The sequence below is a fragment of the Pongo abelii genome, chromosome Y (assembly GCF_028885655.2).
Source record: "Pongo abelii isolate AG06213 chromosome Y, NHGRI_mPonAbe1-v2.0_pri, whole genome shotgun sequence".
Taxonomy (NCBI): Eukaryota; Metazoa; Chordata; class Mammalia; order Primates; family Hominidae; genus Pongo; species Pongo abelii.
The window spans coordinates 44,344,784-44,416,872 of NC_072009.2; the positions used below are offsets into that span (position 1 = coordinate 44,344,784).

At 38.3% G+C, this 72,089-nt stretch overlaps 2 pseudogenes; both read left to right on the top strand.

Annotated features, from left to right (window-relative positions):
• The first annotated feature begins 6,066 nt into the window (after positions 1 to 6,066).
• On the top strand, positions 6,067 to 7,245 carry LOC129053474 (actin, cytoplasmic 2-like; annotated as a pseudogene).
• Positions 7,246 to 37,405: 30,160 nt separating this feature from the next.
• On the top strand, positions 37,406 to 43,781 carry LOC129053267 (heat shock transcription factor, Y-linked-like; annotated as a pseudogene).
• Positions 43,782 to 72,089: the final 28,308 nt, after the last annotated feature.

The following is a 72,089-nucleotide window of genomic DNA, read 5'->3' on the forward strand; positions in this document are numbered from 1 at the left end:
AGTCCACAAAGCAAGTGTAATTATATCTAATATTATTGAAATCACACATAATGCTTTCTCCAACCACAATGGAATAAAACTAGAGACGCATTTTCTTTTTTTTTTCTTTATTTCTTTTTTTCTTTCTTTCTTTACAAAATAAATAAATAAGTTGGAATTTCACTCTGTCACCCAGGCTGGAATTCAGTGGTGTGATCTCGACTCACCAAAACCTTTCATGTTCAAGCAATTCTCCTGCCTTATACTCCTGAGTAGCTGGGACTACAGGCACACACCACCATGCTAGGCTAATTTTTGTAGTTTTAGTGGAGAGGGAGTTTCACTGTGTTGAGGAGGCTAGTCTCAAACTCCTGACCTCAGGTGATAAACCCACTTCAGCCTGTCAAAGTGCTGGGATTATAAGCATGACCACCACGCCTGACTGAGTCTCATTTTCTAAAAACTGAAAAAATACATATTGTTTGGAAACTAATAAACACACTCTTCAACAACCTATGGTTAACTGAAGAATCTGCAAGGAATTAAATAATTTTCACAAATAAAAGGAAAATTAAAACATACTAAAGCTTTTGAAATGCACTAAATCAATTTTGAGAAATATATATGTGTAAACATATAGATAAAAAAGAAGAAATGTAAAATTTATAACATAAATGTATACAAAAAGAAGCAGAAAAAGTTTAAACTAGAGTAGAGTACTTTTATAAAAAATATGGCATAGTAAAGGAAGCTGCCATCAATTGCCTCCAAGCCTAACCCCCAAAGAACACCCACAGAAAAACTGAGTATACAGTGCTGAGATTATCACCATCAATAAAGCAGAGATCAAAATTGAGAATGAGGCTGCTCCTAGGGTGACAGAGAAGTGAAGAAACCAGGCAAAGTGTAAAAAATTTGACCTTTTATATTCATGACACTTGTCCCCTATTCTGCTGACAACCAAGTGTGAAAAAAAAGAAAAAAGTTTGGTAGCCAAGATGGCCGAATAAGGAAAGATTCTGCTCTACATCTCCCAGCATGAGTGACACAGAAGAAGGGTGATTTCTGCATTTCGATATGAGTTACCGGGTTCATCTCACTAGGGAGTGCCAGACAGTGGGTGCAAGACAGTGGGTGCAGCCCACTGTGCATGAGCCAAGGCAAGGCAAGGCATTGCCTTACTAGGAAGTGCAAGGGGTCAGGGAGTTCCCTTTCCTTGTCAAAGAAAGGGGTGACAGCTGGCACCTGGAAAATCGGTTCACTCCCACCCTAATATTGCGCTTTTCTGATGGTCTTAAAAAACAGTGCACCAGGAGATTATATCCCACACCTTGCTCAGAGGGTCCTATGCCCATGGAGTCTCCCTGATTGCTAGCACAGCAGTCTGAGATCAAACTGCAAGGTGGCAGCGAAGCTAGGGAAGGGTCGCACGCCATTGCCCAGGCTGGCTAAGGTAAAGAAAGCAGTCAGGAAGCTCGAACAGGGTGGAGTTCAACACAGCTCAAGGAGACCTGCCTGCCTTTCTAGGCTCCACCTCTGGGGGCATGGCACAGACAAACAAAAATACAGCAGTAACCTCTGCAGACTTAAATGTCCCTGTCTGACAGCTTTGAAGAGAGCAGTGGTTCTCCCTGCACGCAGCTGGAGATCTGAGAATGGGCAGACTGTCTCCTCAAGTGAGTCCCTGACCTCTAACCCCAAGCAGTCTAACAGGGAGGCACCCCCCAGTAGGGGCAGACTGACACCTCACATGGCCAAGTACTCCTCTGAGACAAAACTTCTAGAGGAACAATCAGACAGCAGCATTTGCAGTTGACCAATATCTGCTGTTATCATCCTGATACTAAAGCTGAGCAGACACACAACCAAAAAAGAGAATTTTAGACCAATAACCTTGATGAATATTGATACAAAAATCCTCAATAAAATGCTGGCAAACCAAATCCAGCAGCACATCAAAAAGCTTATCCACCATGATCAAGTGGGCTTCATCTCCGGGATGCAAGGCTTGTTCAGTATATGCAAATCAATAAATGTAATCAAGCATATAAACAGAATAAAAGGCAAAAACCACATGATTATCTAAATAGATGCAGAAAAGGCCTTTGACAAAATTCAACAACACTTCATGCTGAAAACTCTCAGTAAATTAGGTATTGACGGGACGTATCTGAAAATAATAAGAGCCATCTATGACAAACCCACAGCCAATATCATACTGAATGGGCAAACATGGAAAGCATTCCTTTTGAAAACTGGCACAAGACAGGGAAGCCCAATCTCACCACTCCTATTCAACACAGTGTTGGAAGTTCTGGTCAGGGCAATTAGGCAGGAGAAGGAAATAAAGAGTATTCAATTAGGAAAAAAGGAAGTCAAATTGTCCCTTTTTGCAGATGACATGACTGTATATCTACAAAACCCCATTGTCTCAGCCCAAAATCTCCTCAAGCTGATAAGCAATTTCAGTAAAGTCTCAGGATACAAAATCAATGTATAAAAATCACAAGCATTCTCATACACCAATAACAAACAGAGAGCCAAATCATCAGTGAACTCCCTTTCACAATTACTTCAAAGAGAATAAAATACCTAGGAATCCAACTTACAGGGGACGTGAAGGACCTCTTCAAGGAGAACTACAAACCACTGCTCAATAAAATAAAAGAGGATACAAACAAATGGAAGAATATCCCATACTCATGGGTAGGAAGAGTCAATATCATGAAAATGGCCACACTGCCCAAGATAATTTACTGATTTGATGCCATCTCCATCAAACTACCAATGACTTTCTTCACAGAATTGGAAAAATCTACTTTAAGGTTCATGTGGAATCAAAAAAGAGCCCGAATCACCAAGTCAATCCTAAGCCAAAAGAAAAAAGCTGGAGGCATCATGCTACCTGACTTCAAACTATACTACAAGGCTACAGTAACCAAAACAGCATGGTACTGGTACCAAAACAGAGATATACATCAATGGAACAAAACAGAGCCCTCAGAAATAATGCCACATATCTACAACTATCTGATATTTGACAAACCTGAGAAAAACAAGCAATGGGGAAAGGATTCCCTATTTAATAAATGGTGCTGGGAAAACTGGCTAGCCATATGTAGAAAGCTGAAACTGGATCCGTTCCTTACACCTTATACAAAAATTAATTCAAGATGGACTAAAGACTTAAACGTTAGACCTAAAATCATAAAAACTCTAGAGAAAAACCCAGGCATTACCATTCAGGACATAGGCATGGATAAGGACTTCATATCTAAAACACCAAAAGCAATGGCAACAAAAGCCAAAATTGACAAATGGGATCTAATTAAACTAAAGAGCTTCTGCACAGCAAAAGAAACTACCCTCAGAGTGAACAGGCAACCTACAAAATGGGAGAAAGTTTTTGCAACCTACTCATCTGACAAAGGGCTAATATCCAGAATCTACGAAGAACTCAGACAAATTTACAAGAAAAAAACAAACAACCCCATCAAAAAGTGGGTGAAGGACATGAACAGACACTTCTCAAAAGAAGACATTTATGCAGCCAAAAAACACATGAAAAAATGCTCATCACCACTGGCCATCAAAGAAATGCAAATCAAAACCACAATGAGATACCATCTCACACCAGTTAGAATGGTGATCATTAAAATGTCAGGAAACAACAGGTGCTGGAGAGGATGTGGAGAAATAGGAACACTTTTACACTGTTGGTGGGCAGCTATAAAGACACATGCACACATGAATGTTTATTGCAGCACTTTTCACAATAGCAAATAATTGGAACCAACCCAAATGTCCAACAATGATAGACTGGATTAAGAAAATGTGGCACATATACATCATGGAATACTATGCAGCCATAAAAAATGATGAGTTCATGTCCTTTGTAGGGACATGGATGAAATTGGAAATCGTTATTCTCAGCAAACTATAGCAAGGACAAAAAACCAAACACCACATGTTCTCACTCATAGGTGGGAATTGAACAATGAGAACACATGGACACAGGAAGGGGAACATCACACTCTGGGGACAGTTGTGGGGTGGAGGGAGTGGGGAGGGATAGCATTAGGAGATATACCTATTGCTAAATGACGAGTTAATGTGTGCAGCACACCAGCATGGCACATGTATACATACGTAACTCACCTGCATGTTGTGCACATGTACCCTAAAACTTAAAGTATAATAAAATAAAATAAAAAAATAAAATAAAATAAAATAAAATACTCATCTGTATTCACATTAAAAAAAGAAAAAAGAAAAAAAAAACTCCTCCGACTCTTAGTTACTACACAGAACAAAATAAAGTTGAAGTGGATGGACAGATTCCCCATCACTGTGGATTCCCTGGCAGGAGACTTATTCTTGTCTTCACCCAAGGAAGCCCTGTGAGTGCTGAAAAGAGAAAAAAAAAAAAAAACCTGAGGACAACCAGGCATGAAGTAGAAAGGCAGGACTACCATCTCCAGCCTGGATATCTCAGTCACAGGAGATGTCAACCCTGAGTGCCTGTACAGCATTACCATAAGGTAGGAGGTATAGTGCATAATTTCCTTGATCACAAACCTATAGAGAGCCTTCCCACACTCTTAGGATATCCCTTTCAAAATCTCTCAGATAGGAGACTGGCAGTGTTTCAAAGTTTGTTAGAGCCGTGATAAACCTGGGCTTAAGGCATCATCTACTGCCAAAACAGAGGCACTGACCTAGCCAAAATCAAGCAAACAATACCCCACAATACTTATATCTTAAAGAAAACTCAAAATGCAAAATAAGACAGAGAAAACAATAAAGTAAATAACTACTCCTTCAATAAAGAGATATAGATGTACAACTACAAGAAATAATACCAAACAGGAAATTATAACCTCCCTAAATGGACAAAACATAAACCATTGACCAATGCTAATTAATGAGATGGCTATCAGTGTTTATTGGATCAAGAATTCAAGGTATCAGTTTTCAGGAAACTCAGATCTCTAAAACAACACAGAAAAGGAACTGATACACTTCTGAAAGAAATTTTTAGAAATGGACTGAAATTATTTAAAAATAAAAAAAGTCCCAGAACTGAGAAATATACGGGTTGAAGTTTAAAATTCAGAAAGCTTTCAACAGCAGAATAGATCAAACAGAATAAAGAATCAGTGAGCTGTAAAATGAGTTATTAGGGCCAGGTGTGCAGGCTCAGGCCTGTAATCACAGCACTGTGTGTGTTTGTGTGTGTTTATGTGTGTGTCAGTCATATTTATTTTGTTTAAAATTGATGGTAGGCCAGAACTGGGGAGGTAGAGACAGCTGAAACTGAAAAATAGGGAGCAGAGAACATATATTTATTTTTCTGAATTAAGACTCAAAAGTAAGAGATAATGAGATCAAAGTGAATAGAGCATGGTATCAAGTGTTCAGATAGCTGTTGGTCTCCAATGTTCACTAGAGACAATAAAAAAGGAATGAAAGACTAAAAATAAGAACAATTCACTTAATATAGCAGTAGAAACTCCATCACTGCTTTATCATGGGAGGCTGAAATGGGTTGATCACTTGAGGTTAGCAGTTCAAGACCAGTCTGGACATCATGGTGAAACCTTGATTTTTCAGGGAGTTAATGTGGTGTCATTGAACTCCAGCCTGGGCAACACAGAGAGGCTTTGTCTAAAAAAAAAAAAAAGAAAAAAAAAGAAAAAGAAAAAAGAAAAGAAAAGTAAATTAACAGAGGTTATTAAGAAATTCACAAAGAACAAAACAGAAAAACAATCAAAAAGAATGAAGAACATTTACCAGATATACAGAATTACCTTAAATAAGAAAATCTAAGATTTAGCAATATTCATGAAAGAGTTCAGCAAAAGGAAGTTATATACAGCATATTCAAATGAATAATAACAACTTTCAAAAATTTGAGAGAAATATAAATATATAGGTTCAGAAAGATCGGAAACTACAAAAAAGATTAACACTGCATAAAACTATCCCACAACAAACAAGAATCAAACTCTCGCTCCCAGTCACCACTGCCAGCTCCCTCACCTTGTTCTTCTGCGGCTCCACTATCCCACTCCTCCGCCCATCGCAATAGAAGAAGTGATCGCCATGCTGGTCATTGACAATGGCTCTGGCATGTGCAAAACTGGCTTTGCTAGGGACAGCATTCCCCGAGCCATGTTTCCCTCCATTGTGGGTTGCCCCTGACACCAGAGCGTGATGGTGGACATGGGCCAGAAGGACTCCTAAGTGGGCAACGAAGCCCAGAGGAAGCGCAGCATCCTGACCCTGAAGTACTCCATCAAGCATGACATCGTCACCAACTGGGACAACATGGAGAAGATCTGGCACCACTTCTACAATGAGCTGCATGGGGCCCCAGAGGAGCAGCCAGTGCTGCTAACCAAGGAACCCCTGAATCCCAAGGCGAACAGAGAGAAGATGACTCAGATTATGTTTCAGACCTTCAACACCCCAGCCATGTATGCGTCCATCAGAGATGTGCTGTCCCTCTATGACTTTGGGTGTATCACTGGCATTTTCATGGACTCTGGACACAGGGTCACCAACACGGTGCCCTTCTGGGAGATCTAATCCCTTCCCCATGCCATCCTGCATCTGGATCTGGTTGGCTGGGACTTGACTGAGAACTTCATGAAGATCCTCAACAAGCTAGGCTACAGCTTCACCACCACACCCAAGTGGGAAATCATGCACAACATCAAGGAGAAGCTATGCTAGATCTCCCTGAACTTCAAGCAGGAGATGGCCACTGCCACATTCTCCTCTTCTCTGGAGAAAAGCTATGAACTGCTCAATGGTCAGGTCATCACCATTGACAACGAGTGGTTCCAGTGTCCAGAGGTGCCGTTCCAGCCTTCCATTCTGGGCATGGAATCTTGCAACATCTGCGAGACCACCTTCAACTCCATCATGAAGTGTGACGTGGACCTCTGCAAAGACCTGTATGCCAACATGGTACTATCTGGCAGCACCACCGTGTACCCAGGCATTGCTGACAGAATGCAGAAGGAGATCACTGCCCTGGTGCCCAGCAATATGAGGATTAAGATCATTGCACCACCAGAGCACAAGTACTCAGTTTGGATTGGTGGCTCCATCGTGGCCTCACTGTCCACCTTCCAGCAGATGTGGATTAGCAAGCAGGAGTATGATGAGTTGGGACCCTCCATCGTCCACCACAAATGCTTCTAAATGGACTGAGCAGATGTGTAGCATTTGCTGCATAGGTTAATACAGAAGAAGTATAAATTTGCCCTTGGCAAATGCATACACCTCATGCTAGCCTCATGAAACTGGAATAAGCCTTTGAGAAGAAATTGTCTTTGAAGCTTGTATCTGATATCATCAGCACTGGATCATAGAACTTGTTGCTGATTTTGACCTTGTATTCAAGTTAGTTGTTCCCCTTGGTATTTGTTTAATACTGTGTACATATCTTTGAGCTCAAACTTTAGTGCACGTGGCTTGGTCACTTCATGACTGAGGTAAGAACGTGCTTGTGGAAGACAAGCCTGTGGCTTGGTGAGTCTGCATGGCCAGCAGTCTCTGATCTGTGCTGGGTATTAATGTATCAGGGCTGAGTGTTCTGGGATTTCTCTAGCGGCTAGCAAGGACTCCTGACTTAGTTGCTTCTGTCCTGCCTCTCTGTCACGGTTGAAAAGCCCAAGCCATAGGACCCAGTTTCCTTTCTTAGCTGATGTTTTTTGCCAGAACACCGTGGGCTGTCACTTGCCTTGAGTTGAAAGCAGTTTGCATTTACACCTGTAAATGTATTCATCCTTTTAATTTATGTAAGTTTTTTTGTATGATATTCTAGATTCTTTAAAGACATGATAACAAATTTTTGTTTCTACTGTTATATGAGAACGTTAGGACTCAGCAACACATCACTGTGTAAGAAAAAATAAAAGTGCTGCCAAAAAAAGAATCAAACTCTCAAAGGTTGAGAAATAAAGAAAATTCTAAAAGCACTAAGGGAAAATAAACAAAAAAAGGAGGAGCTTGAAATCATTCAGCAAAAGACTTGTCACCAATAGGATTTTAAGGAAGACACTGTATTAAAAGACATAAATTGTGACATCAAAAACATAATTGGAACAGAGGGTAAATGTCTATAGTTTTTATATGACAAAAGTTGTCAGCTTAAGCTAGTTGATAATTAAGTATAAGATGTTTTCTCTGAGCCTTTGAAGACCATCAAAAACTACAGCAGCAACACTAATGATAAAAACAAAGCAATCAAAGCTTATCACGACTGAAATTATTTAAATGCTAAACATTTAAAAGCAGACATGGGAGGAAGAAAGGAAAAAATGATGTATGACTCAATCAGAAACAACTAACAAGATAACAGTAGTAAGAACTTACTTATCAATAATTATCTTGAATGCAAATGAATTAAATTATGCAATTAAAAGTTGTGGAGTGACCAAATGGATTTTAAAAATGGAATTCAACAACATGTTACCTATGAGACCCACTTAATCTTTAAGGACAAACATGGGCTGAAAGTGAAGGAATTGAAGAAGATACTGCTATGCAAATGGTAATAAAAAATTTGGAGTGGCTATACTCCTATCTATAAAAGAGATTTCAATTCAAAACCTGTCATAAGACCAAGAAGGTCATCATTTAATAATAAAGCAACCAATTCATCAAAAGGTTATAACAGTTATATATATAAATCTGCACTCAACATTGGAGCACCTAAATATTTAAAGCAAATATAAATAGAAATGAAGAGAAAAATGGCAATAAAATAGTTGTAGGAAATTTCAGTACCTCAATTAAAACAAGGAACAGACAAACTCGGCAGAAAATTAATAAGAAAATGCCAGACTTGAATTGTAGTTTTAGCTAAATGAACCCACAGACATATACAGAACTTTTCATTGTGTAGAAGCCGAATATATATTTTGCTGTAACACGCCTAGAGGATTCTGTAAGATAGACCATATGCAAGGCCATAAAACAAGTCTTAACAAAGTAAAATGGCTAAAAATATAGTAAGTATTTTTTCAGACCGTCATGGTAGCAAACCAAAAATCAGTAGGAAGAGAAATCTTAAAAAAAAAAAGTCGCAAATAATGAACATTTTTTTTTTTTTTGAGACAGAGTCTCGCTTTGTTGACCAGGATGCAGTGCAGTGGCACAATCTAGGCTCATTGCAAGCTCTGCCTCCCAGGTTCATGCCATAGTCCTTCTCCATTCTCCCAAGTAGCTAGCACAAAAGGCACCTGCCACCATGCCCAGCTAATTTTTCATATTTTTAGTAGAGATTGAATTTCACCATGTTAGTCAGGGTGGTCGCGATCTCCTGACCTCATGATCTGCCCAACTCGGCCTCCCAAAGTGCTGAGATTACAGGCATGACCCACCACCCCCCAGCCTACATGGCATTTTTAAAACATTGTCCTGAATAATGAATTGATGAAATGAAAAATGAAAAGAAAAATTCATAAATATCTTGAGGCAAATAATAGTGGAAACTCAACATACCTATACCTATGGTGTGCAGTGAAGCAGAATTATGATGGAAAATTACAACAATAAATGCATACATTAAAAAAAAAACATACCAAATAAGCAACATCTCATTGTATCTAAGAAACTAGAAGGAAAAACATCTAAATTCAAAATTAGCACAATTAATAAAATAATAATTAAAACAGAAACAAATCAAATAGGGAACATAAACATCTGATAAGAAAAAAATAAAGGCAGCCAAATTATAAAGAAATAAGTAAAGTTGTCTCTCTTTGCAGATGACAAGCTCCTATATGTAAAGACAGTTCAAATATTCTATTTAAGAAACTGTTAGAACCAATGAATGAATTTGGTAACATCATTGTACAAATAATTACCTAACTGAAAAAGAATTCAAGACACTCATCTGACTTATAAGCATATCAAAGAAATTAAATACTTAAAAAAAGGTAACCAGAAAGTAAAAGATCTCTCCATTGAAAACTATGAGACATTGTTAAAAGCAATTTAAGAAGACAAAAATAAATGGAAAGATTGTCTATGCTTATGGATTGGGAGAGTTAATATTGTTAAAATATTTATAGCATCAAAATCAATACACAGATTCAATGCGATCCAACAAAATTTCAATGGCATTCTTCACAGAAATAGAAAACAAAATATAAAACTTGTATAGCTATATAGAGAGCCATAAATTGTGAAAACAATTCTTCAGAAACAAAAAAGAAGTAGGAAGAATCACATGACCTTATTTGAAATTGGCATGAACACAGAATCATGACCAAAGGAACAGAACAGAACATCCAAGCATATGTAGTCAATTAGTTTTTGAAATCTACAGCAAAATCATAAAATGAGAAGAGGGATCATGTTTTCTATGAGTAGTGCTGGGAAAACTAGATTTCCACATGCAAAAGAAAAAAATTGGATCCACATTTTACATCATACACAAAAATCAAATGAAGATGAGTTGAAAAATCCTAAATGTAAGACTGCAACCTCTAAAACACCTAGAAGAGAACACAGAAAAAAGATCATGAACGATGGCCTTGATAATAACTATTTTGAATACCATATTAAAAACTCAGTCCACATAAACAAAAACAAATAAGCAAGACTACATCAAATGAAAAAGGAATCAATCGACCAAATACAATAGCCTAAATATTGGGGAAAATATTTTCAAGCTATATATCTGATGATGGGTTAAGATCTAAAGTTTATGAAAAAATTGTATGTGGGAAAGAAAGTTTCTGGGGTGCCAGTTGATTTGATCTCCCCTGTGTGAGACACCCATGGGGAGCCATGGGTGGCTTCTGAGGAGAAAAATCTCCTTACTGCCTTCATGTCTTTTTCCCTGAGAGCACAACCGCACAGCACATTCCACTGGTTGCTCAGGGAGATAACACTCCCTTGAAGCAGTGGAGTATAATCAAACGTCTTGGCTCTTCCTGAAACCTGTTCCCACCCATTTCAGTTCTGATAAGTTTAAGATCTTAACTAGTTTAGCCACCCACCTTTGCTCAAGGGAATTCACAGAAATCGCCAGTGCTATACATCTTACTCAATGACTGAGGAGTTCTCCTTCACTGATTAATCATTTTCCTCATTCCTTCCTCCCCCTCCCATCTACCCTAAGAACAAAGAACTTGTAAACCACTAAATTAGGTGGAGCCTGACAACTTTGGGCCGTGAGCAAGCCTCTGATGCTCAGGCCCCCTGGACCAGCATTTTAAATGCTTATTCTCTCTCTTTCTATCTCCTTTGTCTCCCCCAGACTCAAGGTACCTGTGGGGTGTTGTGAGACTGTTTTCCCCGACATTGTACAACTCAACAGTAGCAAAACAAATAAATATATTAAAAGCTGAGCAAAAGCTCAGAATTGACATTTCTCCAAGGAACATGTAAAAATGGGCAACAGGTATTTAAAAACTTTTCAACATCATTAATCATCAGAAAAAAATTAAATCAAAGATACTTTGAGACGTTACATAACTCACATCAGGATAGCTATTATTAAAAACTCAAAAGATCACAAAGATTGGCTAGGATGTAATGAAAATGAAACTCATGTACAGTGTTGTTGGTAATGTGTAGCAATTATAAAAATCGGTATGGAGGTTTCCAGAAAATTAAAAATAAAGCTACTTATGCCTCAACAACTCTTCCTTTAGACATATAACCAAAGGAAATCCCTACCTCATAGAGATATTTGCACTCTTATGTTCATTGCAGCATTATTAACAATAGCTAAATATGGAAACAACCTTATTGTCCAGTACAAAGAAATATTATTTAGCCCTAAGCAAGAATGAGATCTTGCCATTTGCCCCACCATGGAGGAGCTTTGGGGTAACTATGCTAAGTGAAATAAACCAGACACAGAAAGAGAAATATTTATAGTCACATATATGCAACAGAAGGGAGGGCGGTGCCAGGCTTTTTTTTTCTTAATGAATTCTCAAAGGCTAATAAAAAAAGATCTCCCTCCTTATCACAAGAATGACACTAAACTCTTCAAAAAGTATCCACCCCCAAGACCTGAGCATCTCCCACTCAACCTTTCCTCCAACACTGGGGATCAAATTTCAGCATAAAGTTTGTAAAAGCAAATATCCAAACTATAGGAGTAACTATGTGAGATTAGAAATATGTTAATTTGCTCTAGTATGGTAGCCTTTGAAATAGCAATATGTATCCCATAGTATATGTCATACACATGAAATGAACATAATAGGATGCATTTTTATTTATTTATTTATTTTTAAATTTTTATTATACTTTAATTTCTAGGGTACATGTCTACAGTGTGAAGGTTTGATACATAGGTATTCGTGTGCCATGTTGGTTTGCTGCAACCATCAACACATCATTTACATTAGGTATTTCTCCTAATGCTATCCCTCCCCCAAATCGCTACCCCACCCCATTTCCTGACAGGCCCTGGTGTGTGATTTTCCTTGCCCTGGGTCCAGCTGATCTCATTATTCCATTCCCACCTATGAGTGAGAACATGTGGTGTTTGGTTTTATGTCCTTGTGAAAGTTTACTGAGAATGATGGTTTCTAGCTTATCCATGTCCCTGCAAAGGACAAAAACTCATCTTTTTTAATGGCTGCTTAGTATTCAGTGGTGTATATGTGCCACATTTTCTTAATCCAGTCTATCATTGATGGACATTTGTGTTGTTTCCAAGCCTTTGCTATTGTAAATAGTGCCACAATAAACAAATGTATGCATGTTTCTTTATAGCAGCATGATTTATAATCCTTTGGTTGTATATCCAGTAATAGGATTGCGGGGTCCAATGGTAATTCTAGTTTTAGATCCTTGAGGAATCACCACACTGTCTTCCACAGTGGTTGAACTAATTTACTCCCAGCAACAGTGTAAAAGTATTCCAATTTCTCCACATCTACTCCAGCATCTGACTTTTTAATGATCGCCATTCTAAGAGGCATGAGATGGTATCTCATTTTGGTTTTCATTTGCATTTCCCTGATGACCAATGACAATGAGCATTTTTCCCTGCACCTGTTAGCTGCATAGATGTCCTCTTTTGAGAAGTGTCAGTTCTTATCCTTTGCCCACCTTTTGATGACTTTTTTTCATATAAATTTTTTTGTGTTCTTTGTTGATTCTGGATATTAGTTCTTTGTTGGATGGGTAGATTGCCAAATTTTCTCTCATTCTGTAGGTTTCCTGTTTACTCTGATGGTAGTTTCTTTCACTGTGCAGAAGCTCTCTAGTTTCATTAGATCCTATTTGTCTATTTTCACTTTTATTGCCATTGCTTTTGGTGTTTCAGTCATGAAGTGCTTGCCCATGCCTATGTTCTGAATGGTATTGCCTAAGTTTTCTTCTAGGGTTTGTATGGTTTTAGGTTTAACATTTAAGTATTTAATCCATTTTGAATTAATTTTTATGTAAGGTGTAAGGAAGGGATCCAGTTTCAGCTTTCTAAAAATGGCTAGCCACTTTTCCCAGCACCATTTGCTAAATAAGGAATCCTTTCCCCATTTCTTCTTTTTGTCAGATGTGTCAAAAATGAGATCATTGCAGATGTGTGGTGTTATTTCTGAGGCCTGTCTTCTGTTCCATTGGTCAATATATCTGTTTTGGTACCAGTACCATGCTGTATGGTACCAGTACCATAGCCTTGTAGTATAGTTTCCAGTCAGTTAGCATGATGCCTCCAGCTTTGTTGTTTTTGCTTAGGATTGTGTTGGCAATGTGGCTTCTTTTTTGGTTCCATATAAACTTTAAAGTAGTTTTTTTTTCCAATTCTCTGAAGAAAGTCTTCGGTAGCTTGATCAGAATGGCTTTGCATGTATAAATTACTTTGGGCACTACAGCCATTTTCAAGCTATTGATTCTTCCTATCTATGATCATAGAATATTCTCCCATTTGTTTGTGCCCTTTTTTATTTTGTTAAGCAGTGTTTTGTAGTTCTCCCTGAAGACGTCCCTCACATCCCTTGTCAGTTGGAGTCCTAGGTATTTTACTCTCTTTGAAGCAATTTCGAATGGGAATTCACTCATGATTTGGCTCTCTGTTATTAGTGTATAGGAATGCTTGTGATTTTTGCACACTGATTTCATATCCTGAGACTTTGCTGAAGTTGCTTATCAGCTTAAGTAGATTTTGGGCTGAGACAATGGAGTTTTCTCAATATACAATCATGTCATCAGAAAACAGGGGCAATTTGACTTCCTCATTTCCTAATTGAATACTCTTTATTTCTTTCTCTTACCTGATTGCCCTGAGCAGAACTTCCAACACTATGTTGAATAGGAGTGGTGAGAGAGGGCATCTTTGTTTTGTGCTGGTTTTCAAAGGGAATTCTTCCAGTATTTGCCCACTCAGTATGATATTGGCTGTGGGTTTGTGATAAGTAGCTTTCATTATTTTGAGATATGTTCCATGAATACCTAGTTTATTGAGAGTTTTCTAGCATGAAGGACTACTGAATTTTGTCAGAGGCCTTTTTTGTATCTGTTGAGATAATCATGTGGCTTTTGTCGTTGGTTCTGTTTATGTGATAGATTACATTTATTGAATTGCATAAGTTCAACCATATTTACATTTCAGGGATGAAGATGACATGATAGTTGTGGATAAGCTTTTTGATGTGCTGCTGGATTCAGTTTACTGGTACTGCACTCAGGATTTTCACATCAATGCTCATCATGGCTATTGGTCTAAAATTAACTTTTATTGTGTGTCTCTGCCGGGCCTTAGTATCAGGATGACGGTGACCTTATAAAATGAGTTAGGGAGGATTACTTCTTTTTTTATTGATTGGAATATTTTCAGAAGGAATGCTACCAGCTCCTCTTTGTACCTCCAGTAGAATTCAGCTGTGAATCCATCTGGTCCTGGACTTTTTTTTGTTTGAAAGGCTATTAATTATTGCCTCAATTTCAGAGTCTGTTTTTGGTCTATTCAGAGATTCAACACCTTCCTGGTTTAGTTTTTGTAGGGTGCATGTGTCCAGGAATTTATCCATTTAGTCTAGATTTGCTAATTTATTTGCATAGAGGTGTTTATGGTTTTCTCTGATAGTAGTTTGTATGTCTGAGGGACTGTTTGTGATATCCCCTTTATCATTTTTATTGCTTCTGTTTGATTATTCTATCTTTTCTTCCTCATTAGTCTTGCTAGGGATCTATCAATTTTGTTTATCTTTAAAAAAAGCAGTTCCTAGATTCATTGATTTTTTGAAAGGTTTTTTGTATTTCTATCTCTCTCAATTCTGTTCTGATCTTCCTTATCTTTTGCCTTCTGCTAGCTTTTGAATTTGTTTACTCTTGCTTCTCTATTTCTTTTGATTGTGATGTTAGAGTGTCAATTTTAGATCTTTTCTGCTTTCTCTTGTGGGCTTTTAGTGCCATAAATTTCTCTCTACACACTGTTTTAAATGTGTCCAGAGATTACGGTACATTGTGTCTTTGTTCACATTGGCTTCAAAGAACATCTGTTTTTCTGCCTTCATTTCGTTATTTACCCAGCAGTCATTCGGGAACAAGTTGTTCAGTTTACATGTAGTTCTGTAGTTTTGAGTGAATTTCTTAATGCTGGGTTGTAATTTGATTGCAGTGTGGTCTGGCAGACAGTTTGTTGTGATTTCTATTGTTTTACATTTGCTTAGTAGTGCTTTATTTCCTATTATGTGGTCAATTTTAGAATAAGTGTGATGTGGTGCTGAGAAGAATGCATATGATTTCGGGTGGAGAGTTCCATAGATGTCTATTAGGCCTGTTTGTTGCAGAGCTGAGTTCAGGACCTGGATATCCTTGTTAACTTTCTGCCTCATTGATCTGTCTAATATTGACAGTGCGGTGTTAAAGTCTCCCATTATTATTCTGTGGTAGTGTAAGTCCCTTTGTAGGTCTATAAGGACTTGCTTTATGAATCTGGGTGCTCCTGTATTGGGTGCATATATATTTAGGATGCCTAGCTCTTCTTCATGAATTGATCCCTTTACCATATGTAATGGCCTTCTTTGTCTCCTTTGATCTTTGTTACTTTAAAATCTGTTTTATCAGAGACTAGGATTTCAAACCCTGCTTTTTTTTTTTTTTCTTTCCATTTGCATGGTAGGTCTTCTTCTATCCCTTTATTTTGAGCCTATGTGAGTCTTTGAATGAGACATGGGTCTCCTGAATACAAAACACTGATAGGTCTCAACTCTTTATCAGATTTGCCAGTCTGTGTCCTTTAATTGGGGCATTTAGCCCATTTACATTTAAGGTTAATATTGTTATGTGTGAATATGATCCTGACATTATGATGTTTGCTAGATAGTTTGCCCGTTAATTGATACAGTCTCTTCATAGCATTGAAGGTCTTTACAATTTGTCATGTTTTTGCAGTGGTTGGTACTGGTTGTTTCTTTCCATGCATAGTGCTTCCTTCCGGAGCCCTTTTAAGGCAGGCCTGGTGGTGACAAAATCTCTCAGCATTTGCTTGACTGTAAAGGATTTTACTTCTCCTTCACTTACAAGGCTTAGTTTGGCAAGATATGAAATTCTGCATTGAAATTCTTTAAGAATCTTGAATATTGGCCTCACTCTCTTCTGGCTTGTACGGTTTCTGTTAAGAGATCCACTGTTGGTCTGGCAGGCTGCCCTTTGTGAGTAATTCAACCTTTTTATCTGGCTGCCCTTAACACTTTTTCTGCATTTCAACCTTGGTGAACCTGACAGTTATGTGTCTTTGGGTTGTACTTCTGAAGGAGTATCTTTGCGAAGTTATCTATATTTCCTGAATTTGAATGTTGGCCTGCCTTGCTAAGTTGGGGAAGTTATCCTGGTTATTATACTGAAGAATATTTTCCAACTTAGTTCCATTCTTTCCCTCACTTTCAGGTACACCAGTCAAATGAAGATTTGGTCTTTTCACTTAGTCCCATATTTCTTAGGAGATTTGATTGTATCTTTTTACTCTTTTTTTTTCTAACCCTGTCTTCTCATTTTATTTTATTGATATGATCTTCAGTCACAGACACCCTTTGTTCCACTTGATCATATTGGCTATTGAAGCTTGTGCATGTGTCACAAAGTTCTCGTGCCATGGTTTTCAGATCCATCAGGTCATTTAAGGTCTTCTCTACACTGTTTCTTCTAGTTAGCCATTCATTTAATCACTTTTTGAGGTTTTTAGCTTCCATGTGATGGGTTCAAACATGTAACTTTAGGTCAAGGAGATTTGTTATCACCAACCTTCCGAAGCCTACCTCTGGAAACTCATCAAAGTCATTCTCCATCCAGTTTTGTTCCACTGCTTGTGAGGAGCTGTGCTCCTTTGAAGGAGAAGATGTGCTCTAATTTTTAGAATTTTCATCTTTTCTACTCAGGTTTCTCCCCACTTTTGTGCATTTATCAACCTTGGGTCTTTGAGCTTCTTGACCTATACGTAGGGTTTTGGTGTAAATGAACTTTTTTTTTTTTGATGTTGAAGCTATTCCTTTCCATTTGTCAGTTTTCCTTCCAACTACAAGGTCCCTCAGCTGCAGGTCTTTTGTAATTTGGAGGAGTTCCACTCCAGATTCTGTCTGCCTGGTTGTCATGAGCAGAGGATGCAGAAGAGCAAATATTACAGAATGGCAAATATTGCTGTCTCATTCTCCCTCTGGAAGCTTTGTCCCAGAGGGGCAACTGCCTATATGAGGTCAGTTCCTACTGGAAGGTTTCTCCCAGATAGGCTACAGAAGGGTCAGGGACCCATGTGAGGAGGCAGTCTGTCTATTCTCAGAGCTCAAATGGAATTCTAGTATAACCACTGCTCTCTTCAGAGCTGTCAGACAGGGATGTTTCAGTCTGCCAAAGTTGTCTGCTGCCTTTTTTTAGCTATGCCTGGCCCACAGTTGCAAAGTCTAGAGGCAATAGGCCTTGTTGAGCTGTGGTGGGCTCTGCCCAGTTCAAGTTTTCTGCATGCTTTGTTTACCTACTCAAGCCTTAGCAATGGTGGATGCCCATCTACCAGTCAGGCTGCCACCTTCGGGGTTGATCTCAAACTGCTGCATTAGCAGTGAGCAAGGCTCTGTGGGCATGGGACCCACCAAGCCAGGCATGGGAGAGAATCACTTGTTCTTCCAGATGTGGTGACCTTGGAAATGTGCAGTATTTGCACAGGAGTACCCTTTTTTTTCCAGGTAGTCTGTCATGTCTTCCCTTGGCTAGGAAAGGGAAATCACCCAACCCCTTGCACTTCCCAGTAGAGGTGACACCCCGCCTTACTTCAGCTCACTCTCTGTGGGCTGCACCCACCTCCATGGGCTGCATCACTGTCCAACCATTCCCAGTGAGATGAACCAAGTACCTCTGTGGGAAATGCCGAAATCACTGACCTGCATTGATCATTCTGGGAGCTGCAGACTGTAGCTGTTCCTATTTCGCGATCTTGGAAAACCCCCAGGAAAAAACAGGATGCATTTTTAAAGGTAATTTTTTTTTAAGATGGAATCTCATTCTGTCACCCAGGCTGGAGTTCAGTGGTGTGGAGAGTGCTTCCTCCACACACTTCCCTGTCCCTGTCAATCAGCTGGCTGTGAGATCATTGAAACCAGTGATCTGAGGCTCAGGACAGTCCCAGGCAGTGTTGTGGCTGCCTGCCTGCATTTCAAGGTCACTGTATGATAGGGTCAGTTCTTTGACTACAGAAAAGGCTATCGTGTCACCAGAGGAGGGCTTTTTGAGTTGATTTGAGAGACAATACAATCAACAAGATTTGGAATGTACCAGCTTAGTGTTGGGGAAACCAACCCCACACCATTCAGTTGGTACCCTGACTCTGGAGAAGACAAAGGAATTAGAAAGAGATAGAATAAACATTTAAAAAGTAGGTCCAGGGGACCAGAGCATTGAAGGCTTGCTCATGGCCCATTGCTCTTGGGCTTCACCCTATTTATTGGTTTACAAGCTCTTTGTTCTCAGGGCATCTGGGAGGGGGAGTAAGGGATGAGGAAAATGATTAATCAGTGAAGGAGAACTCGTGAGTCATTCAATAAGATGTTTGGCACTGGCAGTTTCCATGAATTTCCTTGAGCAAAGGTGTGTGTCTAACCTACTTAAGTTCTGTAACTTATTGGGCCTGAAACAGGTGGGAGTTGGTTTCAGGAGGAGCAAAAATGTTTGATTATACTCCACTGCTTCAGGGGAGTGTTATCTACCTGAACAACCTGTGGAGTGCTGCTGAGCAGTTATGCACTTGGTGCATAAATAAGTGAAGGCAATAAGGAGACTTTTCTCCTCAGAGGCTCCCCATGGCTCCCCATGAATTTCTCACACAGGGGAGACCAACACAACTGGCACCCCAGAAACACGTTTTTCCACAGTTAGCAATTATGGGTTTTTGGTTTGGACCAAAGAGAGGACAAGAGATAAACAAAAATATTGGGGTGGCCCTGTGGTGACAGCATTTTCCAGCCAGCAGGCCTTCTTTACCTTCTGGGAAGAAGGCTGGGCCTCAGAGTCCCACAAACTTCTTCTTCCATCTGATCCCTTCTAGAGGGACATGAATAAAATGGGCCTCCACAGTCCCAAGAAAGCACTCAAGGACTTGGGCTTGGACTTTCCTGGAGACAAGACAATTTGAATGCCACTGACTACCAGGTACAGTCATCCCATGGGCCACAAGACCATTTCACCTGTTCAGTTCCTCTCTACATTTTATTGGGGACTAAGGCATGGAATGGGTGTAGGGATGAGAGATGACAGGGCCCTGTCTGTGGGATAAGGACAGACCCCAGGGAAGGGGAAGCCTCCAGCCAGGAGTCCAGGTCGGGGGCCAGGTGTGGGCAGCAGTTTCCTCTGACCTCACGCTTACTCCTGCAGCCTGACTCATCACCTGAATTTATGTCTATTTTGGAGAATGGAGAAAACAGACTTAGAAAAAGACACTTGCAGTCCTGTCATCTAAAGAGAAACCCAGTTGTAATTCTGGAGTGTTTATTTTTAGTATTTTGTCTGTTTCTCTTTTCTCATGTTTCTGCTACCTGTCAGTGCTTTTTTGAGCAAACTACCTGCACTCCATGATCTTCCTTTGATGAGGAGGATCCTTTAAGATAAGAAAAGTACCAGCTGGCCAGCTGTGGATCTGGTCTACATTTCGGGCTGGCCTACATCTTGTCTGGCCTTCACATCATGTGCACTTTTTCTCCTCCTTTCCACATACCATAAGGATATTATCATGTTTCCTGGCACCTCTTTTGCCAGCTTATATTTAGATCCCGCACTGCCCAGATGTGTGACCCTAGGCAGGTTAATGTGACTTCTCACCTCTAAAATGGGGATGGTGCCAGGACCTGTCATGGGGATTGTTGCAAAGTTAAGTGGCAGTGGTTATCAAAAGCCTAAGAGTACCATTGAGGTACAGTGTGCATTCATGAAATACAAATTCTTTATTATCAAGTGCTGCCTAATTGTTCTTTAGGATCAGTCATCATTTATTCAAATAACTATCAAGCTCTTGTTAATCGTTTTCCTATTTTCAATACTGGAAAACAATACTTCATTGAAAGTCATTGTAAATAAAGTGCTAACATATTATCAATTTCAAGTAATAGGCATTATTAAGTGCCTCAAGGGTGCCAGGTCAATAGAGCCTGAGCCAAGTGTTTGCAGCCACAGAGAAAATGGGAAAGGCACTGCAATTTGTGATATCCTGGGACCCACAGCCACGAGTGGCCAAATTGAAACAGGAAACCACATTCCTCAGCTTGTCTTCAGTTTCTTTCCAAGTCGTACTACTCTGACCCGAGAGAGCCTCTGCCCACCAAAATAAGGTGTTCTTTGTGTCCCCCAGGCCACTGCAGGGTAGTGAGATGTACCAGTAGGGGCCCAACCATGTTGTCACCGCCCTTCCTCTCATCTTTCTTGCTCCTTTCATCTGCCTTCTGGCTGCTTACAGTAACATGCTGGACCACTCTATGGCTGCACCTGAGTCGTGGTTGATGGCACTAGAACTGGCATCCTCTAAGGAAATTTCCTTCCAGACTGGGAAGTTGGTCTACAGTTAGGGGCTGGACTTCATGATGCACACTGCAGACACCTCTGTGGTTGTGTCTATTGATACCATTGGTGATGCCTACATGTGGATCTTCTTTGGAAAGATCTTGAGTTTTTGAGTTGGATCTGGTGATTATTTGGGTCGTGTTTGAGGGAGTGGAAGTGTGGGTAGAGCCAGGATTTTCTGCTGGAATCTGTGACATTTAATTAGACTTGGAACAAGTACACCTGGAACAGAGACTGTTCCTAGAGTCTCTGATACCATATATTATTTCTCACATATTTTATTTTGAAAATAAAAATATATACACATGACTGAAAAATACAGACGTGAGCCAAGAGTAACATAGAAGGAGCTGCCACCATGTACACCTCACTCTAGTCACCTGAACTACCTGTTAACAACCAGGTACCACAGAGGACAACCGAGTTTCTTACATTCCCACCTTTCCTCCACCCTCAGCCAATTATAGGAATGCCATGATTTTAGTTTCTTTCTTAGTTATCATTGAAATTGTAAGTAACTATAGAATATAAATATTTATATATATATATATTTTGTTGATCCAATACCATAGAATCTTGTGACTTTCCTCTTGTAGGAAGTATATTATCACTGTGAATTCACACACACATCTTGGTGTTCTATGGGTATATACACATTTGTTCTTTAGCTCTCTATTTTCTTGAAGTTTCTATTCCTTTTCTTCTCTCTTTCTATTTAAAATTAAATTGTCTCCTTTTATCACATCCTTAACATCTTCCCTCATTTCTAACCTCCCATCTGAAAAGTCACTGCTGGATGCCTTCCTTTTTCCTGTTCCCACCTAACCAACATCTCTCTAGGCCTGGGATGGAGCTGTCATTCCAAGGGCTTTCATAACTGCCTCCCTGGGTTTTTACATGTCAAATGCTATTTCACTACTGCAACTCGGTGACTCATCTCCCAGAGAGCTAACCACTTTTCTTATGGTTCATTTTTTTAGTTGTATGTGCTTTTGAAATATTTTGTAGATTCTGTCTTCCATTTTTTGATAGTTACACATTTTAAGAGAATTTCAAGCTGTCTTTCCTAATCTCAGAATTTTCTTATTATCTTCCTAAATTTTGTTACTTTCTATGGATGCAATATTTTATACTTCTTTGAGACTATAGGGAGCATGCATTCTGAAATTTCCTTGAACGGAGGGCATGGGGTCAGAAGGAAAAAGGAACTTAAAGACTCGTTTCTCTGGAGGTGAGTTGTGTGTTTGATCATATATGTCTTTTATTTTTTGCAGTTTTAAAAACTGTTGAACACTCATGTTTGCCTGTGCAATTAGTACTTAGGCTGAAATAGGGATGTTTACAGGCTCATTTCACAATGGGACAAGAGGAGCTGGCCATCAATCCAGGGGTCTACACATGAGAAGGATGATTTCCTCTGGGAATCCCTAAGCTTCCTTGTTTCCTCTGCAGTAACCTTCACCTTCAGTTGTCCTGCTGCTGCCTTGGCATGGTGATGCTCTTCCTCCACTTGCAATCTGACTTGCACAACCATGGACATTGTGCTTATGGCTTTTCCCTTCTCTTTGTCTTAAAGAGAGACAATGCAACCCATTACTCTACTATGATGGAACCAGAATGTTCATATTAGAACTTGAACATCATTTCCTCTACATCAGAGGGCACGTAAGATTCTGCATGTAAGAGGAAATATCAGAAAATAGACACAAGGACAGGAAAGTCACTTTGACCTATAAAGGTCCTCAGGGGTAGCCGGGTACTATGTTAGATGGTCACTCTTCTGTGCAGAAGGAAGGACTTTGTGAGCCTTCCTCTCAGGCCTGTTCTGTTTATGAGCTCAGGGCCAACTTAATTCTCATTGTACAGCCTCATAAATTAGGAAAAGAAAAAAATCTGCCTTCTCAGACCTCCTGCTCATCCATATTCTAAGCTTCAGATGGTGATTCCTTATTTAAAAACAGCTTCATTGAAGTGTGATTGGCATACGGTAAACTGCACATGTGCAGAGAGAAGAACTGGTGGTTTTCTCCATGTGAGTATTTCATTCACCGAAAGACCAGAAGTGCAATGAAGGTCATGAAAACATACCTTCCTCCCCGCAATAACAACCTCTCTCTGGCCAATCTCAGATCACAGATTTGCTTCTTTGACTAAAATTTAGCAGGTATTTTATAGAATTACATGTAAATACAGTATGTACTTGGGTCTATGTGCATCATTCTGATCTGGCTTCTTTTATTTAGCAGAACCACTTTCAGAGTCACTCTGTTCTGAGTGCATAAACAGTCCATTCCTTTTCATGCTGAACCACATGCCATGGTGTGGATGTACCACAGCTTGTTCACCCTTCTTCTGTGTATGGGCATTTGGCAGCTCCTGGTTTGGGAACATTGTGTATAAGGATGTCTTGAAAATGTATTTATGTATGTAGCCTGTAAATTTGCCTTCATTTCTCATCGTTCATTCCTAGGAGTGCAGTGGCCACATCATGTCATGGTAGGTCTGCTTCAACCTTGCTAAGGAACCACTGACCCTTGTGCTAAGTGTTTGGTCCATTCCCTGATTTCTGTCTTGCTCCATCTGATTTAGTCATACTAACATCTTGTCTCCTTCACCCTCAAGGGCAATAACTTCTTAGCATACCACCCTTCCTTTACACTTGGAATCACCAGCTCCTTCTCCATGTTATGGCTTTGATTCCCTCACTAAAGTTGCCTTCTGTGACCCATGTGTAACACATTGCCCTTGAAACATCCTATGTATGAGAGGGTTTTGGGATAAGAGAGTGTTCCTGATGAGTATCAAGTACCTACAATAGCTCTGAATAGAAGAAAGATGACTGGGTGTGTCTTGTCACCCCTTGTCCCTGGAGCTCATCTTGGTTGATAGAAAGAAGACTGGGTGTGGCCTGGACATGTGTTCAAGTGACTCACCAACTTTTTCTAAATGACAACTGGAGACCTGGCCAGGGGTTGGAACCTGAAGTTACTTGGAAGCTGTGTGATTGAAAGTGAGTCACTCAATCACCCTATCCTGGCCTTTTTCTCTACATGTTGGACTACCCATACCTGGCAGAGTTACTGTGAGTTCACCTGGGCAAGTCATCTGCACATAGTGGTGCTCAGAAAATGATAATTTCCCTTTATTTAAGTGGAACAATGCATGGATATTATATGTGAGGTCTGGATTACAAAAGAGCAAGACGCAGAAGACCTTGTATACCCTGAGTAGACATCACTGATCACTGGGTGTCTGGATAGGCAGCATAGAAAAAGTGACCTGTAGCTTGAAATGGCCAGTGGGTGTGTTACAGATATTAAAACAGGCATCAGTGGGGCAGGAGAGGGATTATTTTATACCCACTAGAATGTCTTTTTTTTTTTTTTTTTTTTGGTAAAAGGGAGAGTTGGAGTGTTTGTGGAGAAAACAGAACCCTTGTGTATTGCTAGTGAGAATGTGAAATGATGCTGATGGTTGCACAATAACATAAACTTACTTAATGCCACTTACCTATACATGTAAAAATGTTAGATTAGTAAAGTTTATGTTATGTTTCTTTTAACACATACAATAAAGGCTTCCTGAGAACTGGTCCTGAAATAGTTCCATGTGGAACAAAACAAGACTCTTCTTTCCTAGAGTGAGTAGGAACCTTTTATTTTTTTCAAACGGAGTCTTGCTCTGTGGCCCAGGCTGGAGTGCAGTGGTGTGGCCTCTGCTCACTGCAGAGCTTTGACTATGGCCCCAACCAGCTAGTGAGACTCGCATTAATTTAGTAAAGATTAATTGACCAAGGCTGAAGTCAACACCACTAAAGGGTAATTGACAGTTTGGACTTCCCAATTAGAAAGCAATCTAGCACTGTACTAAGTCAAAGATTAAACTTAGGACCACATGAGTAAGCAAGCTAGTTAGATAAACACCCCATATTCATTTGTTTCTATTCTAACTTACTTAACTAAAGGGAAAAGGCCATTTTCAGGCAAGTTTATTACTGGGGCTTGTGCCAACCCGCTAGGCCTTGCAAGAAGGCTTGCATCTGCTAATTTTGCCCACCATCTTGACTGAAACCCCACAGATATCAAAGCAACAACAGGAATTTCTAGAGTACAAATTCGTTTCTGTGAAAATTGAAGAAATCATTGATTTCAATTTTAGTGCATACTTCACAATGCTTAATACTTGATAGAGATTAGAAATCTTGAGGTTTACCTTCTTAAATCTGCTTTTTCAAAAGTAAATGAAAATGTGAAATCACATGTTTTTGGTCTATTCATTTTTCTTCACCTTTCGCAACGTGGCACAGCTTTCGATTGACATTTGAAGACAGAGATTAATATATTAAATCATTTCTCACTGTTCTTTTCCCTTTGGCTTTGAGACATTACAAGTGAAACTTCTCATAATTTCAGCAGTGCACACTTTAAATAAGAAGAAAAGGTGATGGGCATCTGGCAATATGGTTGAAAAGTAACAACTCTGGTCTACAGCTCCCAGCAAGATGAACACAAATGACAGGTGATTTCTGCATTTCCACCTGAGTTACCCAGATCAGGTCACTGGAAGTGGTTAGACATTGAATGCAGCCCACAAAAGGCAAGCAGAAGTAGGGTGAGTGTTGCTTTACTCAGGAAGTGCAAGGAGCTGAAAACTTCCTCCCTTAACCAAGGAAAGCAATTGGGGGCTGTGCTATCAAGCCCATAACCTGCAGTTTTCCATGGTTTTTACAATGCAAAGACCAGGAGATTCCCTAGTGCGCTTTCAAAACCACAGACCTGGGTTTCAAGCACAAAACTGGGTGACTGCTTTCACAGATGCTGAGCTAGCTGCAAAATAATTTTTGTACCCCAGTGGCATGTGGAACACCAGTGACACAGAACCACTAACCCCTCTGGAAAGGGGCTGAAGCCAGGGAGCTAAGTGGTCTCACTGAGCAGGCCCCAATCCCATGGACAACAGCCAGCTGATATCCAATGTCTTCAAGTTCTCACTACCCACAAAGAAGCCTGAAGTCAACCTAGAGTGATCATGGTTGGTTGGGAGAGGGTTGACCACCATTACTGAGACATGAGCATGAGGATTTCCCCTCAGAGTGCTAAGAAAACTGCCAGGAACTTTGGACTGCATGGAACTCACAGAAGCATGCAAAGCAGCTGTGGCCACATTGGCTTTCTAGATTCCTCCTCACTGGGTAGGGCGTCTCTGAAAGAAAGGCAGCAGCCTGAGTCAGGGGCTTATATGTAAAACTCCCATCTCCCTGGGACAGAACACTTGGAAAAAGGGATGGCTGTAAGTGCAACTTCAGCAGACTTAAACATTCCTTCCTGCTTGCTCTGAAGGGAGCAGTGTATCTCCCAGGACAGTGCTCAATCTCTGCACAGGGACAGACTGGCTTTTCAAGTGTGCAGCTGATGAATGTGCTTCCTGACTAGAAGACCCCTTCCAGCAGGGGTCAAAAGACACTTCGTACAGAAGAGCTGTGGCTGGCATCAGCCAGGTATCACACTGAGAGAAATATTCCAATCATTGCTGTTGTGCAACTTCATATGGTGATACCCAGGCAAATAGCATCTGAGGTAGAGAAGCAAACTGTAGCAGATCTGTAGAAGAGAGACCTGACTGTTAGAAGAAAAACTAACAAACAGGAAACAGTAACATCAACATCAACAAAAAGACACTCACACAAAATCCCAATCCAAAGACATTCAGGATCAAAAATCACAGGTAGATAAATCCATGAAAAATAAGGAATAGCCAGCACAAAAGAGCTGAAAATTGAAAAAACTAGATTGCCTCTTCTCCTCCAAATGATTGCAACTCCTCTCCAGCAAGGGCACAAATATGAATGCAGAATGAGGAAGATGAGTTGGCAGAAGTAGGCTTCAGAAAGTCAGTAATAACAAAATTCTCTGAGCTAAAGGAGTATGTTCTAAATCAATGCAAGGAAGGTAAGAACCTTGATAAAATGTTACATAAGCTGCTAAGTAAAATAACCAGTTTAGAGAAGAATATATGTTAACTCATAGAGCTAAAAAACACAGTGCAAGGAACATTGTGAAGCAAAAACAAGTATTAATAGCTGAATCAATGAAGAGGAAAAAAGAGTATCAGAGATTCAAGATCAACTTAATGAAATAAAGCATGAAGACAAGATTAGAGAAAAATGAAAGAAAAGCAAAAAACAAAGCCTTCAAGGGATGTGAGACTATGTCAAAAGACCAAATCTATAATTGATTGGTGTACCTGAAAGTGATGGGGAAAAATGGAACCAAGTTTGAAAACACACTTCAAGTCATTACTCAGGAGAACTTCACAAATGGAACAAGACAGGCCAACATTCAAGTTCAGGAAATACAGATAACACCCTAATATACTCCTTGAGAGGAGTAACAGACATATAACTGTCAGATTCTCCAAGGTTGAACAAAAAGAAAAAATATTAAGGACAGCCAGAGAGACAGGTCAGGTTACCTACAAAGGGAAACCCATCAGACTAACAGAGGATCTCTCTGCAGAAACTCTGCAAGCCAAAACAGAGTGGAGTCCAATATAAAACAATCCTAAAGAAAAACCATTTCAACCTAGAATTTTATATTGAGCCCAACAAAGCTTTATAAGCAAAATAAAAATAAAATTATTACAGACAACAAAATGTAGATGGTTTTGTCACCACCATGCCTGCCTTAGAAGAGTTCCTGAAGAAAGCACTAAATATGGAAATAAAATACCAGTACTCACCTGGTGCAGAAGCTCAGACCTGTAATCCCAGCACTTTGGGAGGCATAGCCAGGAGGATCATGAGGTCAGGAGCTGGAGACCATCCTGGATAACATAGGGAAACCCCGTCACTACTAAAAATACAAAAAAATCAGCTGGCTGTGTTTGTGGGAGCCAGTAGTCCCAGCTAGTCAGACTCAGGGGCTGAGTCAGAATGGCGGGACTTTTCAGTGAGCCGAGTTCACACCACTGCACTCCAGCCTGGACGACAGAGTGAGACTCCATCTCAAAAAACAAAACAAAACAAAAACAAAACAAAAGAAAACCGGTACTCACCATTGAAAAAAATAGCAAATTTTAAAGAACAACAACACTATGAAGAAAGTGGATCAACTAATATGCAAAACAACCAGCTAGCATTGCCATGCCAGGATCAAATTGACACTTAAGAATATTAACCTTAAATGTAAATGAAATAAATTTGCCAATTAAAGTACAGAGACAGGCAAATTGTATAAAGAGTCAAGACTCTTCAGTGTGCTATATTCAGGAGACCCATCTCATGGGTGAAGACACACATTGGCTCAAAATAAAGGGATGGAGGAATATTTACCAAGCAAATGGAAAGTTAAAAAAAAAATGCAGGGGTTGAAGTTGTAGTCTATCCTAAGACAAAATTTAAGCCAACACAGATCATAAAAGACAAAGAACAGAATTGCATAATGGTAAAGGAATCAATTCAACAAGCAGAGCTAATAATCCTAAATATCTATGAACCTAATACAGGAGCACTCAGATTAAAAAGCAAGTTCTTAGAGACTTACACAGACTTAGACTCACACACAATTGTAACAGGAGACTTTAACACCCCACTATCAATATTACACAGATAAATGAGACAGAATTTTAACAAGAATACTCAGGAAGGGAATTCAGCCTTGACCAAGTAGAGCTAATAGACATCTGTAGATGTCTCCATGCCAAATCAACAGAATATACATTCTTCTCATCACCACGTGGCATTTATTGTAAAATTGACCACATAATTGGAGGTAAAACACTCCTCAGCAAATGCAAAAGAACGGATATGCAAACAAACAGTGTCTCACACCGGAGTGGAATAAAATTAGAACTCAGATTAAGAAAGTTACTCAAAACAGCACAATTGCATGGGAACTGTAAAACCTGCTTCTGATTGACCACTGGGTAAATAACAAAATTAAGAAAGAAAGAAAAAAGTTGTTTGAAATCAATAAGAACAAAGACACAACCTACCACAATCTCTAGAACACAGCTAAAAGAGTTTTAAGAGAGAATTTATAGCACTAAATGCCCACATCAAAAGTGGGAAAGATCTAAAATCAACACCATAAAATCACAATGAAAAAAACTAGAGGGACAGACATAGTGGCTCATGCCTGATATTTCAGCACATTGGGATGTTGTGCCAGGCAGGTCACCTGAGTTCAAGTGTTCAAGAACAGCTTAGCCAACCAACATGGGGAAACTCCATCTCCACAGAAAATAAAAAGAAAAGAAAAGGAGCCTGGCATGGGGGCACACAGCTGTAATACAGGATACTTGGGAAGCTGAGTTGAGATAATCTCTTGAACCCAAAAGATAAAAGCCACAGTGAGCTGAGGTAGCACCACTCCACTCCAGTGTGCATGGCAGAGCAAGACAGCTTCTCAAAAAGAAAAAAAAAAATGAAGAAGAAAGAAAGAAAAAGATCTGGAGAAGCAAGTACAAACAAATCCAAAAGCTGAGACAAAAAAAGAAATAACTGAGTTCAGAACATAACTGAAGGTGATAGAGACAGGAAAACCCTTCAAAAAATTCATGACTCCAGGAGTGTTTTTTTTTTTTATTTTTGTAAAAATTAACAAAATAGATACACTGCTAGCCAGACTAATAAAGAAAAAAAGAGAAGAATCAATTAGACATAGTAAAAAAAGATAATGGGGATGTAACCACTGATCCCACATAAATATAAACTACCATCAGAGAATACTCTAAACCCCTCTATGTAAATAAAGCAAAAAATCTAGAAGAAATAAATAAACTCCTTGACAAACACACTTCTAAAAGACTAAACCAGGAAAAATTAGAATCCCTGAAGAGACCAACAGATTCTAAAGTTGAGGCAGTAATTAATAGCCTACCAACCATAAAATGCCCAGACCAGACAGATTCACAGCTGACTTCTAGCAGACGTACAAAGAAAAGCTGGTGCTATTTCCTTCTGAAACTATTCCAACAATAGAAAAAGAGGGACTCCCCCTGAAATTATTTTAAGAGGCCAGCATCATCTTAATACCAAAACCTGTCAGAGACATAAAAAAAAAAAGGCCAATATCCCCAATGAACATCAACGTGAATATTCACAATAAAATACTCACAAACTGAATCCAGCAACACATCAAAAACTTATCCATCATGATCAGATCAGCTCCAACCAGCAAGGCTGGTTTCAACATACACAAATCAACAAACGTAATTCATCATGTGAAGAGAACCAATGACAAAAACCACATAATTTTCTCTATCGATGCAGAAAAGGCCTTAGATAAAATTCAATATCCCTTCCTACTGAAAACACTCAATTTACCAGGTATTGATGGAATGTATCAAAAACTAAAGAGAACTGTTTGTGAGAAACACATAGGAAATATTATACTGCATGGGCAACAGCTGGAAACATTTCCTTTGAAAACACAAAACACAAGGCACAAGACAAGGATGGCTTCTCTCACCACTCCTATTCAACACTGAATTGAAAGTTCTGCCCAGGGCAATCGGGCAAGAGAAACAAATAAAGAATATTCAGATAAAAATAAAGGAAATCAAGTTTTCCCTGTTTTTAGAGGACATAGTCGTATATTTAGAATACCCCATTATCTCACCTCTAAAACTCCTCAACAATAGACAAGAAACTTGTCTTTTGTATGAGTTTGCTTAAGCTTATAAGCAACTCCAGCAATCTCAGACTACCAAATCAATGTGCAAAAATCACAAGAATTTCTATACACCAATAATAGACAAACAGAGAGTCAAATCATGAATGAACTCAAATTCACAATTGCACCAAAGAAAATAAAATAACTAAGAATAAAAATTACAAGGAACATGAAGGACTCCTTTATGGAGAACTACAAACCACCATTCAAAGAAATAAGAGAGGACACCAAAAAAAAAAAAAAAAAAAAAAAAAAAAAAAAAAAAAAAAAAATTGTGTTCACAGGTAAGAAGAATAAATATCATGAAAATGACCATACTGCTTAAAGTAATTCACACATCTACAGTGATCTGATCTTTGACAAGCCTGACAAAAACAAGCAACTGGGGAAGAATTCCCTGATATGGGAAAACTGGCTCACCATACACACAAACCTGAAACTAGATCCCTTTCTCACACCACATAATTAACTCAAGATGAATTAACAGACTTAAACATAAAACCTAAAACCCTAAATGCCCTAGAAGAAAATCAAGAAATTACCATTCAGGATATAGGCATGGGCAAAGCCTTCATGACAAAAAAACCAAAAAACAATTGCACCACAATGCAAAATTGACAAATAGGACCTCACTAATCTAAAGAGCTTCTCCACAGCAAAAGAAAATATCATCAGAGTGAACAGGGGACATACAAAATGTGAGAACATTTTTTCAACCTATCTATCTGAAAAAGGTCTACAATTCAAAACCCACAAGAATTTTTAAAAAATATACAACAATATAAAAAAACCCATCAAAAAGTGGGCAAAGGAGATGAACAGACAATTCTCAAAAGAAGACATTTAATCAGCCAACAAACGTGTATAAAAAAAGCTCTGCATCACTGGTCATTAGAGAAATGCACATCAAAAGGACAATGAGATACCATTTCACACCGGTCAGAATGGTGACCATTAAAAAGTCAGGAAACAACAGATGCTGGTGAAGATGTGGAGAAAAAGGAATGCTCTATACTGCTGGTGGGAGTGTAAATTAGTTCAATCATTGGGGAAGACAGTGTGGTGATTCTTCAATGATCTATAACCAGAAATACCATTTGACCCAGCAATCCCATTATGTTGTATACCATAAGAGGATTATAAATCATTCTACATAAGGAAACATGCACACATATGTTTATTGCAGCACGATTCAGACGCAAAAAAGACATGGAACAAACCCAAATGCCCATCAATTATGGACTGGATAAAGAAAATATGGAACATATATACCATGGGATACTATGCAGCCATGAAAAAGAATAAGTTCATGTCCTTTTCAGGGACATGAATGAAGCTGGAAGCAATCATTCTCAGCAAGCTAACATAGGAACAGAAAAGCAAACACTACCTGTTCTAACTCATAAGTGGGAATGGAACAATGAAGACACAATGGAGCCTGTCAGGGAGTAGGGGGTAAGTGGAAGGAGATCATTAGGACAAATACCTAATGCATGCAGGACTTAAAACTTAGATGAGGGGTTGATGGGTGCAGCAAACCACTGTGTCACATGTACACCAATGTAACAAATCTGCCTGTTCTGCACATGTATCCTAGAAGTTAAATTATGATTTTAAAAAGTCAGGTTAAACGACAGACTAAATAGTATCCATGAATTCATGATTACTCCCTATTTGGTTTTTACTTTATAATTTGTCTGTGCTTTGTGTCTCCAGGGAAACAAAATAAAAATATATTGTACCGAACATTTTAAAAGAATTTACTAAAAAGCAGTTGGAGCCAATTCTTTTATCTCTTTATGAAGACAAGTATGGATTAAAAACCAACTCTCCTAATGCTTGTCAGTGCTTGCAAGGTTCTTATGATAAAAATAAAACTTCCAACCTAATGATACTTGGCAGCCTCCAGAACTTTAAGGAAAGCGGAGAAACAAAATATCCAACTTCAGGCTCTTTCTGGGAAAGGATGCCCGGTGCCTTGAGGACTCTTAGACCCTGGAGGAAGGATGGAAGTGGGGTAGGTGGGGGCGGCCTTTGGAGTCACTGCTGCTCTGGCAGCCACTGCTGTTCCCCATGGATAGCTAGGAGTCTCAGCCTTCAGCAGAAACAGCAGGCTTTCTGCAAGCAGTGTTTGGCGTGCCTGCCTGATTTCCATCTCTATATCTTCCTTAGTGATGTATCTACTCAGGTTTTTACCTTAGAATTGGGTTGCTTATCTTTTTGAGTTTGAGAGTTTCCTCGTATATTGTCCATACAAGTCACTTTTCAGATGAGTTTGCTAAATTTTTCTACCTGTGGCTGGCTTTTTGTTTCCCTTTATCGGATTTTTATTTTTTTTGACGTGGAGTCTCATTTTGTCACCAAGGCTGGAGTTCAATGACCAGATCTAGCCTCACTGCAATCCCCACATCCCAAGTTCAAAGGATTCTCCTTGCTCAGACTCCTGAGCAGCTAGGATTACCGGCGCACACCAGAAATCCCAGTTAAATTTTTGTATTTTTAGTACAGACGTGATTTCACCATGTATACGATGCTGATCTGGAACTCCTGTCCTCAGGTGATCTGTCCACTTTGACTTTCGAAAGTGCTAAGACTACGGGCTTGAACTGCCATGTCCAATGGCAACAGGGTGTTTTACAGAGTAGACAATTCAGCTTCCAATAAAGTTCATATTATCCATTCTTTTTCTTTCATGGACTTGCTAATAACTCATTACCAAACCCAGACCCATGAAGATATTTTCTAATTACAACTTTGCATTGAATAAATTTAATGTATGGGTATTTTTGACTAATTTTTTAACTGTAAAAGTTTTGTCTATATTCATTGGTTTCCATTTAGTTTCCAGCAGTTTTCTTGACACTTGTGAAATAGCTTTGCCTCTTCCAAAGAATATGCTTTGCATTTTTGACAAAATCAGTTGACTTGGGATGGTTTTGGGGCTATCTATTCTCTTCCACTTATCTGCTTGTCTATTAAATTATGAATGCCACACTCTTCTTTATTACGTTAGCTTTAGTGTAAGTATTCATATCCAGATGTGCAAGTCCCTTAGCTTTGTTCTTCTTCAGTCTTATTTCATCTATTCTAGGTTTAGGAAGAGTTTGTTGATATATTTACCTGGAATTTGATTGGGATAGGGCTGCCATAATCATAAATGTACTTCTCCAGAACGAGAAACATCTGTTTACTGATTGATTGATTGAAAAAGAGTTGTGTCACCCATGTTGGAGTGCAGTGCTGCTATCTCAACTCACTGAGATTCTCCCACTTCAATGACTCAAGTAGCTGGGACTACAGGCGTTGCATTTTTGGTAGAGATGGATTTCACCCTGTTCCCCAGGCTGGTCTCCAACTCTTAGGCTCAAGTGATCTGCCTGTGGCAGCCTCCCAAAGTGCTGGGATTACAGGCATCTGCCAACATGCCAGGCCTCTCTGCATTTACTAACATTTCTTTTGATTTCTCTCAAAGGTGACTTGCTGTTTACTGAATGAATCTTGCATATTTTGTTACATTTATACTTAATGTATTCAATTTTGTGGGTAGTGTTGTAAGTGGTGTTTTAATATTCAAATTCCAAAGATTTCTATTCATTATTTCTGACATACAAAAACTCAATCGAGTTTTATCTATTGCCCGTCTTCTTTGCTTCTTTTTATCTCCACTCAGGTATGGGAATGTTGGCTGTATTTCACTTCCACTTCCTGAGATTACCTCCTGTATGAACCCACCCCGAATTTCAGAGATTTTCCCGGGCTACCACCAGAGGGTGCACGGAGCCTAGGCACTGAGACCGCAGAGCCCGGAAACCAACTCTCTGAGGAGCAGGGTGTCCTCACAGTGCTTCGGACAGTGCTTCCTTCTCCTCAGGACACAACGGAGAAAGGCCGTTGTTTCAGGGTACGTGGGGACACCTGTGGCACGTTCCTGGTGAAGACTAAGCCTCCTTCATCTCAGGAACTGCCTAAGTGTGGTCGCGGCTTTGGCACACCTGGGGTCGCCTCCACCATGAAGATGAAGGCTCTTTCTCTTTCGTACATGTCCAGGAGTGGCCGTTGCTACAAGAGATCTGGTGCTATGACCAGGTGAGAATAAAAACTTCTCCTCGGGACCCTCCCAGGAGAGGACATGGCATTCAGACATCTAGTGGCGAGGTGAGGAAAAGTCACCCTGTCTGCCGCACCCAGAACTGAGGAGGGGCACTGCCCTGAGCCTTAATTCCCAGCCTTAGCCTACAATTCTGACTATACGAAAGTGTCCCTTGAATGAGTCAGTGAACACGCATTGTCACAGCTACCAAAGTGTGGTTTGCAGATGATCTGGGCTTGTTTCTGGGGGAGATTCTGGTACAGGGAAAGGAGAGGCGCTGAATGGAACCACTATGACTGGCTGAGGACAGGGGAGAAGTCACAACCTCCAACAACACTTTTTTTCATGATTTAATGACTCATTTTTCTTAGAGAACTAAAGTAGTTCAAACAATATAGAAAAATTTTTAAGTAGGTATATGAGAACTTGAATGATTATTTAAGTTTAAATATATGATATATGACTGGTTAGCAACATTTTTTCTTTTCCTGACACAGTCACAGTTTAATTGAGAGTGGATTTCTAATGGCGATGGAAATATCCACTTTGTGAAGATTGACATCATACATTAGGTGAGATGTACTAACAGTATCAAATTTTAATATTACACCATAAATTAATTGAAGAATTCTGAGCCAAATATGATTGACAAATGGTCTATGACACAGCCCTACTCAGGAAATCCTGAGAACATGTGCCCCAGGTGGTGTGTACACAGCCTATATTTATGCATTTTAGGGAGACAGGAGACATCAATCAAACATATGTAAGATGTACATTGGTTTGGTGGAGAAAGGATGGACAACTTGGAAACAGCGATGGTGCAGGGCTGGACTTTCAAGTTACAGGTAGATTTAAATATGTTTTCATTGGCAGTTGTCTGAAAGAGTTAAGTTATTACCTAAAAACCTAAAATCAAAAGATAGGAAAGACTGGGTTACAATAAATAGTAAGGGCTGTAGAGACCAAAGTTTTAGCATGATGATGAAGATTCCATGTAGCAGGCTTGAGAGAATAGAAGGTAAATATTGCTTATCGGACTTAAGTTATGTGTTGCTGTTAATGATGATCAACTTTTTCTAAAGTTCAAAAGGGAGGAGCATGTAATGAATCATGTGTGTCCCTCTTTCCTGTCGGGAGCTGGATCACTTTTGGAATGCCCTTGGTCAAATGGTGGGGTTCATTCAGATGACTGTGGTGGGTGGGGGGACTTAAGAGTTAATTTTTTTTAAAAGGTGTCACTTCTATTTACAAAACTATTACCTATTAAATTGTTATACATAATAATTAGTCTAAGAGAAAAAAGGGATTTCTTAAATTAAAAAAAAAAAAAACACTAAAAAATCTAAGCCACCAAATCTTGCCAGATTTTTTTTTCTTTCTGTTTTTAAAGTTCTCAGAGATGCTTTGCTTGTAAGTCATATAGCTGACTTGTTGACCATCTGGGTATAGTTCTGTTGCTTCTTCAAATACTGTACCTAATAACCTTCCAAAATTGTTTTTAAGTAAATTTCTTAAATTGTAGTAGTAAAAAAAATGAAGACAATATTAAACAATACTGAAGTTTATCACAGGATATAAAATTTTCAACAATTATTTCTTTTCTTCTTCTTCTTCTTTTTTTTTTTTTTTTTTTGAGATAGGATCTCATTCTTTTTCCCAGCCTGGAGTACAGAATTGCCATCATCGCTCACTGCATCCTCTAGCTGCAAAGATCAACTGATCCTCCACATTGGACTCAGCTATCATCTCTTCCTAACTTTTTGTATTTTTTGGTGGAGACAAAGCTTTGCCATGTTGCCTGGACATGTCTCAAATGCCTGGACTCAAGTGATCTGCCTGCCTTGGCCTCAAAAAGTGCTGAGAGTATAGGCATTAATAAAATGTTTCTGTTAGGGTTAGATAAAAATTAGTCTTGAAAACTGGCTAGCCATATGTAGAAAGCTAAAACTGGATATCTTCCTTACACCTTATACAAAAATTAATTCAAGATGGATTAAAGACTTAAACATTAGACCTAAAACCATAAAAACCCTAGAAGAAAACCTAGGTATTACCATTCAGGACATAGCCATCGCCAAGGACTTCATGTGTAAAACACCAAAAGCAATGGCATTAAAAGCCAAAATTGAAAAATGGGACCTAATTAAACTAAAGAGCTTCTGCACAGCAAAAGAAACTACCATCAGATTGAGCAGGAAACCCACAGACTGGGAGAAAATTTTTACAACCTGCTCATCTGACAAAGGGCTAATATCAAGAATCTACAATGAACTCAAACAAATTTACAAGAAAAAAACAAACAAACCCCATCAAAAAGTGGGTGGAGTATATGAACAGACACTTCTCAAAAGAAGACATTTATGCAGCCAAAAGACACATGAAAAAATGCTCATCATCACTGGCCATCAGAGAAATGCAAATCAAAACCACAATGAGATACCATCTCACACCATTTAGAATGGCAATCATTAAAAAGTCAGGAAACAACAGGTGCTGGAGAGGATGTGCTTTAGATTGCATTTAGAATGATGCTTTAGATTGCCTTACCTGCATAGGCCTTCTGAAGGTGCGTTTGAAGCTTCAGTCTTGAAAACCATACAGGCTGGAAAAGTATCTAAAGAACTATTTATTTGAGATGGCACATGTTTCTTCAGAAACTCAAGTTGTTTCTCCCAGAGATGAATGAACTGATTCAGAAGCCTCTGCTAGATGGCTACTGTGTAAACACACATTCCTTGGGGACTCAGACTTAAGGTCAATGATTGAAGAAAATGCTGTTCAGGCTTTTTCACAAGAATCCTTGTTAAAATGGCCATGTGACACAGTGTGTGTTTCTGAGCCAGATAAAGATAATGATTTTTTTTTCTCTGATTTTCCCCAGGAAATATCAGAAAATATTTGAGAGTGACCAATTCAAGTCTATTCTATGTGATGAGAATGGAACTTGCCTAGTGACTAATGAAGAACTCATCAAGAAAGAAATTTTGGATAGAATGACTCCTTACGGAATATTTCAAGCTGACAGAATCAAAAGTTTTGCTTGACAGCTCAGCCTTTATGGATTTAGTAAAATTTGACAGAATTTTCAAAGATCTGCCTTTGTAGCCACCTTTCTGGCAGAAGAGAATGAATCCATTGTCTTAAGCAAGATATTTAACATATTTCAGTTACCACTTTATATAGAGTATATATGTAATTTTACTTTCTACCTCAGTAAATATGTTAATACATGCAGTAAGACCAGATCTTGAAAATTATGTAAAATACTAAGGTAAAAATTTTTTAATTTTTTGAAATTATTGAGTTCAGCTTGAGCATTAACCTTCCAGCATTTTAAGAAATTTTGCTAACAACTTTGAATCTTACCAGTGAAATCAAAATAAATGTACCAAAGCCACTTAATGCAATGTCACTATTAATATATAAAATGTTTTCACTTGAGGGCTTAGCAACTTTAGTGCTTTTTTCCCAAAAGCACATTCTTGAAAATAGTAAACCATGTTCATGAATTTTTTGATGATATTAAGTTTGTGTGATGAAACAGAAATCTGATATTTTAAGTGTTTGTTATTGTCACTTGTCTCAACAAATTGCAACAGATCAGCATGCTATTTTAAATCAGTTGACCTCTATTCATGTGCACTCTCATAGCACCTGCATCCAAGCAAGTGGCCACATTGTGAATTTCATTACAACCACAACTTCTCAATACCACAACATATCTCCCTTGCAAAACTGTTTTCTGGGGCTGATAGTGGAACCATCTGCTCTTCCAACAAGATATCCTGTGATATTAGTCAACGAGGCTCCACATCCTAACCTGCTACCAGTAGGCAAACAATGGTTGCAAAGGCCTACGATACCTGATACATCAGCTGTCCCTCATTCGAGGCCAGATCTTCAACCATCACAACTGGACAAATATCACCTTAATTACAAATGATCTTCCATTAAAACAGTATCAGATTATGCATGACAACAGAGACTAACATTTACATAGACCAAAAAAACCCTAAAAATATCTGCAATTATCTTACTGAAAAATAAAACTGCATGTCAACTTATATGTTTGCTTTGTCTTTATTTCTCAAAGTATAGTTAAAAGTAAAATGGTGTTTTCTTTCAGTGTCAGGCTATTGTACTACTTCCTATAAAAATATATGTGGGCTTTTTGATTATTTGTAAGGAAATTTGATGTGCTCCTTTGTAAGTTAAGTAATTTAGTTCTTTAAAGAAGAAAAAATAATAAAGTCTTTGGGTCCACTTGCTGCTGAAACAACATGGTACCACTACCTGGGTAATTTGTAAAAAGGCTTATTTTGCTCATGGCTCTGGAGGTGGGGAAGTCCAATGGGCTGCATCTCATGAGATCTTCTTTCTATGTTACAACATGGCAGGTTGACCTTACATGGTGAAGGGCATGAGATGAACAGAAAATCGGGACCAAACTCATCCTTCATCAAAGCTCACTCACAAAATAACTAATTTGTTCTCCAGATAATACCATCAATTTAGTCACGATGTTACACACACGGCTAATCAACTCTCAAAAGTCCTACCTCCCAACATTGTCACAATGAACACAGAAATTCAATGTGAAATTTGGAGGGGACATACAAAATCATGACAGCAGGCAAGGGAAAGGAAACAACTGGAGTTAGGAAAAAGTAGTAAGTGACTTCTCAGGTAGTCTGGCACAAATCAAATAGGGCATAAATTTGGGCGGCACAAAGGGAATAGATACTCACATAAATGCACACAGACACACACACAGAGAACATCTTGAGAAAGGTTAACACACACTATATACTTCAGTATTTTCTCAGTTACATTTCCTCAGTTTTTCGAAACTTAGATTTTAGTTGGCAAAGATTTTCTTCATTGCAATTCATACGTAATGAGCTCAGTGTCCATGATCACAATAATTTGTGTCATCACTTCAATAATAAGGTTTACATCATATTATGCTCATGGATTTCTTCACTGTCAGCACATGGTGGAATTTTACAGCTGGCATTAACAAAGCATCATTTAAATCTTATATCAAAGCTTTCCAACATGCTTGTGACTTTCATTATCTCCTGCTAGAGTCCACCATTCATGTTTTCTAATGCACATTTCCTTACTTTTTTTTTTCTCTGAGAACATCTCCCTGTGTTACCCCAGATGGAGAGCAGTGGCATTATTTCAGCTCACTGCAAACTCAACCTCTGGGTTCAAGCAAATCTTGTGCCTCAACCTTTTGAGCAGGTAAAATTATATATGCCCACCATGCTGGGCTAATTTTTATATTTTTAGTAGAAATGGGGTTTCAACATTGTGGCCAGGATGGTCTTGAACTCCTGGCTTCATGTGATCCACCCACCATGGCCCCTAAAAGTGCTGAGATTACAAGCTTGAGCCACCAAACCCCACCTCTAATGCAGATTTTCATCACATTGGTTTCATGCTCCATACAAAGTCAGAGTTAATTGCTTTTGTCAGGATTTAATACCTTTTGGATTCTGAGTCCAGATCCTCAGCATGGCTAAATAAATCGCTTTCAGACCTGTTATTTGTTTCCCTTTCAGCTTCATGTCCTTCTCTTTCACCACAGTGAGAGATTCAGACAGCTCCACTTTCAGACATGCCCTTTTCCATCTGGCAACTTGAGTCCCATTTATTTCTTGGAGATAAAAATGTCTCCCCCATTTGCCTACTTAAGACTCCTACAACACAGACATCACTCCTTCCAGGAGTTGCTTCTTATCTATCACATTAGTTTTCTTGTCTGTCTGTCTTGGACACCCAGAAATGATGTAACACAGTACCTAATACATATATGTGTGTGTGTGTGTATGTATACACATATGTATGTGAATTAGACAATATTGACTGGGACATACGAATATAACATCTATTTTCATTGTCAAAATGAACATTCTTGGTGTTGTGGCATTACTTTTTATTCTTTTTTCCTCACCACAACTTTTTCTAAAAGGGTAGGTCACAGTATCATTCATTAGAGATGCAATAATTTTGACTTATGGAGACTAGCATCACTGGTTATCACTTCAACTATCACACTTTCTTTTTATGTCTAGTTATGATTTTTCCATGCTTCTTCTAAAACTTCTTTTTCATCTTCTGCTTTGATTGGTAGGTCCTTGCCTGAAAGAACTAGCTGTCTCCTTACCACTCTTTCCTTTATGTGCAGTAGCAATTCCCAGTGGCAAAGGGATATTTGGGAGCCCCTTGTGGCCTATTGAAAAAATTCAAATATCCCAAAATAAAAACTTAAAGAAGCTATTTTTGAAACTGACTTTGTATGCATGGATTCATTTGATAGAGTTCAACCTTTCTTTTGATTCAGCAGGTTGGAAACACTATAATTGTAGAATCTGCAGTGGGACATTTGGGAGCCCACAGAGGCCTATGGGGAAAAACTTAATATCCCCATGTAAAAACTAGAAAGAAACTATCTGTGAAACTGGTTTTTGATGTGTGGATTCATCTCACAGAGTTAAACCTTTTCTTTGATCCAACAGTTTGGAAAACTTTTGGAGAATCTGCGAAGAGACATTTGGGAGTCCTATGAGGCCTATAATGAACTACAGAATATCCACAAACAAAAACTAGAAAGAAGCTATCTGTGAAATGCCTTTGTGATGTGTGGATTCATCTCACAGAGGTAAAACTTTCTTTTCATTCAGCAGTTGGGAAGCACTTTTTTAACAGAATCTGTGAAGGGACATTTTGTAGCTCATGAGGTCTATGGTGAAAAACAAGATATCCCTGGATGAAAACTGGAAAGAAGCTATCTGGGAAACTGATCTGGGATGTGTAAATTCATCTTACAGAATTAAACCTCCCTGTTGGTTCAGCAGGTTGTAAACACTCTTTTTGGAGAATCTGCAAAGGGACATTTGGGAGCCCATTGAGGTCTTTTGAAAAGAAAAGAATATGCCCAGATGAAAACTAAAAAGAAGCTATCTGTGAAACTATTTGGTGATGTGTGGATTAATCTCATAGAGTTAAACTGTTCTTTCAATCTAGCAGGCTGAAAACACTCTTTTTGTAGAATCTGTGAAGCGACATTTGGGAGTCTTTTGAGGCCTATGAAGAAAAACTGAATATTCCCGGATAAAAGTTAGAAAGATGGTATCTTTGAAACTATTTTTTGATGTTTGGATTCATCTCACAGAGTTAAACCTTTCTTTGATTCAGCAGGTTGAAAACATTCTTTTTGAAGAATCTGTGAAGGTACATTTTGGTGTCCATTGAAACCTATGGAGGAAAATGGGATATCCCAAGATAAAAACTAGAAAGAAACTATCTCTGAAACTACTTTGTGATGTGTGGATTCATCTCACAGAATTAAACCTTTCTTTTGATTCAGCAGTTAAAAAACACTGTATTTGGAGAAGCTGTGATGGGACATTTGGGAGCCAATTGAGGCCTAGAGTAAAAACAGAATATCCCCGTATCAAAATTGAAAAGAAGCTATGTATCAAACTGTATTGTGATGTGTGGATTCATCTCACAGAGGTAAACCTTCCTTTTAATTCAGCAGGTTGAACACACTCCTTCAGGAGATCTGTGATGGGATATTTGGGAACCCTTTGAGGCTTAAAGGAAATAATCAAATATCTGCAGATATAAGCTAGAAAAAGTCTACCTACGAAATTGCTTTATGATGTGTGGATACATCTCACAGTGTTAAATTTCACTTTGATTCAGTAGGTGGGAAACATTCCTTTTGGAGAATCTGCAAAGGAACATTTTGAGGCCAATGGGGAAAAACAGAATATCCCCAGGAAAAAACTAGAAAGAAGCTATCTGAAACTGCTTTGTGATGTCTGGATTCATCTCACAGAGTTAAACAATTCCTTTGATTTGGCAGGTTGGACACACTCTTTTTGGAAAATTTCCAAAGGGACCTTTGGAAGCCCATTGAGGCCAATGGGGAAGACCAGAATATCTGCAGGTAAAAACTAGAAAGAAGTTATCTGTGAAACAGCTTTATGATGTGTGGATTCATCTCACAGAGTGAAACATTTCTTTTGATTCAGGAGATTGGACACAGTCTTTCTGAAGAATATGCAAAGAGACATTTCACAGGCCATTGAGACCTATGGGGAAAAAGAGAATATCCCTGGGTAAAAACTAGAAAGAAGCTCTCTGTGGAACTGCCTTGTTCTACAGATGAGAAGTGGATTCATCTCTCAGAGTGAAACATTTCTTTTGATACAGTAGTTTGGAAACACTCTTTTTGGAGAATCTGCAAAAGAGCATTTGGGACACTTTTGAGGCCTAAGGGAAAAAACTGAATATCCTCAAGTAAAAACTAGAAAGAAGGTATCTGTAAAACTGCTTTGTGAGGTGTGGATACATCTCACAGAGTTTAAACCTTTCCTTTGATGCAGCAGGTTGGAAGCACTCTTTTTGGAGTTTCTGATAAGGGACATTTAAGAGACCTTTGAGGCCCATGCAGAAAAAAACCACATATCCTTAGGTAAAAACTAGAAAGAAAGTATCTGTGAAACTGCTTTGTTTTGTGTGGATTCATTTCACAGAGTTAAACATTTCTTTTGATTCAGCAGGTTGGAAACACTCTTTCTGGAGAATCTGCAAAAAGACTTTTGGGAGCCCATTGAGACCCATAACGAAAATGCCAATTTTTCCCCATACCTAGAAATAATATATCTGTGAAACTGCTTTGTGATGTGTGGAGTCATCTCATAGAGTTAGACGTTTCTTTTGATTCAGCATGCTGGAAACACTTTTTTTTGGAGAATGTGTAAAGGAAAATTTTGGAATCCCAGTGAGGCCCATGGGGAAAAAACAAATATACTGAGGTAAAAACTAGAAAGAAGATATTGGTATAACTGATCTGTGATGTATGCTTCATTTCACAGTTTTAAACGTTTCTTTTGATTCAGCAAGTTGGAAATACTCTTTTTGAGGATCTGAGTAGAGACATTTGGGAACCTATTGAAGATTATGGGGAAAAGATCAATATCCCCAGGTAAAAACTAGAAAAAAGCTATCAAGAACCTGCTTTGTGATGTGTGGATTCATCTCACAGAGATAAAATTTCTATTGATTCAGCATGTAAAAAGTACTCTTTCTGGAGGATCTACAATGGAACATTTTGGAGACCATTGAATCATATGGGGTAAAACTGAATATCCCCAGGTAAATACTAGGAAGAAGTTATGTGTAAAACTACTTTGTGATGTGTGGACTCACCTAACAGAAGTAAAATCGCCTTTCTATTCAGCAGATTGGAAACACTCTTTTTGGAATATCTGCTTAGGGACATTTGGGGCCCCATTGAGGTCTTGAGGAAAAACAGAATATCACAGATAAAAATTGGAAAGAAGATGTATGAGAAATGGCTTCATGATGTGTGGATTCATGTCACAGAGTTAAACCTTTCTTTTGATTCAGCAGGTTGGAAAGACTCTTTTTGGAGAATCTAGGAAGGGATATTTGGGAGCTCATTGAGGCCCATGGGAAAAAATCAAATATCCCCAGAAAGTCTAAGGAATGTATCTGTAAAACTGCTTTGTGATGTGTGGAGTCATCTAACAGAGTTACAAGTTTCTTTTGATTCAGCAGGCTGGAAACACTCTTTTTGGGGAATCTGTAAAGTTAAATTTAGGAGACTAGGGGACCATGTGGAAAACGGAATGTACCCAGGTAGAAACTAAAAGCAAGCTGTCTGTCAAACAGCCCAGAGTTAAAACTTTCTTTTGATTCAGCAGGTTGGAAACACGCTTTTTGGAGGATCTGTGAAGGGACATTTGGAAGTTCATTGAGGCCAGTGGGGTAAAATGGAATATGCTGTGATTCAAAACTGGAAAGAAGCTATCTGTGAAACTGCTTTGTGGCTTGCAGATTCTTCTCACAGAGTTAATACTTTCTTTTGATTCGACAGGTTGAAAACACTTTTTTTTTTTTGGAAAGTCTGTGAAGGGACATTTTAGATCCCATAAAAGATCATGGGGAAAGTCAGAATATTCTCGGGTAAAAACTTGAAAGAAACTATGTGTGAAACTGCTTTGTGATTTGTGGATTCATCTCAGAATTAATCCTTTCTTTTGATTAAGCAAGTTAGAAAATCTCAGCCAGGTGGGGTGGCTCATGCCTCTGATCTCAGGACTTTGGGAGGCTGAGGTGGGTGCATCACAAGGTCAGGAGTTTGAGACGGTCCTGGCTAACATGGTGAAACCCCATCTCTATTAAAAATACAAAAAAATTATCCAGGCATGGTGGTGGGTGCCTTAGTCCCAGCTACTTGGGTGGCTGAGGCAGGAGAACAGCGTGTACCTGGGTGGTGGAGCTTGCAGTGACTGGGAAATTGGAATACTTCACTCCCAACTGGGTGACAGAACAAGACTCCACCTCCAAAAAAAAAGAAAAGAAAAAGAAAATCTCTTTTTGGAGTATATGCAAAGGGATATTTGGGAGACCACTGAGGCCCATATGGAAAAACTTAATATCTCCAGGTAAAGACAAGAAAAAAGCTGTCTGTGAAACTCCTTTGTGATGGGTAGATTCATCTCAAAGAGTTAAATGTTTCTTTTGATTCAGCAGGATGGAAACACTCTTTTTTAGAGATTCTGCTAAGGGATATTTGTGAACCCATTGAAACTTATGGGAAAACTAAATATTCCCAGGTAAAAACTAGAAAGAAGGTATCTGTGAAACCGCTTTGTTGTATGTGGATCCATCTCTTAGAGATAAACCTCTTTTTTAACACAGCAGGTTAAAACACTCTTTGTGGAGGATCTGCAAATGGACGTTTGGAAGCCCATTGAAGACAATGTGAAAAACCAAATATTGCCAGGTAAAATCTAGAAAGAAGCTATCTGTAAAAATACTTTGTGGTTTGTTGCTTCTTATCAGAGTTAGATGTATTCTTTGATTCAACATGTTGGAAACAATCTTTTTGGAAAATTTGCAAAGGCACATTTGGTAGCCCATTGAGGCATACGGGGAAAAACCCAATATCCCCAGGTAAAAACTACAAAAAAACTTTCTATGAAACTGGTTTATGATGTGTGGATTCATCTTTCTGAATTAAACCTTTCTTTTGATTCAGCAGGTTGGGAACACTCTTTTTGGAGAAACTGTGAAGGGATTTTTGGGAACCCATTGAGGTCCATTTGGAGAAACTGAATTTTCACAGGTAAAAACTAGAAAGAATCTGTGTAACAGCTTTGTGATGTGTGGATTCATCTCACAGAGTTAAATCTTTCTTTGGATTCAGCAGATTAAAAGCACTCTTTTTGGAGAATCTATGAAGGGATTTTTGAGAGCCCATTAAGGCCTATTGGGTAAAAAACTAGTATCCTTAGGTAAAAACTAGAAAGAACCTATCTGTGAAACTGCTTTTGTCACGTGTGGATTCATCTCACAGAGTTAAACCTTTCTTTGGATTCAGCAGGTTAAAAACACTGTTTTTGGAGAATCTGCATGGGATATTTGGGAGTCCATTCAGGCCCATGTGGAAAAACCCAATATCCCCAGCAAAACATTAGAAAGAAAGTGTCTGTGAAATTGCTTTGTGATGTGTGGATTCATCTCACAAAGTTAAACCTTTCTTTTGATTTATCTGGTTGGAAATGTGGGAAAGAGAGTTTCTGAGGTGCCACTTGTGCTGGTCCCCTCTGTATGGGACACACATTGAAAGCCATAGGTGGCCTCTGAGGAGAAAAGCCTCTTTATTGCCTTCGGGATTTTATGCCCCATGAGCATAAACACTCAGCAGCATTCCACAGTTTTCTCAGGGTGATAATACTCCATTGAAGCAGTGGAGTATAGTCAAACATCTTGGCTTCCCCTAAAACCTGCTACCACCTGCTTCAGTCCCAATAAGTTAAAAGTCTTAAGTAGTTTAGACACACGCCTCTCCTCAAGAAAATTCACATAAATCACTACTGCTATAAATCTTATGGAATGATTCACAAGCTCTCCTTCACTGATTAATCCTTTACCTCATTCCTTCCTCCCCTTTCCATCTGCTGTAAGAACAAAGAGATTATACACAAATAAATTGGGTGGAGCCTGAGAACTTTGGGCTGTGAGCAAGCCGTCAATGCTCCAGCCCCCTAGACCCACCTTTTAAACACTTATGCTGTCTCTTTCTAATTCCTTTTTTCTCCACCAGAGTCGGGGTACCTGCTAGGTGGTGTGGGATTGGTTTCCCCAACATCTGGCACCCAACACGGGTCTCCCTTTAATTTCTACAAATAATCCAGTGAAGATATGTCAGAGCATGGAAAGTGGAGCATGACTGACAAAGGACATCCATGTAAGTTTTCACTTCAGGCTCTATGGAGAATTCAATGGTAACTGCAGGAAAATATGGGTCAAGCTGAAAGTAAGTTTGCTAATTACTTAAGGCTGGTGCTGCAGTCATTGTGCTGCAGTGGGGCAATTGTGAGTACCCGAAACCTCACATCTTTGTTCCATCTCATAGAAGAGTATTCTCCTTGGTTCCTGGAATATGGAAAAAAAGAATGTAAAAGATTGGTATAAGGTCAGATCAGACTCAAAATGAGCACAACAAGAGAGCCACAATATTCCTTTCTTCTCTTGGTCTGTGTCATTGGCAATTAAAAGAGCACTAAAGTGCTTCCTCACTGAAGTGGAAGGAGTAGGAGTTTCAGGATGACATAGAAAATTGTAATAATCAGAAGTCTGATGATCAGCAAAGTGAACCATTACAGTCTAGGCTTAAAAAGGGGGAGAAATGGGAAACTATATATGCTAACTTCCTAAAACTTATGAAAGGAACCGTTCCACCTACTGCAGAAACAGTGACACCTACTGTGCCTTTAGGGGAACGCCTGGAATGGCCACCCCTGCCTCAGCCTTATGAATTTCTGGAAAGGGAGACTGAGATGTGGCTTCCCACTCCCGTTTCATGTCCCACCATTAACTATGGTGAAGGAAAGCTTCAGGCTTACCCAACAGTGAATTACAGTGAGGGAATAACCCAAGCTTGTACTCCTGATAATTATGGTAAAGGAATGTTGTGAGCCACCCCAAATACTAATGATGGCTCAGGGATAATGCAGGCATCCATTCTCCCAACAGGATAAATGGGGTATTTGGATGTTGGCAGTTTTCATTAAATATTTTGCCAGCTGAGAAGTCCAGAGAACATGATGAAGCAGACTGGGAGCTATTTTATTTTAAAATATTAAAAGACTTAAAGCAAGCAATTGGACAATATGGACCAAATTCTCCTTATGTTCATTCCTTATTACAATCTGTGGCTTATAACCAACATTTAATACTTATAGATTAGGAGTCATTAACCTGATCCACCCTGTTCTCTCAATTTCTGTAATTTAAAACCTGTCAGATGGATCAAGCAATAAATCAGACATGCAGAAATGCTCAAGCCTAACCTTCCATTAATATCACTTGTGATCAGTTGCTTGGAATTGGACATACATGAAGTACTGAAAATCAAGCAATGATAATGGGTGTTGAAACTGTTCATCAGCTCAGAACTATATGTCTAAGAACCAGGCAAAAAAATTCATGACCTTGGTACTATTTACCCGTATTTTAACTCAGTTCAATAGGCTTCAAGGGAGCCTTATCCAGATTTTGTCACCCATTTGCAAGACACGATTCAAAAGGCCATTTTGGATTACCATGCCAGGAAAGTGATCTGTGAAGGAACATTTTGGAGCCCATTGAAATCTATGGGGAAAAACCATATATTCACAAGTAAAAAATAGAAAGAAGCTATCTACGAAACTGTTTTCTGATGTGTGGATTCATCTTACAGATATAAAACTTTCTTTTGATTCAGCAGGTTGAAAACCCTCTTTTTGGAGGATCTGCAATGAAACATCTGAGGCACATTGAGGCCTAAGAGGGAAAACTGAATATCTCCGGATAAAAACTAGAAAGTAGCTATCTGTGAAACTGCTTTTTGATATAGGGATTCATCTTACACGTTAAAACTGTCTTTTGATGGAGAAGTTAGAAACATTATTTTTGGAGAATCTGTATGAAGACATTTGAGAGGCCATTGAGGCCTATGGAAAAAGAACCAAATGTCTTCAGATAAAAACTGGAATCTCTCTGTGAAACTACTTTCTGATGTGCAGATTCATGTAACAGAGTTAAACCTTTTCTTCATTCAGCATGCTGCAAACACTCTGTGGAATCTGCAAAGACAGATATTGAGCTCACTAAAGTGAGTGGTGAAAAACAAAGTATCCCCAGATAGAAACAAGAAACAAGTTATCTGTGAAACTTCTTTGTAATATTTGGATTCAGCTCAAAGAGTTACACCTTTCTTTTGATTCAGTGGTTTGGAAACTCTCCTTTTAAATGATGTCCAAAGGGAATTTTTGAGCCCATTGAGTCCTTGGTGAGAAACTGAATATCCCCAGGTGAAAATTATGAAGAAGCTATCTGTGAAACTGCTTTGTGATATGTGGATTCATGTCACATAATTAAAATTTTCTTTTTGTGCTGCAGGTTGGAAAGACTTTTTTTGGAGAATCTACAAAGTCACATTTGGGTGCCGTTTGAGTTTTATGTGGAAAAACATAATTTCTTTTTTTTTTTTTAATTGGCATGTCTTTTATTACGAGTTGCATTTCTCCTCTTTCCATATGTTTAGGAGCCATTTTTCTTTTCTTTTTTTTTTTCTTTTATTATTATTATTATTATTATCATTATTATACTTTAGGTTTTATGGTACATGTGCGCAATGTGCAGGTAAGTTACATATGTATACATGTGCCATGCTGGTGCGCTGCACCCACCAACTTGTCATCTAGCATTAGGTATATCTCCCAATGCTATCCCTCCCCCCTCCCCCCACCCCACAACAGTCCCCGAAGTGTGATGTTCCCCTTCCTGTGTCCATGTGTTCTCATTGTTCAATTCCCACCTATGAGTGAGAATATGCGGTGTTTGGTTTTTTGTTCTTGCGATAGTTTACTGAGAATGATGATTTCCAGTTTCATCCAGGTCCCTACAAAGGACGTGAACTCATCATTTTTTATGGCTGCATAGTATTCCATGGTGTATATGTGCCACATTTTCTTAATCCAGTCTATCATTGTTGGACATTTGGGTTGGTTCCAAGTCTTTGCTATTGTGAATAATGCGGCAATAAACATACGTGTGCATGTGTCTTTATAGCAGTATGATTTATAGTCCTTTGGGTATATACCCAGTAATGGGATGGCTGGGTCAAATGGAATTTCTAGTTCTAGATCCCTGAGGAATCCCCACACTGACTTCCACAAGGGTTGAACTAGTTTACAGTCCCACCAACAGTGTAAAAGTGTTCCTATTTCTCCACATCCTCTCCAGCACCTGTTGTTTCCTGACTTTTTAATGATTGCCATTCTAACTGGTGTGAGATGGTATCTCATTGTGGTTTTGATTTGCATTTCTCTGATGGCCAGTGATGGTGAGCATTTTTTCATGTGTTTTTTGGCTGCATAAATGTCTTCTTTTGAGAAGTGTCTGTTCATGTCCTTTGCCCACTTTTTGATGGAGTTGTTTGTTTTTTTCTTGTAAATTTGTTGGAGTTCATTGTAGATTCTGGATATTAGCCCTTTGTCAGATGAGTTGGCTGTGAAAATGTTCTCCCATTTTGTAGGTTGCCTGTTCACTCTGATGGTAGTTTCCTTTGCTGTGCAGAAGCTCTTTAGTTTAATTAGATCCCATTTGTCAATTTTGGCTTGTGTTGCCATGGCTTTTGGTGTTTTAGACATGAAGTCCTTGCACATGCCTATGTCCTGAATGGTAATGCCTAGGTTTTCTTCTAGGGTTTTTATGGTTTTAGGTCTAACATTTAAGTCTTTAATCCATCTTGAATTGATTTTTGTATAAGGTGTAAGGAAGGGATCCAGGGGAAGCCCATCAGACTAACAGCGGATCTCTCAGCAGAAACCCTACAAGCCAGAAGAGAGTGGGGGCCAATATTCAACATTCTTAAAGGAAAGAATTTTCAACCCAGAATTTCATATCCTGCCAAACTAAGCTTCATAAGTGAAGGAGAAATAAAATACTTTACAGACAAGCAAATGCTGAGAGATTTTGTCACCACCAGGCCTGCCCTAAAAGAGCTCCTGAAGGAAGCGCTAAACATGGAAAGGCACAACCGGTACCAGCCACTGCAAAATCATACCGAAATGTAAAGACCATCGAGACTAGGAAGAGACTGCATCAACTAACGAGAAAAATATCCAGCTAACATCATAATGACAGGATCAGATTCACACATAACAATATTAACTTTAAATGTAAATGGACTAAATGCTCCAATTAAAAGACACAGACTGGCAAATTGGATAAAGACTCAAGACCCATCAGTGTGCTGTATTCAGGAAACCCATCTCACGTGCAGAGACACACATAGGCTCAAAATAAAAGGATGGAGGAAGATCTACCAAGCAAATGGAAAACAAAAAAAGGCAGGGGTTGCAATCCTAGTCTCTGATAAAACAGACTTTAAACCAACAAAGATCAAAAGAGACAAAGAAGGCCATTACATAATGGTAAAGGGATTAATTCAACAAGAAGAGCTAACTGTCCTAAATATATATGCACCCAATACAGGAGCACCCAGATTCATAAAGCAAGTCCTGAGTGACCTACAAAGAGACTTAGACTCCCACACATTAATAATGGGAGACTTTAACACCCCACTGTCAACATTAGACAGAACAATGAGACAGAAAGTCAACAAGGATACCCAGGAATTGAACTCAGCTCTGCACCAAGCAGACCTAATAGACATCTACAGAACTCTCCACCCCAAGTCAACAGAATATACATTTTTTTCAGCACCACACCACACCTATTCCAAAATTGACCATATACTTGGAAGTAAAGTTCTCCTCAATAAATGTAAAAGAACAGAAATTGTAACAAACTGTCTCTCAGATCACAGTGCAATCAAGCTAGAACTCAGGATTAAGAATCTCACTCAAAACCGCTCAACTACGTGGAAACTGAACAACCTGCTCCTGAATGACTACTGGGTACATAACGAAATGAAGGCAGAAATAAAGATATTCTTTGAAACCAACGAGAACCAAGACACAACATACCAGAATCTCTGGGATGCATTCAAAGCAGTGTGTAGAGGGAAATTTATAGCACTAAATGCCCACAAGAGAAAGCAGGAAAGATCCAAAATTGACACCCTAACATCACAATTAAAAGAACTAGAAAAGCAAGAGCAAACACATTCAAAAGCTAGCAGAAGGCAAGAAATAACTAAAATGAGAGCAGAACTGAAGGAAATAGAGACACAAAAAACCCTTCAAAAAATAAATGAATCCAGGAGCTGGTTTTTTGAAAGGATCAACAAAATTGATAGACCGCTAGCAAGATTAATAAAGAAAAAAAGAGAGAAGAATCAAATAGATGCAATAAACAATGATAAAGGGGATATCACCACCGATCCCACAGAAATACAAACTACCATCAGAGAATATTACAAACACCTCTATGCAAATAAACTAGAAAATCTAGAAGAAATGGATAAATTCCTCAACACATACACCCTCCCAAGACTAAACCAGGAAGAAGTTGAATCTCTGAATAGACCAATAACAGGAGCTGAAATTGTGGCAATAATCAATAGCTTACCAACCAAAAAAAGTCCAGGACCAGATGGGTTCACAGCCGAATTCTACCAGAGGTATAAGGAGGAGCTGGTACCATTCCTTCTGAAACTATTCCAATCAATAGAAAAAGAGGGAATCCTCCCTAACTCATTTTATGAGGCCAGCATCATCCTGATACCAAAGCCCAGAAAAACATAATTTCAAGGGATAAAAACTAGTACGAAGCTGTTTGTGAAACTGCTTTGTGACTTTTGGATTCATTTCACAGAGTTAAATCTTTCTGTTGATTCACCAGCCTGAAAACACTCTTCCAGGACAATCTGCAATAAAACATTTGGGGGCCCATTGAGGCATATAGGGAAAAACCAAATATCTCCATTTAAAAACTAGAAAGACTTGAGGGACTGATCCAAGATGGCCAAATAGGAACAGCCTACAGTTCCCAGAGTGACACAGAAGACAGGTGATATCTGCATTTCCAACTGAGGTAGTGGGTTCATCTCTCTGGGACTTGTTGGACAGTGGATGCAGCCCATGGAGTGTGAGCTGAAGCAGGCTGGGACATTGCCTCACCCAGGAAGGATGGGGGTTGGGAAATTCATTTTCCTATCCAAGGGAAGACATGGTGGATGGTACCTGGAAAATCAGGACACTCCCATCTTAATACTGCACTTTTCCACAGTGTTAGCAAATGGCACACCAGGAGATTATATTCCGTGCCTGGCTCAGAGGGTCCCACATCCACAGAGCCTTGCTCACAGCTACAACAGCAGTCCAAGATTGAGCTGCAAGGCAACTGCAAGGCTGGAGAGGGGCGTCCACCATGGCTGAGGCTTAAGTAGCTAAACAAAGGAGCTGGGAACTTCAAATTTGGTGGAGCCCATCACAGCTCAATGAGGCCTGCCTGCTACTGGAGACTCCACCTCTGGGGGCAGGGTATAGCTGAACAAAAGGCATTAGAAACTTTTGCAGACATAAAGGTAACTGTGTGGCAGCTTTGAAGAGTGTAGTCGTTCTTCCAGCATGGAGTTTGATATCTGAGAATGGACAGACTACCTCTTCAAGTGGGTCCTTGACCCCCAAGTAGACTAACGTGGAGACACCTCCCAGCAGGTGCTGACTGATACCTCATACAGCTTGGTGCACCTCTCAGATGAAGCTTCCAGATGAAGGATCAGGCAGCAACATTTCCTGTTGTGCAGTATTTGCTGTTCTGCAGCCTCCGTTGGAGATACCCAAGCAAACAGGGTCTGGAGTGGACCTCCAACAAAGGCTAACAGAGGTGAAACTGAGAGCCCTTATTTTTAGAAAGAAAACTAATAAACAGAAAGGAATAGCAACAACATCAACAAAAAGAACATCCATGCCAAAGCCCCATCTGTAGGTCACCATCCTCAAAGACCAAAGGTAGATAAAACCACAAAGATGGGAAGAAACCAGAGCAGAAAACCTGAAAATTCTAAAAATCAGAGCATCTTTTCTCATCCAAAGGAAAGCAAGCTTCTCCTCAGCAACAGAACAAAGCTGGAGGGAGAATGACTTTGATGAGATGACAGAAGTAGGGTTTAGAAGATTGGTAATAACAAACTTCTCTGAGATAAAGAAGGATGTTTGAACCCATTGCAGAGAAGCTAAAAACTTGGGGAATAAAGATTAGACGATGGGTTAGCTAGGATAAACAGCCTAGAGAAGACCTTAAATGACCTGATGGAACTGAAAACTATGGCATGAGTACTACGTGATGCAAGCAGAAGCTTCAGTAGCTAATTCAATCAAATGGAAGAAAGGGTATCAGTGATTGAAGATCAAATGAATGAAATGAAGCAAGAAGACAATTTTAGAGAAAAAAGAGTAAAAATAAATTAAGAAATCCTCTAAGAAATATGGAACTGTGAGAAAAGACCAAATCTACATCTGATTCGTGTACTTGAATGTGACAGGGAGAATGGAACCAAGTTGGAAAACACCTGCATGATATTATCCAGGAGAACTTCCCCAACTTAGCAAGGCAGGCCAACATTAAAATTCAGGAAATACAGAGAATACCACAAAGATAATCCTCAAGAAGAGTAAACACAAGACACATAATTGTCAGGTTCACCAAGATTGAAATGAAGGAAAAAATGTTAAAGGAAGCCAGAGAGAAAGGCTGGAATTCCCACAAAGGGAAGTCCATCAGACTAACAGTAGATCTCTCAGAAGAAACTCTACAAGCCAAAGAGAGTGGGGCCTATATTCAGCTTTCTTAAAGAAAAACACTTTCGACCCAGAATTTCATATCCAGCAAAACTAGGCTTCATAAGTGAAGGGAAAATACAATCCTTTACAGACAAGCAAATGCTGAGAGGTTTTGTCACCACCAGTCCTGCCTTACAGGAGCTCCTGAAGGAAGTACTAAACATGGAAAGGAACAATCAGTAAGAGCCACTGCAAAAACATGCCAAACTGTAAAGACCATCAATGCTAGGAAGAAACAACATCAACTAACGAGCAAAATAACCACCTAATATATTAATGACAGGATCAAATTCACATATACAGTATTAACCTTCAACATCAGTGGGCTAAATGCCCCAATTAAAAGACAGACTGGCAAATTGGATAAAGTGTCAAGGCCCATCAGTGTTCTGTATTGAGAAGACCCATCTTCTATGTAGAGACACACATTGGCTCAAAATAAAGGGATGGAGGAAGACCTACCAAGCAACTGGAAAACAAACAACAACAAAAAAAGCAGGGTTTGCAATCCTAATCTCTGATAAAACAGACTTTAAACTAACAAAGATCAAAAGAGACAAAGAAGGCCATTACATAATGGTATAGAGATCAATTCAAGAAGAAGAGCCAACTATCCTACATATATATGCACTCGATACAGAAGTACACAGATTTGTAAGGCAAATTCTTAGAAACCCACGAAGAGACTTAGAATCTCTTTAACACAACAATAATGGGAGTCTTTAACACCCCACTGTCAGCATTAGAGAGATCAACAAGACAGAAATTTAACAAGGATAGCCAGCACTTGAACTCAGTTGTGGACCAAGTGGACCTAATGGACATCTACAGAACTCTCCAGCACAAATAAACATAACATACATTCTTCTCAGCACCACATCACACTTTTTCCAAAACTGACCACATATTTGGAAGGAAAGCATCCTCAGCAAATGTAAAAGAACAAATATTATAACAAACTGTCTCTCAGACGACAGTGCAATCAGATTAGAACTCAGGATTAAGAAACTTACTCAAAACCACACAACTGCATGGAAACTGAACAACTTGCTCCTGAGTGACTACTGGGCAAATAACGAAATGAAGGCAGAAATAAAGATGTTCTTTGAAACCAATGAGAACAAAGACAAAACATAACAGAATCACTGGAAGACATTTAAAGCAGTTTGTAGAAGGAAATTCATAGCACCAAATGCCCACAAGAGAAAGCAGGAAAGATCTAAAATTGACAGCCTAACATCACAAATAAAAGAAATAGAGAATCAAGAACAAACACATTCAAAAGCTAGCAGAAGATGAGAAATAACTAAGATCAGAGCACAACTGAAGGAGATAGAGAAATAAAAAAAATACCCTTCAAAAAATAAATGAATCCAGGAGCTGGTATTTTGGAAAGATCAATAAAATTGATAGACCACTGGCAAGGCTAATAAAGAATAAAAAAGGGAAGAAACAAATAGATGCAATACAACACACCAAGGCTAAACCAGGGAGACGTTGAATCCCTGAATAGATCAATAACAGGCTCTGAAATGGAGGTAATAATTAGTAGCCTACCAACCAAAAAAAGTCCAGGACCAGACGGATTCATAGCTGAAATCTACCAGAGGTACAAGGAGGAGCTGACACCATTCTTTCTGAAACTATTCCAATCAATAGAAAAGAGGGAATCCTCCCTAACTCATTGTATGAGGCCAGCGTCATCCTGACACCAAAGCCTGGCAGAGACACAACAAAAAAAGAGAATTTTAGACCAATATCCCTGATGAACATTGAAGCAATAATCCTCAATAAAACACTGGAAAACTGAATCCAGCAGCACATCAAAAAGGTTATCCAGCACAATCCAGTGGGCTTCATCCCTAGGATGCAAGGCTGGTTCAACATATCCAAATCAATAAACGTAATCATCCTATAATCAGAACCAAAGACAAAAATCGCATGATTGTCTCAATATATGCAGAAGAGACCTCTGACAAATTTCAACAGCATTTCATGCTAAAAACTCTCAATAAACTAGATATTGATGGGATGTATCTCAAAATAATAAGAGCTATTTATGAAAAACCCACAGCTAATATCATATTGAATGGGCAAAAACTGGAGCATTCACTTTGAAAACTGGCACAAGACAGGGATGCCCTCTTACCACTCCTGTTCAGCATTGTGTTGGAAGTTCTGTCCAGGACAATCAGGCAGGAGAAACAAATAAAGGATATTCAAATAGGAAAAGAGGAAGTCAAATTGTCCCTGTTTGCAGATCACATGATTGTATACTTACAAAACTCCATTGTCTCATCCCAAAATCTCCCCTTAAGCTGAAAAGCAACTTCAGCAAAGTCTCAGGATACAAAATCAGTGGGCAAAAATCACAAGCATTCCTATACACCTATAACAGACAAACAGAGGCATATCATGAGTTAACTCCCATTCACAATTGCTTCAAAGAGGACAAAATACCTAGGAATCCAACTTACAAGAAAGTGAAGGACCTTTCCAAGGAGAACAACAAAGCGCTGCTCAAGTAAATGAAGGAGGACACAAACAAATGGAAGAATATTTCATGCTCATGGTTCAGCAAGTTGGAAAAAATCTCACTGGAGAATCTACAAAGGGACTTTTGTAAGACTACTGAGGACTTTTGGGAAAAACTGAATATCCCTAGATAAAAACAAGAAAGAAGCTACCTGTGTAACTACTTTGTGATGTGTGTATTCAACTCACAAAGTTAAAGCTTTATGTGGATTCAGCATTTTTGAAACACTGTTTGTGGAGAATCTGAAAATGGACATTTGTCAGTCCATTGAGACCTAAGGGGAAAATCAGAATATCTCCAGAAAAACTAGAAAGAAGTTCTCCATGAAACTGCTGTGTGATGTTTGAATTAATCTCACAGGGTTAAAAATTTCTTTTGATTCAGCAGTTTGGAAACACACATTTTGAGGAATCCACTATGGGACATTTGGGATCCCATTCAGGCCTATGGGGAAAAGCCAAATATCCTGACATAAAAACTGGAAAGAATCTCTGTGAAACTGCTTTGTGATGTGTGAATTTATCTCACAGAGGGAAACGTTTCTTTTGTTTCAGCAGGTTGGAAACACTCTTTTTGAAGAAAGTGCAAAAGGGCATTTGGAAGCCTACAGTGGCCCATGGGGAAAAACTGAATATCCCAAGACAAAAACTAGACAGAAGCTATCCTTGAAACTGCTATGTGATGTGTGGATTTATCTCACAGAGTTAAAATTTTTTTCTGATTCAGCATGTTGGAAACACTCTTCCTGGAAAATTTGCAAAGGGACATTTGGGAGCCACAGAGGCCTAAGGGGAAAAACAGAATATCTCCAGATAAAAACTAGAAATAAGCTATCTTGAAACTGCACTGTGATGTGTGGATTCATCCCAAACAATTAAAACTTTCTTCTTATTGAGCAGGTTGGAAACACTCTTTTTGGAAAATCTCACATGTGGTTGCCCATTAGGGCCTACAGAGAAAAACAGAATATCCCCTTATAAAAACTAGAAAGAAGCTATGTGTGAAACTGCTTTGTGATGTGTGGATTCACCTCACAGAGTTAAAATTTTCTGTTGATTCAGCAGGTTGGAAACACTTTTTTTGGATAATCTGCTATGGGACATTTGTAAGCCCATTGTTGTCTATAGGGAAAAACTGAACATCCCCAGATAAAAATAAGAAAGAAGCCACTGGTGAAACTGCTTTGTAATGTGAAGATTCAACTCTTAGATTTAAACGTTTCTATTCATTTGGAATGTTGGAAACACTCTTTTTGGAGAATCCACAAAGTGGTATTTGGGAGCCCATTGAGGCTGATGGTACAAAACAGTATGTCCTCCGATAAAAACGAGAAAGAAGGTATCTGTGAAACAGCTTTAGGATGTGTGGATTCAGCTCACAGGATTATACTATTCTTTTAATTCAGCAGCTTGGAAACACTCCTTTTGTAGAATCTGTAAAGGGACATTTTGGACTGCATTAAGACCTATCGTTAAAAACCAAATATCCCACAATAAAAACTTGTAAGAAGCTATCTGTGATACTGCTTTTTGAGGTATGATTTCAGTGCACAGTGTAAACCTTTATTTTGATTCCACAGATCAGAAACACTCCTATTTTAGAATCTAAAAAGGGTCATTTAGAATATACGAAGGGTCATTTTGGAGAGCAGTAAGGCCTATAGTGAAAAACCAAATATACCTAGAAACAAAGAAACACGTTTTCTGAGAAACTGCTTTGTCTCCTTTCAGCTCATGGAGTTAAACTTTTCTTTTGGTTCAGCAGTTTGTAAACAGTCTTATTGTAGAATATGTAAAGGGACACTTTGAAGGACCTTGAGGCCTATAGTGAAAAACTGAATATCCTGTGACAAAAAGTATAAAGAAACTATGTGTGAAACTTCTTTGTGATATGTGGATACAACTCACAGAGTTAAACTGTTGTTTTGATTCAGCAGGTTGGAGACATTCTTCTTGTAGAATCTGCAAAGGGACATTTTGGAGCCCATTATGCCTATAGAGAAAAACAGAATATCTCATGATAAAATTTCAAAAGAAGCTATCTGTGAAATCGCTTTGAAATGAATGGTTTCAGCTCACAGAGTTAAATTTTTAGTTTGATTCAGGAGGTGTGAAACTCTTTTCATAGAATATGTGAAGGGACATTTCAGATCACAGTAATGCATACAGTAAAAAACCGAATATTCCATGAGAAAAACTAAAGAGAAACTGAAACAGCTTTGCAATTTGTTGATTCAGCTCACAGAGTTAAACCTTACTTTTGATTCAGCATGTTGGAAACACTCTTTTTGTACAATCTGCTAAAGAACATTTTGGAGCACAGTGAGACCTATAGAGAAAGATCAAATATGCCACAATAAAATATTGAAAGAAGCTATATTAGTAACTGCTTTGTGATGTGTGGATTCAGCTCACAAAGATAAACCATTCTTTTCATTCAGCAGTTTGGAAACACTCTTTTGAAGAATCTGTGGAAGGACAGTTCACAGGGCAGTAAGGTCTATAGTTGAAAATCAGATATCCTTATGTGAAAATTAAAAAGAAGATATTTGCGAAACTGATTGATGATATGTATTCAGCTCACAGAATTAAACCTCCCTTTACTTCCAGCATGTTGGAGACACTCTTTTTGCACAATCCGCTAAGGAAGATTTTGGAGCACCGTAAGTCCTATAGTGAAAAATCAATATTCCATGGTAATAACTAAAAAGAACCTATATCTGAAGCTTTTTTCTTAGTTCTACATTTAGCTCACAGATTTAATCTTTCTTTTTCATTCAGTAGTTTGGAAACTCTGTTTTGTCAAATCTGTGAAGGGACAATTCAGAGCCTACCAGGCATATAGCAAAAACAGAAGAGCCCAGGTCAAATTTAAAAAGAAGCTATCTGTGAAACTGCTCTGTTATATATGGATTCAGCTCACAGAGTTAAAGCTTTCTTTGGATTCAGCAGTTTGGAAACACTCTTTTTGTAGAATGTGCTAATGAACAATTTGGAATGCACTAAGACCTATAGTGAAGAACAAAACATGCTACATTAAAAACTAGAAAGAGGCTATCTGTGAAACTACTTTGTTTTGTGTGGATTCAGCTCACAGAGTTAAATCTTTCTTTTGATTCAGCAGATTAAAAACACTCTTTTTATAGATTCTGTGAAGGCACATTTTGGATTGGAGTAAGGCCAATATTAAAAAACTGAATATCCCACAATAGAAACTGGAAAGAGGTTATCTGTGAAACTGCTCTATGATGTGTGAATTCAGCTCAAAGAGTTAAAACATACTTTTGAATCAACAGTTTGGAAACTGCTTGGAAACTCTTTTTGTGCAATCCATGAGGTGATATTGAGGGCTTTAGTGGAAAACTGAATGCCGTGTGATAAAAAACAGAAGAAAGCTATCTGTGAAATGGCTTTATGCTGTGTGGATTAGGCTGCTAGAGTTGAAACTTTCCTTTTTTCAGCAGGTTGGAAACACTCTTTATGTAAAATCTGCAAAGGGACATTTCAGAGTGCAGTGAATCTTACATTGAAAATGGAATATCCCACTAAAATACTAGAAAGAATGTATCTTTGAAGCTGTTTTTTTATGTATGGACTCAGCTCATACATTTAAACATTTCTTTTCATTCAGCAGTTTGGAAACACTTTTGTTGTAGCATCTGCAAAAGAACATTTCGAATCCCATTTTGCTTATAGAGAAACAGAATATCCCGCAATAAAATATAGAAAGAAGGTATCTGTGAAACTGCCTTGTGATGTGTGTATACAGCTCACAGAGTTAAAACTTTGTTTTGATTCAGCAGTTTGGAAAGGGTCTTTTTGTAGAATCTGCAAAGGGATACTTCAGAGCACAGTAAGGCCCATAGTGAAAAACTGAATATCCCACAATAAAAATTAAAAGGAAGTTATCTGTAAAACTATTTTCTGATGTGTGGATTCAGCTCACAAAGTTAAACCATTTTTAATTCAGTGGTTTGGAAATAGTCTTTTTGCAGAATCTGTGAAGGAACGTTTCAGAGCACACTAAGGCCTATAGTGAAAAATTGAATATCTCATGATATAAAATAGAAAGAAGCTATCTGTGAAAAAGTTTGTCAAGCCTCCATTCAGCTCACAAGGTTAAATCATTCTTTTGATTCAGCAGTTTGCAAATACTCTTTGTGTAGAATCTGTGCAGGCACATTTCGAGACCACTAAGCCTACAGTGAAAAAGTGAACATCTCATGATGAAATCTAGAAAGAAGCTATATGAGAAACTATTTTGCTATTTGAGGATTCAGTTCAAAAAGTTAAACCATTTTTTTGGTTCTGCCGTTTGGGAACACTTTTTTTATAGAATCTGTGAAGGGACATTTCAGGCCACCATCAGACCTTCAGTGAGAAACAAAATACTCCTAGATAAAAACTAGAAAGAGATTATCTGTGAAACTGCTTCCTCTTCATTCAGCTCACAGATTTAAACCTTATTTTGATTCACCAGTTAGAAAATATTCTTTTTGCAGAATATGCAAAGAGACATTTTGGAGCACAGTGAGCTCCATAATGATAAAGTAAATATCCCATGATAAAAAACTAGAAAGAGGCAATCTTTGAAACTGCTTTGTGAAGTGTGCATTTGGTTCACAGAATTAAACTGGTCTTTTGATTCAACAGTTCAGAAACACTGTTTTTGTAGGATATGGGGAGACATTTCTGAGTGCAGTAAGTTCTATAGTGAAAAACCAATTTTTCCACAAGAAAAATTAGAAGGAAGGTTGTTGTGAGTCTGCTTTGTGATGTATGCACTCAGTTCACAAAATTAAACGTTTCTTTTCATTCAGCAGTTCAGAAAAACTCTTTTTGCAGGATCTTTGAATGAACATTTCTGATGACATTGAGGCCTATAGTCAAAAAATGAATAGCCTGTGATAAAAATTAGTAAGAAGCTATCTGTGAAACTGCTTTGTGATGTGTAGATTCAGCTCATAGAGTTTAGCCTTTCTTTTGATTCAGTAAGTCGGTAACACCCTTCTTATAGAATATACGAAGAGACTTTTCAGAGAAAAGTAAAACCTATAGTGAAAAACAAAAAGTCCTATGACAGAAACTGAAAAGAAGCCATATGCAAAACTGCTTTGTGATGTGTGCATTCAGTTCACAAAGTTAAACTTACCTTTGATTCAGTGGTTTGGAAACACTCTTTTTGTAGCATCTGCTAAGGGATATTTCACAGTGAAGTAAGAAAAAAACTGAATATCTCAAGTAAAAACTATAAAGAAGCTATCTGTGAAAATGCTTTGTGAAGTCTCCATTCAGCTCACAGTGTTAAAATTTTCTTTTGATTCAGTGTTTGGAAATACTCTTTTTGTAGAATCTGCAAAGTGACATTTTGGAATCCAGTAGGCCTATAGTGAACTACAGAATATTCCATGATAAAATCCAGAAATAATCTATCTGTTAACCTGCTTTGTGAAATGTGGATTCAGCTCACAAAGTTAAACTGTTCCTTGTTTTAGCAGTTTTAAACACTCTTTTTGTAGAACCAGAGAAGGGACATTTTGGAGCACAATAAGTCCTACAATGAAAAACGAAGTGTCTCTAGGCAAAAACTAGAAAAAGTTATCTGTGAAATTGCTTTCTGGTGTGTGCTTTCAGCTCACACAGGGAAATCTTTCTTTTGCTTTTGATTTTTGTATAATTTGGAAGGTATTGAGGCCTGTAGTAAAAAAATTGAATATCCCATGATAAAAACTAAAAGAAGTTACCTTTGAAACTGCTTCATGATGTCTGAATTCAGCTCACAGAAGTAAACCTTTCTTTTCATTCAGCACTTTGGAAACACTCTTTTTTTTGAACATGCAAAGGGACATTTCGGTGGACATTGAGGCCTGCAATAAAAACTATTAAAATCTTTCTGTGAAAATACTTTGGGATGTGTGTATTCAGCTTACAACATTAAGCGTTTCATTTGATTTGGTTCTGTGGAAACACTCTTTTTCTAGAATATGTGAGGGAACACTTCAGAGCACAGGAAGGCCAATAGTAAACAGAAGATCGTGCAATAAAAACAAAAAGAAGCTATCTGAACAACTGCTTTGTGATGTCATTCAGTTGAAAGAGTTAAAATTTTCTGTTGATTCAGCAGTTTGAGAACACACTTTTTGGAAAATCTGCAAAGGGACAATTCAGAGACAACCAGGCCAATAGTATAAAACAGATTATCTCACCATAAAATCTTAAAGAAACTATCTGTGAATTTTCTTTTGGAATGTCTCAATTCAGCTCAGAGAGTTAAATCTTTCTTTTGATTCGATATAGGGAACACCCCTTTTGTGAAATCTGCTAAAAGATATTTCAATGTACAGTAAGACATACCATGAAAAGCAGAATATCCCATGACAGAAACTAAACAGATGTTATCTGTGAAACTGCTTTGTGATATCTGCATTCAACTCACAAAATTAAACCTTTCTTTTGATTCAGCAGTTTGGGAACACTCTTTTTCTAAAATCTGCAAACGGATATTTCAGGGACAACATGGCCTATAGCGAAAAACCTAATATCTCACAATAAAATCAAGAAAGAACGTATCTGTGAAACTGTTTTGTGATTTTGGATTCAGCTCACAGAGTTAAATTTTTATTTTGATTCAGCAGGCTTGAAACACTCCTTTGGAGAATCTGAGAAGAGACATTTCAGACCACATTAAGGCCTTTTGTGAAAAACTGGGTATTACTGATAAAAACTGGAAAAAAAAGTTATCTGTGAAACTGCTTTGTGATGTCTGTATTCACCTCATAGAGCCAAATCTTTCTTTTGACTGAGCAGTTTTGAAATACAATTTTTGTAGAAGCTGCAGAGACATTTCAGAGTGTAGTGAGGCCTATTGTGAAAAAAAAATCTTGTGTTGAAAACTAGAAAGAAGCTGTCTGTGAAACTGCTTTGTAATGTCTGCATTTACCTCAGAAACTTAAAGGTTTCTTTTGATTCAGCAGTTTGGAATTTTTTTTTTTTTTTTTTTTTTTTGGAGAATCTGCAAGGGACATTTTGGAGCCTAATAAGTCTATAGTGAAAATCCAAATATCCTGTGATAAAAACTAGAAAGAAGTTATCTGTGAAACTGCTTTATGATATGTGAATTCAGCTGAGTTAAACCTTTCTTTTGATTCAGCAGGTTGAAAACACTGTATTTGTAGAAACTGTGAAAGGACATTTTAGAGGGCAGTAAGGCCTATAGTAAAAGACTGAATACCCCTAGATAAAAACTAGAAAGAAGTTATGTGAAACTGCTATGTGGTATCTGCATTTAGTTCACAAAGGTAAACCTTTCTTTTGATTTAGCAGATTGAAAACACTTTTTTTTTTTTTTTTTTGAGATGGAGTTTCACTCTGTCACCCAGGCTGGACTGCAGCATAGGTGCAGTGATCTCAGCTCACTGCAACCTCTGCCTCCCAGGCTGAAGTGATTCTCCTCCCTCAGCCTCCCTGTAGCTGGGATTACAGGAATATGCCACCACGCCTGGCTAATTTTGTAATTTTAGTAGAGACAGGGTTTCTCCATGTTGGTCAGGCTGGTCTTGAACTCCCAACTTCAGGTGTTCTGCCTGCCTTGGCCTCCCAAAGTGCTGGAATTACATGCATGAGCCACTGCACCTGGCTTTGGAGATACTTTTTTTATAGAAGAGACGTTTCAGAGCACATCGAGGTTTATAGTGAAAAACTGAGTATCTTGTGATTAGAAACTAGAAAGAAGTTCTGTATAAAACTGCTTAGTTATGAAAGGACTCAGCTCAAGAGTTAAATTTTTCTTCTGGTTTAACAGATTGGAACACTATTTTTATGGAATATGTGTGAAAACATTACAGAGCACCATGAGGTATATAGTGAAAAACATAATATCTTACAATAAAAACTACAAAGAAGCTATCTGTGAAACTGTTTTGTGATGTGTGGAATCAGATCACAGAGTTATATCTTTGTTTTGACTCAGGAGTTTGGAAAAACTCTTTTTGTAGCATCGTCTAAGGGACATTTCATAGTGCACAAAGGCCTATATTGAAAAACTGAATATCTCACCTTTAAATCTAGAAAAAGCTATTTGTGAAAATTCTCTGTGAAGTGTGGATTCTTCTCTCAGAATTAAACCTGTCTTTTGATTCAAAAGTTTAGAAACACTCTTGTAGAATATGTACATGGATATTTCAGAGCATAGTACAGCTGATAGTGTAAAACCGAATATCATGAGATAAAAATTAAAAAGATGCTACGTGTGAAAATGCTTTTTGTAGAATCAGCTAAGGGACGTTTCTGAGCACATTAAGGCCTATAGCATAAAACTGAATATGTTGTGATAAAAACAAGAAAGAAGCAATCTGTGAAACTGCTTTGTGTTGCAAGCATTCAGGTCACAGTGTTAAACCTTTCCTTTGATTCAGAATTTTGGAAATCATCTTTTTGTAGAATCTGTGAGGTACATTTCTGAGGCCACTAAGCCTATAGTGAAAAATTGAATATCTTGTGATAAAATATTGAAAGAAGCTATCTGAGAAACTGCTTTGTGATGTGTGGATTCAGCTTACAAAGTTAAATTGTTCCTTTCATTCAGCAGTTTGGAAACACTTTTTTGTAGAATCTGCAAATGGGCATTTAGGAGTGCCTTAAGGCCTATTGTGAAAAATCAAATATCCCTAGATAAAAACTAGAAAGAAGCTATATGTGAAACTGTTTTGTGATATGTACATTCAGCTCACAGAATTAAACCTTACTTTTGATTCAGCCATTTGGAACACACTATTTGTAGAATCTGAGAAGGGACATTTTGGAAGGCATTGAGGCCTATAGTGAAAAACTGAATATCACGTGATAAAATCTAGAAAGAAGCTATCTGTGAAACTGCTTCCTGGTGTGTGGATTCATCTCTTGTAGTATCTACAAAGGCATATTTTGGAGGACATTGAGGCCTATAGTGAAAAAACATATAGCCTGTGATAAAAACTAACAAGAAGCTATCAGTGAAACTGCTTTGCAAGCAGTGTGGATTCAGCTTCCAGAGTCAAACCTGTCTTTTAATTCACCAACCTGGAAACACTCTATCTGTAGAATCTGCTAAGGGATATTTCAGAGCACATTAAGGCCAATAGTGAAAAACCCAATATCCCATGATAAAAATTAGGAAGAAACTATCTGTGAAACTGCTTTGTGATGTCTGCATTCAGATCACAGCTTTAAGCTTTTATTTTGACTCAACACTTGGAAATATTCTTTTTGTAGAATCTGTGAAGGGACATTTCAGAGGCCATTAGGCCTACAGTGAAAAACTGAATATCCCATAATAAAAACAGAAAGAAGCTAACTGTGAAACTGCTTTGTGGTGTCTGCATTCATCTCACAGAGTTTCTTTTTATTCCACAGTTGAGAAACTCTCTTTTTGTAGAATCTAGAAGAGACATTTCAGAGCCCAATATGCCAACAGGAGAAAATTGAATATCTTGTGATAAAATCTAGAAAGCAACTGTCTGTGAAACTGAATTATGAAATGTGGATTCAGATCACAGAATTAAACTGTTTCTTTGATTCAACAGTTTTGAAACACTCTTTTTGTAGAATTAGTGAAGGGACATTTCAGTGCACAGTAAGGCCTATAGTGAAAAGCCAAATATTACATGATAAAAACTAGAAAGAAGAAATCTGTGTAATTGTTTTGGATGTGTGCATTCAACTCACAGAGTTAAACCTATGTTTTGATTCAGCAGGTTGGAAACACTCTTTTTGTAGAATCTGTGAGGGATATTTCAGAGAACAGCAAGGCCCATATTGAAAAACCAAATATCCCTAAAAACTAGAAAGAAATTATCTGTAAAACTGCTTTGTGATGTATGCATTCATCTCAGAGTTAAACCTTTCTTTTGATTCAGCTGTTAGGAAGCACTGTTTCTGTAGAATCTACAAAGGTACATTTTAAAATGCGTTAAGGCCTGTAGTGAAATAACGAATATCCCTAAACAAAAAGTAGAAAGAAGTTATCATAGAACTTATTCCTGATGTGTGCATTCAGCTCACAGAGTTAAACCTTACTGTTAATTCAGCAGTTTGGAAACACTCCTTTTGTAGATTCAGCAAAGGGACATTTGGGAGGTCATTGAAGCCTATAGTGAAATATCGAATATTCCTTGAAAAAAATTGAAAGAAACTCTCTGTGAAACCACTTTGTGAGATATGGATTCAGTTTACAGATTTAAACCTTTGTTTTCATTCAGCAGTTTGGAAACAGGCTTTTTGTAGAATCTGTGGGAGACATTTCAGAGTGCAGTAAAGTCTATAATGAAAAAATGGATTATCCCACAATAAAAACTATAAAGGAGTTATTTCTGAATCTGATTTGTGATGTGTGCATTCAACTCACAGAGCTAAACCATTGTTTTCATTCAGCAGTGTGGAAACACTGTTTTTTTAGACTCTACCAAGAGACATTTCAGAGTATATTGAGGTCTGCAGTGAAAAACTGAAAAGCCCGGGATAAAAGCTAGTAAGAAGCTATCTGTGAAAATGCTTTGTGATGTGTGCATTCAGCTCACAGAGTTAAGCCTTTATTTTGATTCAGCAGATTGGAAACATTCTTTTTGTAGAATCTACAAAGTGATATTTTGGGACACAGTAAGGCCTACAGTGAAAAACAGAATATCTCAAAATAAACACTAGTAAGAAGTTATTTGTGAAACTGCTTTGTGATGTGTGCATCTATCTCACATAATTAAATTTAACTTTTGATTCAACAGCTTGGGAACACTCTATTTCTAGAATCTGTGAAGGGATATGTCAAAGGGCATTGAGATCTATACTGAAAAAATGAATAGACACTATTAAAACTAGAAAAAAATTAGCTGTGCATGGTGGCTTATGCCTGTAGTTCTAGCATTCTGGGATGGCTGCGTGGGTGGATCATGAGGTCAGGAGTTCAAGACTAGACTGGTCAAGATGATGAAACCCTGTTGCTTGCATAAAAACAAAAGTTAGCCAGGCACAGTGACAGGAGCCTAAATCTCAGCTACTTTGTAGGTTGAGGCCAGAGAATCACTTGAACCAGGGTGGCAGAGGTTGCAGTGTGCCAAGATCAAGCCTCTGCACCCCAGGCTGGGTGACAGATTGAGACTCCATCTCAAAAAAAAAAAAAAAAAAATCCAGAAAGAATCTATCTGTGAAACTACTTTGTGATGTGTGCATTCAGCTCACAGAGTGAAACCTTTATTTTGATTCAGCAGATTGGAAACACTCTTTTTACAGTATCTATAAAGTGACATTTTGGGACATAGTAAGGCCTACAGTGCAAAACAAAGTATCCCAAAATAACTAGTAAGAAGCTATTTGTGAAACTGCTTTGTGATGCATACATACAGCTCAGAGAGTTAAACCTTATTTCTGATTCAGCAGTTTGGAAACACTATTTTGGTAGAATCTGTGAAGCAACATTTAGGAGCCCACTAAGGCAAATAGTTAAAAAATGGAATATCCTGAAATAAAAACTAGAAAGAAGCTATCTGTGAAACTGCTTTGTGTTGTGTGCTTTCAGTTCGTGGTGTACAGTATTACATTTGATTCAACAATTTGAAAGCACACTTTTTGTAGGATCTGTGAAAGGATATTACAAGGCCCAAAAGGCCTGTACTGAAAAACACTATATCCCATGATAAAAACTAGAAAGAAGCTGTCAATGAAACTTCTCTGTGATGTGTGCATTAAATTCACAGAGTGAAACTTTTCTTTTTTTTTAATTCAGCAGTTTGGAAACACTCTTTTTGTAGAATCTGAGAAGGTACACTTATGAGTGTATTGATGCCTATAGTGAAAAACGAAAAATCTTCTGAAAAAACTAGAAAGCAAATATCTGTGAAACTGCTTTGTGACATGTAGATTCAGCTCACAGAGTTAAACCTTTCTTTTAATTCAGAAGTTTGGAAACCCTGGTTGTGTAGAATCGGCAAAGGGACATTTGGGAATGCACTGAGGCATTTAGTGAAAAACTGAATATCCCAAGACAAAAACTACAAAAAAGTTACCTGTGAAACTACTTTGTAATGTGTGAATTCAGTTCATAGAAGTAAACCTGTCCTTTAATTCAGCAAGTTGGAAATACTCTTTTTGTAGTTTTTGCAAAAGGACATTTTGGAGGGCATTGAGACCTATCATGAAAAAACAAATATAGCATGATAAAAACCTAGAAGAAGGTATTTTTGAAACTACTTTGTGATGCATGCATTCAACCCATAGAGTGAAAACTTTTGTTTGACTCAGCAGTTTGGAAACCCACTTTTTGTAGAATCTGCAAAGGGTGTTTCAGAGCTCTTTGAGGCATATAGTGAAAACCTGACTATCTCTAGATAAAATCTAGAAAGAAGATATTTGTGAAACTGCTTTTGATATGTGCATTCAGTTCACAGAGTTGAATCTTACTTTTGAATCAGATGTTTTTAAACAGTTTCTTTATAGAGTCCACGAAGAGACAATTTAGAGAACACAGAGCCCTGCAGTGAAAAAGCAAATATCCTGAAATAAAAACAAGAAAGAAGCTATTTGTGAACCTGTTTTGTGATGTGTGCATGCAATTCACAGAGTTGAACCTTACTTTTGATTCAGTAGTTTTGAAACACTCTTTTTGTAGAATATGCAAAAGGACATTTCTGAGCCCACTGAGACTTAAAAGTGAAAAACCAAATATCCCAAAATAAAATATCCTAGAAAGAATCTACCTGCCAAACTGCCTTGTGAAGTGTGCATTCAGTTCACAGAGTGAAACCTTTCTTTTGATTCAGCAGATTGTGAAAAACACTTTTTCTAGAATCTACAAAGGGACATTTTGGAGTACAGTAAGGATTACAATGAAAAACAGATCACAAAATAAAAACTAGGAAGAAGCTATTCGTGAAACTGCTTTGTGATGTATACATTAATGTCAAAGATTTCAACCTTACTTTTGATTCAGCGTTTTGGAAACACTCTTTTTGTAGAATCTGCAAAGTGACATTACAGACCCCAGTGAGGCCCATAGTGAAAAACTGAATATTCTAAAATAAAATCTAGAAAGAAGCTATCTGTGAAACTGCTTTGTGACATATGAATTCAGTTCACATTGTTCAATGTAACATTTGATTCAACAGTTTGAAAATATTCCTCTTATAGCAGCTGCAAAGAAACTTTTGGGTGCCCACTGTGGCCTATAGTGAAAACATGTATATCCTAAAATAAAAATGAGAGTCTATCTGTGAAACTGCTTTCTCATGTGTGGATTCAACTTTCAGGGTTGAACCTTTCTTTTGATTAAGCAGTCTGGAAACACCGTTTTTGTGGAATCAGCCAGGGCACATTTCAGTCCGTTGAGACATATAGTGCAGATTGGAAAGGATTTTTTTGTAGAATATGCAAAATGGAAATTTTAGAGGGCATGGAGGCATATAGTAAAAGATTGAATATTTCATGATAAAAACTAGAAGGAAGCTATATGTGAAACTGCTTTGTAATGTGTGGATTCAGCTCACAGTTTCACAGAGTGAAACCTTTCTTTCAGCTCACGGAATGATTCATCAATTTGGAAATATCCCACGATAAAAACTAGAAAGAAGCTATTTGTGAAACTGCTTTGTGATGTTTGCATTCAGCTTACAGAGTTAATCCTTTCTTTTGATTCAGCAGTTTAAAAACACTTTTTTTGCTGAATCTCTGAAGGGAGAATTTAAAGTCCACTGAGGGATTAAGTGAAAAACAGAATATCCCAAAATAAAAACAAGAAAGGAGCTATTTGTGAACCCGTTTTGTGATGTGTGCATGCACTTCACAGTTAAACCTTAGTTTGGATTCAGCAGTTTGGAATCTCTCTTTTTGTAGAATCTGCAAAGGGACATTTCTGATCCCACTGAGACCTATAGTGAAAAACTGAATATCTTGAAATAAAAACTAGAAAGAAGCTGTTTGTAAAACTGTTTTGTGATGTGTGCATTCAGCTTACAGAGTTAAACCTTACTTTTTATTCAGCAATTTGGAAACCTTCTTTTCATAGGTTGTGCATCAGAACACTTCAAAGATCATTGAGGCATATATTGAAAAACTGAATATCCTTTGGTAAAGAATAGAAAAAATCTATATAGGAAACTGCTTTGTGATGTGTGGATTCAGCTCACAGAGTGAAACCTTTCTTTTGATTAGGCAGTTTGGAAAAAAACTATTTTTGTAGAACCTGCTAAGGAAATTTTCTCAATCCACTGAGGCCTATAGAAAAACACAGAATATCAAGCCATAAAAATGGGAAAGATGCTGTCTGTGAATCCACTTTTTGAGGTGTGAATTCAGCTGGCAGAGTTAAACCTATCTTTGATTCACCGGGTTAGAAACTGTTTTTTGTGGAATCAACCAAGGAACATTTCACACCTCACTGAGACCTATAGTAAAATGTTGAATATCTCACAATACAATTTAGAAAGAAGCTATCTGTGAAACTGCTTTGTGATTTGTGGATTCACCTCACACAGTTAAACTTTTTATTTGATTCAGTAGTTTTGAAGCACTCTTTATGTAGAATCTGTGAAGAAAGAAGCCCCTGAGACCTTTATTAAATTACCTAATATCCTGTGATAAAAACTAGAAAAAAGCTCCCTGGGAAATTGCTTTATGTTGTGTACATTCAGCTCACAGAATTAAACTTTTTTTTTTCTTTGATTAAGCAGTTTGGAAACACTCTTTTTGTACAATCAGCAAAGGGAGATTTTGTAGTGCATTGAGGCCTATGGTGAAAAAATACACATCCCATGATAAAAACTAGAAAAATCTATCTGTGAAACTGCTTTGTGATGGGTCGATTCAGCTTTCTTTTGATTCTGCAGGTTGGAAACCCTTTTTGTATAATCTGTAAAGGAACATTACAAAGCAAACTGAAGTTTATAGGGAAAAACTAAATATCCCATAATAAAA